The sequence below is a fragment of the Canis lupus genome, chromosome 1, assembly GCF_003254725.2.
Source record: "Canis lupus dingo isolate Sandy chromosome 1, ASM325472v2, whole genome shotgun sequence".
Lineage (NCBI taxonomy): Eukaryota > Metazoa > Chordata > Mammalia > Carnivora > Canidae > Canis > Canis lupus.
In genome coordinates, this window is record NC_064243.1 from 31,241,828 (window position 1) to 31,313,916 (window position 72,089).

General features: G+C 40.4%; 1 protein-coding gene across 6 annotated transcripts; it reads left to right on the forward strand.

Moving 5' to 3' along the window:
- The first annotated feature begins 8,473 nt into the window (after nt 1-8,473).
- Nucleotides 8,474-21,218, forward strand: ABRACL (ABRA C-terminal like). 6 transcript variants are annotated; one of them, XM_035700619.2, is made up of 5 exons: nt 8,526-8,748; nt 9,191-9,315; nt 10,574-10,675; nt 14,951-15,017; nt 20,643-21,218. In XM_035700619.2, the coding sequence occupies exons 4-5, from the start codon at nt 14,957-14,959 to the stop codon at nt 20,825-20,827; spliced, it is 246 nt and encodes an 81-aa protein (XP_035556512.1). In that variant the 5' UTR covers nt 8,526-8,748; nt 9,191-9,315; nt 10,574-10,675; nt 14,951-14,956; the 3' UTR covers nt 20,828-21,218. The 6 variants fall into 6 exon arrangements, with proteins under 6 accessions (XP_035556492.1, XP_035556512.1, XP_035556502.1 ...); XM_035700609.2 differs by lacking the exon at nt 10,574-10,675 and having other exon boundaries at nt 8,533-8,748; nt 9,226-9,315; XM_025422417.3 differs by lacking the exon at nt 10,574-10,675 and having other exon boundaries at nt 8,534-8,748.
- Nucleotides 21,219-72,089: the final 50,871 nt, after the last annotated feature.

Sequence of the window (72,089 nt, forward strand, 5' to 3'; positions counted from 1 at the left end):
GAGATGTAATTGGGATTAGAGAACTCAGAACCAGCAGAAAGCAGAAGAAGAATGTACATTCTAAGAATTTGCAAAAATATAAGGTAGAGCATTGGATTAGAGTAGTGAATCTGAGTTGATTTCATTAAATTTCAGAGATGATGGTGATATTGGCATTTCATGAGGTGGGATGAGATAAAAGATCTCCTAAAAGATGCACAAGGTGCTAGAGGACTCTCAAAGGGGGATATGACACATTCGGGGCAGAGAGGATTAGAATGAAGGGAGAGAACAGGGCTAGGCCTGTTTCCTATATTAGTTCATTTTCCCTCAAATCCTTTTGCAATGAAGAGGGATGCTTAAAAGAGACACAGTTTTATTTAATCATTACAACCATCCAGCAGTTGGTTTTAGTCTCACTAATTTTTAGATTAGGAAACTGAGGCACATAGAACATAGTTCCATTCCCAAGGATGCACATAGTCAAGACTGGAGTTAAACTGGTGACTGGGTCACCTCTGCCTTACACAACACACAGAATTTTGTTCAAGAGCATGTATTCAAGTTCGATCTTGAAGTTCAGTAGGCAAAGATATCACGGGGGACCAGGAGGAGAGACTCGTCAGGCAAAGGGCACCAGGTGAGCAAAGGGAAAAAAGAGGGGATTTGGTGATTTCAGGCTGGGAAGAGAAGAGGCACAAGGTTTTATGCCAAGCACACAAGAAGTACAAACTACACATTTATAGAACAAAACTGATCTGCATCTCATCTCCACACTATACTCTGGACCAGGTGCAGGAAAAGGATGGAATTCAATTGACTGATTCACAGTTTTCTCAGATGGTTTGGAGTGGTCAGAAATCTGGAAGGTAGTAGAGGCTAAATTGTGGAAGGTTTTAAAGGGTGTGATGAAAAGTGTATACTCGATTTAATAGACCATCAGGAGACTAAGAAGAATTTAAGTAAGAGAGGAAAGCTGTACTTTCAGAAAGTTAACCTGGCAGGAAGGTGAAGAGTGGACCACAGCAGGGCATCCCAGACTTGAACATAATGCCATGTCAGTAAGTCTGAGATTCTGTATATCTAACAAGCTCCCTCCCTTAGGGATTCTGACACAGAGAGGCTGGTTGGGCTGGGGGATCTCAGACCTCCACACAGAGAAATATCAGAGTGGTGTGTGCTAGGCTGGGGTTGGGGGAAATGAGAAGACAAGTGTAGACTTGTCTGTGAGGACTTCTTAGTTCAGAGCCTCAGGGCAGTAAAAGGGGGCCGGTGAAGGGGTTAGAGAAGGAAGAAATGGTGACAAGAGGAGCATTGAGATGGCTCTTTGACTAAGTCTTGAGGATGGCAAGTGTCTGAGCTGGTGAGCTGCTCTTCCTTCTCCAGCCTTTCTGTGCTTACCTGCATGTAAGTGTTTGCTTCTTCTCTCCCATCGCTGATTAAAGGAAATTGAGGCTGTCTACTCCAGCCTCTCCTGGAGTCCTCTCAGAAGGGGAGAGTGCCCAACAGCTTGGCACTATTTGCTGACATTCCACTGAAAGATTTTGGGTGTGCAGATTGGGGTTCTGACCCATGATCTCCTTTTCCTCAGCCCTGACTTTCCTTCTCTGATTCCTTCCCTCCATCACCAGTCCTGGACCTGGTGGCAAGATCTACTTCTGTTCCTGCATCTAGTTCAGTGTATAGTGAGGGGGTGGGGATAAACTACTCTGTAAATGTTTATTTAGTGTTCTCTGTGCTAGGCACACAACTGTGTATCTTCTTCTCTCTTGGTTGAAGCCTCTGGACCAGAACTCCAATTCCAAACCACTTTAGTTGTACTTCCTTTGGACTCAGGCTTAGAATATCTCTTCCTTCCCAAGAGACCTTGGTTGACTCTGTTTCCTGCATTCCCTGCCTTCTGCTCGCTTCTTGGTGTCCACTTATTGATCTTCAGAAGCCTAGACTTCAAGCAGGTGGTGCACATGAGCCACTTACTTTCCCTTATTGGGTAATGATCATGACCAAGGGGATGGGTGACAATGCCAAGTGCTACAGAGAGCTGCATGACAGTGAGAACTGGGAATAGGTTATTGTGTTTGCCAGCTGGGAGTCATTACTGACCTTAGACTAGAGAGAGTAGCTTTAGTAAAAAATTGAAGGCAGAAGCCAGATTACAAGCAGTAAAATAAATGGTGGATGGCTTGGCATAGCATTGGCAAGTTTAAAGCAGTTCCTTGAAGAAGTTTGTTAAGATAAAAAGTAAACAAAAGCTTAAGCAAGTAGCAGAATTAAGGATTGAGGAAAGGAATTGTGAGTAAACTACAGGATTAATCATTTTAGGGTAAGAATTTAGGTTTTCTGTCAGAAAAGTAGGAGGCCTAGAACAAGTAATTTGCACATTTTCTTTTGGTTGGTGGTTTGGGAGTGGGGGAGAAGTTACAAAAGCTAACTATTGGTTATCTCATTAAGGTTCTTAGCAATTTCCAGATGTTGTTGATTTTTTTTTGCTATCTATAACACCTCTGCTAGAACTTTCTGTGAAAATAGAAATATGCTGTGCTATGCTATACTATATAGTAGCCATGAACCACTTGTGGCAATTGAACACTTGAAATGAGGCTGTGACTAAAAATCTGAATTTTTAATGTTACTTCATTTCAATTAATTTAAATGTAAATGAAAATATCCACATGGGGCTAGTGGCTAGTTATTGTACAAGGCAGATGTACAGAGTTGCTGTTGTCTGTGGTAGACATATTTTGGTATGATCCCTCTCCAATGTCTCCTTGGTAGAGAAACTATCTCATTTATAGTTTTTGTAATGAGCAGTCATAACGACTGGACATACAGGATCTAACTGTGGGTAATAATAATAATCGATCTAAACTGGGTCAGTTAGGTACTTTTTCAAGAATCTGGAATTGAGATACTGAAAGACTGTGTTCATTTGTCTGTCTCTAGAGGCATTTGAATTTGTAACTTCTGTTTTATGGCAATCTATACAGATTGGAATTCCAGGCATAAATTATGGTGGTAAAGGAGACACTTTGGGAAAAAGAGACCTCCTGAGCATCCCTCAGGTCTTATAATGTTGCTGAATCCCTACCTTGCCTTGGTATCATATTTTCCTCTGCTCATCCTAGGAAAGTGCACCTACCCTACCAGAGACAACAGGAATGAGGGGGCCTGGGCAGAAACTAGAACAGACCCTTTACATTCTGTGAGATTGACTAAAAAGACATTAGGAGCTGCAACAGCTAAAAAGCAGAAGACCCTTGGAATACCTTGGAGCAACTGCTGCCACAAGATTTCTCTGGCTTCACGGGCTTGACTAGACCAGTAGTTCTCAACCTTGACTGCACACCAGAATTGTTTTGGGACCTTAAAACATAGATGTCTCAAAGATTATAATTTAATTAATTTAGGGAGGTCCTGGGCACTACTTCTTAAAGACTGGAAAGTGATTCTAATGTATAGCCAGATTAAATACCACTGTCACGCTTTGTGGCATTAACCCCTTCCATTTCAGGTCTTTGTAACCCTCAGACAACAGCCTGGACATTTGGTCTAGAAATTATATTTCTTAGTGCCCACCTTGCCACCTTCACTGTAGATGCCAGTCTGGCTCTTCTCTGCACATAGCATATAACCTCTTGTGACTAAGTTCAATGATCTTGAAAGTTTGACTCTCAGCAGGCAACACAGACCATTTGGCCCAAGCTCAATAAAGGATAATGTAGCCTTAGCCTCTCCCTTACTGAAATTGCAACAAAGACTTAGGAAAAAGAAAGTGGAAGAACTGAAAACCAAATGAAACAAATCTACGGAAGAGAAGGGAGAACTATGGATAGGGTGACCAGTTGTCCTAAATTGACTGGGGCTGGAATTGTTCCAGATCTTACTTTTGGTGCTGCCTTTGATGCATAGACATTTTAAATTTTTTTATGAAATTCAGGTTATCTATTTTCCCTTTGATTGCTTGTGCTTTTGGTGTCATATCTAAGAAAATGTTGCTTAATCCAGGGTCATGATAATTTACACCTATTCATCTTCTAAGAGATTTATAGTTTCCACATCTATGTTTACATCTTTGATCCATTTTAAGTTTTTGCATTTTATATGAAATGGGATTCAATTATTATTTTCCTTAAGTATATCCAGTGTCCCAGCACCATTTGTTGAAAATACCATTCTTTCCCCATTGAATGGTCTTGACACCCTTATAAAAAGATCAGTTGATCATAAATGAATGAGTTTATTACTGGACTGTAAATTGTATCCCATTTTCTATATGTCTATGGTACCACTTACGCTACCTTCATAGTAAGTTTTACATTACTTACTATAGCTTTGTTAATAAGCTTTAAAATCAAGGTATATGAGTTCTCCAACTTTGTTTTCTTTTTTTTTTCTATTTATTTATTTATTTATTTATTTATTTATTTATTTATTTATTTATTTATTTCCAACTTTGTTTTCAAGATTCTTTTGGCTCTTCTGGATCCCTTTCATTTCTGTATGAATTTTGGGATAAGCTTGTCAAAAAACAGAACTTTAAAAAATGTTTATTTATTTATTCATGAGAGACACAGAGAGAGGCAGAGACATAGGCAGAGGGAGAAGCAGGCTCCATGCAGGGAGCCTGATATGGGACTCCATCCCAGGACTCCAGGATCATGAGCCATAGGCAGACACTCAACCACTGGGACCACCCAGGCGTCCCAAAAGTTAGAATTTTGATAGGGATTGCCTTCAATCTGTAGATCATTTGGGGAAATATTATCATCTTCACAATATTAAGCCTTCCACTCTATGAACACAGGATGTTTTTCCATTTACTTGGATTTAAAAATTTGTTTCTTTCAGCAATATTTTGTACAAGTGTTGTACTTCTTTAGACTTATTCCTAAGTATTTTATTATTTTCCTGTTATTATAAACAGAATTTATTTCTTAATTTCATTTTCAGATGATTCATTGCTAGTATATAGAAATACAACTGATTGGGGCATCTGGGTGCCTCCGTTGGTTTACTGTCTGCCTTTGGCTCAGGTCATGATCTCAGGGTCCTGGGATCAAGCCCATTAATGGAGCCCTGCTCAGTGGGAAGTCTGCTTGTCCCCTCTTCTCCTCTCTCTGCCCCTCCTCCTTCCTCTCCTCCTGACTTGTGTCCTCTCTCTCCATCTCAAATAAGTAAATAAAATCTTTAAAAAAAAAAAAAAAAGGAAAAGTGTCTTTAAAAAAAAAGAAATACAATTGATTTTTATATATTGAACTGGCTCATTATCTCTAATAGTTTTTTTGTGAATTCTTTAGCAGACTTTCTTGTCACATTCCTGATCTTAGGGGACATGCTTTCAGTTTTTCATGATTAAGTATGATGCTATCTATGGGTTTTTGTAGTTGCCCTTCTTATTATTAGGTTGAGGAAATTCCCTTTTTTCCCCTAGTTTATTGAAGGCTTTTACTGTAATACTATAAAAGAACAGTGTTTTATCAAATGCTTTTTTTCATCTACTGAGATAATTATGTGGATTTCCCCTTTATTTTATTAATATATTGCATTACACTGATTATTTTCCATTTGTTGAAGCAATTTTGCATTCCTGGAATAAATTTTGCTTGCTTATGATATATAATCCTTTTCCATTATTTCTTGAGAGCAAAAATTTTACTTTTACTTCTTTGTGTCCCCCAAAGCACTCAAACAGTACTGCAATTGAATCCAAAATTAATGCCAAGACATGCAATCATCATAATAGTACTATCATCTTTAACACTAACATGAGTACAAGGGGATGATAGTTTGAGCTACAATGACAGGTCCAACTGAGAAATCTCACTTTACAGAATAAGATAAAACCTAAAGACCCCTAGCCACAGGGAATTTTAAATTTTCTAATGTCGCTGAATAATCCTTACATTCCTGGAATAGGCCTTGTTTGGTTAATATTCTCTATTCTTTATACTTTTTTAATGTTTTATTAAGAATATAGCCACAAGAAAAGAAAATTAAGTGTCCAGTTTAGTGAATTCTCAAATCAAAACATCTGTTTATCTAGTGACTAGGTCAAGAGGCAGAAGCTAATCACCACCTGCATAGAGCCCCCGTCATGCCCATTTTAGTCACCCCACCACCCACCAAAGATAACCACTATCCTAACTTTTAACACTTCGGATGGGTTTTGCCTGTTTTTAAAGCTTCATATAAAAAGTGTCATCAGGATCATTCCACTCAGCACTGTGTGAGGTTCATCTATATTGTTGCATGTAGTTATTTGTTGTGTCTTTTCCTTGGTGGATAACTTTCTGGCTTATGAATATGCCACAATTTTTAACCATTTGAATATTACTGGGCATTTGGGTAGCTTTAGTTTAGAAATATTATGAACGGTGCTATTGTGACTACATGACTATTTCTGTCATGTTTTTGATGAATGTGCCTTTTCTCTTGGGTGTATACTCAGGATAGAATTACTATCCTCAGGTTTCTTACAAATATTACTTTCTATTCATTATAATGGAGACAATTATGTTTTTAAAATGAATACCTCAATTTGTCATGAACCTTTAAATACAACGCTATAATTTTTCTCATTCTAGGAACATGTAATTTCTTAAGTAAAATTATTAGCATGTATGTCATACTTTATTCTGGAGTTGTCTGTAGCTACACTGACTAATGCAGTAGCCACTGGCCACATAAGGTTATTGAGCACCTGAAATGTGCTATAAGTTTAAAATATACCATAGATTCCAAAGGCTTAGTACAAAACAAAGAAAGTATAATAATATCTCATTGATAAGTTTTATAGGTGGTAATGACAGTATTTTGGATATACTGGGTTAGAACATATTATTAAAATTAATTTCACATTTTTTAATGTGGCTAATAGAAAATTTTAAATTACATAATGTGACTCATGATTATATTTTTATTGGACAGTGCTGGTCTATACTTTGCAATTAAATAAATGGATAAAGATTGTCTTAATATTTCATATACACCTTTCTGAACATTCTTCTTGACAGAGATCATACTGTAGGCTACTTTGTACCCTCCAATCCTGGCACACCATTGCTGGCACATCCTCAATATTTAATAAATACTTCTTAACTGTTTAATAAACTTTATTTTTTGCTTGTAAGTTAAAATTCCACATTGTTTAGCTACATGATGATAATATTCCTAAGAGAACAAGAAAAGATGGCAAAAGTCTGTATAGAAACTGAAAGAGGGTCTGGGTGGCTCAGTGGCTGAACATCTGCCTTCAGCTTAGGTCATGATCCCTGGGTCCTGGGACGGAGTCCTGCATCAGGCTCCCCACAGGGAGCCTGCTTCTCCCTCTGCCTTTATCTCTGCCTCTGTCTGTGTGTCTCTCATGAATAAATAAATAAAATCTTAAAAAAAAAACTGAAAGTGTAGAAATTGGGTATGAAAAATATCTCCAATAAAAAAAATTTTAAAAAGAAAAATATTAAATGGCAAAAAATTTAATATTTTTCATCAAAAAACTTTCTTGAATTGTAATTCTTTATAGATTCACATGAAGTTGTTATGCTTAGTGTAGCATATGTATATAAGCAAAGTATTTTCAAAGACTGAATCCATTTATATATATATTTTATATTAATAGGGACTTTTCTTTCTTTAGGGAATCTGTTTCTTTTTCTGCCCATTGGTAGAGTACAGTGAAACACTAATTACTTAATAGTCGTAGCACACTACGGATTGATTAGTCATTTCACTGAATATTATCCAAGGACCGCAATCACAGCCACAGGCCAACTAGCCAGGTCAGAGAATTGCTAAACATGGTAATTTCTTGAATTATGATTTTGCATTATGTAGACTTTGAAAGATATAAAAGGTAACTTCTCAGCTTTGTTTTAGTGAGAAAAAGATAGGCCTCCAAGGATCTCAGAGTCACTTTACACTTCATCTGACATGGGAAACCTACACTGAATCAGAATCTTTTGGTGGTGAACAGAGACTCATTCAAAGTTGTGCCCAAAGGATAGGTGTTTACTATGAAAGGGAAACCAGAATACAGTTTGCAAAGTGGATGGATCCAGTGAAGCCTTAGAGACCTGGATACTCATATCCCCCTGGGGAGCAGGTGTTTGTTGCTCTTATTCCATCACTGGGTCTCAGCTTCTCTTAGAGTTTGCTTCTACCATTTCTGCCCACACACACCTTCTACTTCATCCCAAGGGTTTTCTGCTTACTCCACTGTTCTGCTTCCTGGAGGCCCATTTTTTCTGCTCCAGCCTCAAGCCCTCTTTCAGCTTTACTCTTTCTATGGATCAGCTCATTTTTTGCTCTTCCCTTTCAATTTTGAAGGGAGAATCTGATTGGCTTACTCAATTATTAGAGTCCCTGTTGGGTAAGGATTGTTTGTTCCAAGTCACCTTCTAGGAGGTAGGCCAGTTTATGGATTGTGTGCTCTTGGGTCACATGATCACCCTTACTCCAATCAGCTATGGGGAGGGTAGTTTTCTTGGTTATTTGTGCAACCTTTGCCTTAGGAATAGTTTGGGTTATTTCAGTTTCCTTTTTAAGGGGATTCTGGGTACAGCAAGCATCTCTCTGTCTCTCTCTCTCTTTGGCGTGCAAGTAAAGAACAGTGAATAAAACAACGGTGACTAAAAGAAAAGGAGTATAAATAGACCGATTGAGCTAGGTAGTTAAATGTAGGAAATACTGAATGAAGAAGAGACGAAAGTTATATTCACTCAGGATCAAGAACTGGCATTGCCCGAGCAAAATTTCTTTGCAAGAGAACAGGTTGGTTTTGAAGAATGCACCCCTCTCCCCCCAAATCGGACTATCCTCCTGCCTTGTTGTAGTTTCCTGGAGACCCCTGCTGCTGGCCTCCAGAACCAAAGTCGTGTTCCTTCGAGAGCCCAGCAGTCATCACATTGGTGGCACTTTATTTCTGACGTTAGGAGAGAGATACTGGCAGGAAATCGATGCCCAGGATCAGACGCGGGTGGGGGGGGGATGGGGTGGGGATCACTGGCCCCGAGGGGCGCAGGGGAAGGTGGCGGTAATCGCAGTTCGAGTCCGTGTTCCTAGAAGCCTCGGGCGCCCTGCCACCTGTCTGGAGTCGGCCCCTTCCCAGGCGTCTGCTCCGCAGTTTCCTCCCCATAGGCTTGTCCCTGGGAGTGTGGGCGGCCCCTTTCTGGAGCGCTTAAACTCTTACCTCCCACCCCCTCCTCCACACCAGCCTTTCTCTTCTGCATCAGTCACTTCCTTCCTCAGCCTCTTCCTCCTCGGTGTGTTGAAGAAGACGACCCGGCCCGCACCCACGCTGCACCAGCTTTTCCTCGGAAAGTCAGAAGAGGCGGAAAGGTGAGTGGGCCCCCCGGCAAGGTGACGGGCAGGTGTCAAGGATGGACGGGGGGGTCCGGTGGAGGCCCGCGGACGGCGATCGGGAGGTGCGGACGCGCGTGGAGCTCGCACCCGGCGCTGGGCTGAGACCCCGCGCGGGGACCCGAGGGCGCGCCCCCCGCCCCCGCCCCTCCCGCCGCCTCCCGCCGCGGCTCACGTGACATCGCGCGGGCCGGGGCCGGGGCCGGGGCCGGGGCCCGGGAAGCCCGCAGCGCGGCGAGGTTTCCTCCGCGGTGCGGCCGGGCCGCTTTGCGCTTGCAGGGGGCGCGGGGGGCGTTCTGCAGCGCCGGGCGGGCAAGGGCTGGGGCCGAGGGGCGAGGCTCCCCCGGGGACTGCGGATCGCGGCGGGGGGGGGGGGGGGTGAGCGCCCCGGGGGGTTTCGGGGAGCCCCGGGCCGGGGCGTCTCGGTGGCCGGGCAGGGGCGCTGGCTTTCGCCGGGGCGCACGGGCGCGGACGGGCGGCGCCGGCGAGACAAAGGCTTCCGGGACGCGCGGCCCTCCCCGGGGCTGCCCCGGAGCCCCCCGCGCCCCGCGCCCCGCCCCGCGCCCGTGCCGGTGCCGGGGTGGCCGTGGGCGGCCTGCGGGGACGGGGGCTTCGGACCCCTTCCGGGCCAGTCCCAAACTTGGAGCAGGGATGACCAAATATGGAGCGTGTGCGCGCCGCGGGCGGGCAGGAAGGAACCCAAGTCCTCCTTGACCCGGGAGGGCCGCGGGCGGCTAGGCAGGGCTTGCGAGGCTCGGCCGGAAAAGGTGGCCGGCCCCAGGGGGGGGGGGGTGCCCGGCCCCAGGGGGTGGTGCCCGGCCCCAGGGGGGGTGCCCGGCCTCAGGGGGTGGTGCCCGGCCCCGGGGGGGGGGGTGCCCGGCCCCTCGGGGTGGACGTGCAGCTGGCGGCGGCTTCCCGGGCGCCCCACTCCAGCAGGGGTATTCCTCGAGCCTTAGAAAACCTCCTTGTATTGCTTCTAAACTTAAAAACTGGGAGAAGGTCCTTAAGTACATTCTCGAGCGTATACCGAGGGTGGAGCTTTTCGGCCTGCGGCCCAATCCGCCGACAAGCCGCTTTCTTTGTGATTCCCACGCACAAAGCCTAATTAGATTCTGACACAGTTAGAGGACCCGGCTAGCATCTGCCACCGCCTTCCCCTGAGCTCCCACTGAGGATCTCTTTCTTTCACTGGGCTTGCTCTGCTCATGGCCTCTCCCCATTGTTCTTGATCTTGCAGCTTACTCCAGCCCAGCCTTCTGTCCTTACCAACTGTCGGGGGCCTCAAGGATTGTGGAACAACAATGAGTACTCCCCCACTGTGTCCCCGCTAAATAATAAAGTAAAGAAATGAATCATACCGAATTGTATGTGCTAGCAAGAGTTCCTAAACGTGTTGTTTTCCTACTTGCAGGGGTCTGGGCGGGGAGCTTTTCTGGCTTTGTCAGTGTTCTGCCTTAGTATGTACTCAGCATGTAATATTCCATACAAACACCACTCACTAGTATATTTAGCACACTTTGCATAACGACCAGGAAGAAGATGAAGAAGCGGAAGAGAAAAAACAGAATGATGGTGTAGCAACAGCATTTAATTGTAGGGAGTCCCTCTGAGCCAGTTCTGGAGTAGGTAAAATGGGTTTAAGTAATACATTCTTTGCAAGGTTTCTTAGGATTACATGAATTAACATAGATAAGGAGTCTCGTGTGGAATTAATTATAAAGAAATGCCGGTTGCCTTTCTTTAAATTGGATCTGCATACATCTGCTTAATATGATACAGGTATTCACACTACTTCATAGTGGGATTTCCTCTTTAAGTCTCGTTACTAAAGGAGAGCTAGGTCTGAAGTGTGCTGCTGATTGTGTATGTGTGTGTGTGTGTGGGGGGGCAATGTTAAAGAGGTACATGTGTGGGAGAAGTCAGAAAATCTGAGAATTGGAGAGGACTGCAATCCCCTTGCATATTGTCTTCTGCCTCAGGCTAATTTCCTCACTAACTGGCACATCCATACTGCTGCATCAGTGTTACCAGTAACAGCTGCGAGCTTCATTGTTAGACAACAGTTTTGATTATAAGGAAATTTTTTTCTTATATGGCTCTCAAGTCTATTACATCCGTCCATCCTACCCAATAGAGCCGCATGAAACAACACTATTACATAAATACATAAAAGGAGCTTTATTTTATTTTAAAGATTTTATTTACTTATTCATGAGACAGGCAGAGGGAGAAGCAGGCTCCATGCAGGGAGCACAACGTGGGACTCGATCCTGGGTCTCCAGGATCACGCCCCGGGCTGAATTGAAGGCAGGCACTCAACCGCTGAGCCACCTAGGCGTCCCATAAAAGCTTTAATTTTAAGAAATGGTTGCAGGTCTTCTCTAGGCTGACTTTATGGGTCAACATTCTTTAGAGTACAAGTGACAGAAGCTCAATCAAACCAGCACAGGCAAAACCAGGAAAGATTGTTTCATGCAACTGGAAAGTCTGCAGTCATATATAGGCTCAGTCATTGTAATGTGGCTGGACTTTTCTCAGTGCTAACTTTATTCCTGATGGGCTGTTTTCACGTGGTAACAGTTTACATTAGGGGCTCTAAAGTGATATCTTCAAACCTAGTAGGAGAGTGTGTTTTACTGATCATTCTGGCAAAATTCCTGGGCTGAATCTAATTGTTCAGGACGGGATCACTGACCTTGGGTCCCAAATCAATTATTCTGGCTCTAACCCACTCCTGGAATTTCGAGTGAGGCTCTACTGACATCCTTGGATTTAGAGTAAGGAAGAAAAGACTGGACCCAACCAAAAATTACACTGCTGGAGCAGAATGCAGAATGGGTGCCGAGCAGATAAAGTGACGACTGCCCACCTCACTAACATCTGTAGGGTTTTTCTACCATTGTTTTCATGACGTATCTTTCTGTTGTATCTTCTGATTATATTTTAACTTTTTAGCATCTCTCAAATGATCTCAAACTGAATACAATGTTATAGTTTCACCAACTGGGAAGTTCTCAATATTTGGACACTATAATTTTTGGTATTGATTTTTATGTAGACACATTAACCCAAGATGTTGCATTTTATTGCAATAAACACTTGTTAAATTATAATATCCACACAAATATTGTAGCAGATAGTAGTGGTGCATTTCATTATGAGCTGATAGAAACCCGGGGCACCAATCACTATCACTTAAATCATCCTTGTTTTTAAAAGTTACCAGGAATTAGTTACAATGTGTCTAGATATAACGGTTTCTTCTAAATTATCACTCCTAAGCACACCACTCATACAACCCTACTTTTTAGTTCCTTATTTGATTTGAAAATAGACTGAATTGATGCATGTTCTGCCAATTGCTCATACTTTCTGACTCTCATGTTGTGCTTTTGGTGAGTTATTGCCTTTGTAGGGAAACTTTTCAGGGGTGCCTGGCTCAGGTCATGATCCCGGCGGCTGGGGGTGGGGGTGGGGTGGGGGAGTGGGGGCTGGGATGGAGCCCCATGATGGGCTCCCTGCTCAGCGGGGAGTCTGCTTCTCCCTCTCCTCCCTGCTTGTGCCCTCTCTCGCTATCTCTGTCTTTCTCTCTCAAGTAAGTAAATAAAATCTTAAAAAAAAATAATGTAAAAAGGAAACTCTTTACTGCCCTTACTTCTTTGACCCTTGATGGTTGGAGTTCTCTCCCCCACATCCACCTCCTCTTTCCCTATTTCTTGCTCTCTTCTCCCTTTTTGAAGGTGTTTGCTATGCCTCTTTACCTCCCTTTTCTGTCTCCGGATAGATATTGGTCGTTTCCTGCATCGAGAGTCTTTTCCAGGGACGCCTGGGTGGCTCCACGGTTGAGCGTCTGCCTTTGGCTCAGGCCGTGATCCTGGAGATCTGAGGTTGAGTCCCACGTCGGGCTCCCTGCATGGAGCCTGCTTCTCCCTCTGCTTGTGTCTCTGCCTCTCTCTCTGTGTCTCTCATGAATAAATAAATAAAATCTTAAAAAAAAAAAAAAGCCGAGAAACATAATTCCAGGGAAGTGGAATGGAGAGGGTGCCCAATGCTGTGGGGGAGCGCTCCTCCACCAGGGCTTCGGGGAAGGCTTCCTGGAGGAAGTCTCCTCTAAGCTGGGGCTGGATGTGTGGGAGTTAGCGGCAAGAAAGAGGAATAGCAGTAGTCCGGGTAGAGACACAGTATGTGTGAAGGTTGGAGGTGAGAGAGCCAGACAATTTGAGGAATAGAAAGAAGCTCCATGTAGCTGCAGCCCAGGGTTGGGGGGCTAGGGTGGAGGAGGCTATGATGGTGTGAAGCCCCCGGCGGGAGACCACCTAGTGAACCGAGGTGGGTCTCTCAGCTGCTCTTAGTCCTGGACTCCTCCTTATCTGAGACGAATGATGCTCACCACCAACTCTCCACTGCAGTCGGGCTGTACTGGACACTGCCCCGGGAAGGCCACGGCGCCCCGCAGGTGACCCAGAGTCATCATCACCCTGTCCTGACAGTATTAAAGCTGCCCTGTATTGATCTGCTTTCCGCACTAGACCGCAGGCTCCGGAAGGGTTGGAAGTGTGTTCCTTTATCTCGGGAACTCCAGCTTCTATCTTAGGGCTTGCCTCAAATGTGCTGTGCGCTTCCTCCTTTGCTTCTGGGCTTTTGCATGCACTCTTCCCCACTCATAGGGCTCCCTTTGCCAACTGTCTACCTGGCCCACATCTCTTCAGTGACCTCCACAAAGTCTTCCGCGGCTTCCACCTTTGTCAGATGAATGGATAAAGAAGATTTGTATACACACACATACACACACACACACACACACACACACTGGAATATTCCTCAGCCATCAGAAAGGGTAAATACCTCCCATTTACTTCAATGTGGATGGAACTGGAGGGTATTATGCTGAATGAAATAAGTCAGTCGGAGAAAGACAATTATATGGTTTCACTCATGTGGAATATAAGAAATAGTGCAGAGGATCATAAAGGAAGGAGGGAAAACCGAGTGGGGAAAAATTAGAGAGGAAGACAAACCATGAGAGACTCCTAACTCTGGGAAGTAAACAATGGCTTACACAAAGGGAGGTGGGGGGAGGGGGAATGGGGTAACTGGGTGATGGGCATTGAAGAAGGCACATGATAAGATGAACACTGGGTGTTATACTGCATGTTGGCAAATGAAATTAAAAAAATAATGATGAAACTAAGCTAAAACATCTGATCAATTAAAAAATAGAGTGAAAAAAAAAAAAAAACACTGTCGCATTGCTATTACTCATTGCAGGTCTTTCTCTGCTTCTTCCCTGAGGGCAGGTCCTGTGTCACCTTTGTGGTTTTGGTGCAGAGCACCATGAGGATGGGGTTAGAGTTTTATAGTGGGTGCTGCATTCTTGCCAATATCCTGTGTAGAATAAGAGTGGGGTCAGCACAAAGGGGCAATGATGAAGATAGAGGAGAAATGGAAGTCCGGTGTCATGCAGGTTACACAAGTATTTTTAGGAAGCGGAACATGGTAAATTAACAGTGACAATTGAAACATGGGAAAAAAAAAAGATGACCCTTGGATTTGGCAAGATGTGCTTAATAGGATATAGAAATGGTAATAATATAGGCATTCTTTTCTCTCTCAGGCAGCAATGAATGTGGATCACGAAGTTAATCTTTTAGTGGAGGAAATCCATCGTCTAGGTTCAAAAAGTAAGTATTATAATAAGGTCATAGTATTCTGAATTTATCTCAGAGCAGGTAGGACCAACTTTTTTGGTAACCTAGGACTTCAGGACATAGTTATAGCAGCTCTGCCCTCAGCCATGGAGTGGTTTCTGGAGACAAAGCCTTTGGGATATTGTGAATTTGATGCAAAGAAAATTGCTGTGTTTCTTTAATCTGGCTGCATTGAAATCTGGTGATTGAATTGTATTCATATTTTTATTTGTCACACTATTAAAATTAATTTGTTTTATCTTGACACCATCTTACAAACTTCTAAATGACTAGGGACTCGAATTAAAATTACACCATATTGTCTCTATTTTCTCCAAATTCTTGAGTTTTGTCAGGTATTTATGTACATGTAACTAAAAGAAACCATATCCTTTACACAGTTGGTTTTTTTAAAAGATTTATTTATTTTAGAGAGAGACAGAGAGAGAATGGAAAAGCTGAGGGAGGGGCAGAGGGAGAAGGAGAAGGAGAGAATCTCAAGCAGATTCCCTGCTGAGCTCAGCCCTGGACTCAGGGCTCTGTCTGCTTTTAAATAACAAATCACTTGAAATAAGACATAGTTGGAAAATGCCATTGAGCTGTTAGTATATCAAATGTCCCTTGTACTAGTTCTCCACTGTTGTTCTGAATCTTCTTTTCTTCTCTCTCTCTCTCTTTTTTTTTTTAAGATTTTATTTATTTATTTGAGAGAGAGCGCACAAGCACAAGCAGGGGTGGGGAGGCAGAGGGAGAAGTAGACTCCCCACTGAGCAGGGAGCCCGAGGCAGGGCTCAATCCCAGGACCTCAGGATCATGACCCAAGCCAAAGGCAGATGCCCAAGCAACTGAGCCACCTAGGCACCCCATAAATCTTATTTTCAATAGTGATTGCTCTACCTGAGTTCCTCATTTCTACCTTTCCAATTTCTTTGGAGTTCTGTGAGGTCCTGTTGCTCTTGGGAGTAGTACTATTTAGATTGTTAAAGATATTAAGGATGTATTTTAAATAACTTGGGGATTTTCTTCTCAGATCTGTCTCCATGTTTAGCCTAGTGTTTATTGGTTGGATTCAATTGCATTTACATTTCTGACCTCTACCCTAGAACAGTTATTATTCTACTAAGGGAAATTGAATTTGCACTTCAAAATTAGCAGCTTTACAAATTAGAAGACCATAAGGTAATTATCATAATTTCTGTAAGGATGAAGCATTTTGAACTTTGCAGCTTCACCAGGCCTCCTTCACTTATCTATTCCTGGAAATAATTTACTTCCTGAGTTGGAAAGTGTCTATGGAGATATGTTATCTATGGACAGGTTATGGTTAATTATGTAAGTTGTGTCAGGGATAATTTTGACTAAATTATGATTTAGGCTAATCCTTTTTAGACTAATCTAAATATGTTTTAGGTGAAGCTTGTATTGATGAATTTAGTTTTATCTACTTCTTTTATTTTTTTTATTTTTATTTATTTATTTTTTAAAGATTTTATTTATTTATTCATGATAGTCACACACACACAGAGAGAGAGAGAGAGAGAGAGAGGCAGAGACACAGGCAGAGGGAGAAGCAGGCTCCATATAGGGAGCCTGACGTGGGATTCGATCCTGGGTCTCCAGGATCGCGCCCTGGGCCAAAGGCAGGCGCCAAACCGCTGCGCCACCCAGGGATCCCTACTTCTTTTATTTTTGTCTTCAAATTTTTACTTAAAGTCTCGTTAGTTAACATATTTATCTATTTCTTTTAAAATTAAATTCTTTAAAGTCTCATTTTTCATCCAGTGGAAAAAAAATTAAGTGGATAAAGATTATTTGGAGATTTAAATTCTTTCATTCAACAAGTATTTCTTGAGTGCCGTCTTTGTGCTCAAATGCTAGACATGTGAAAATAAACAAAATTCCATCTCAGCCTCTGTGGCCCTTTTTAGGTAGCAGGAAGACAGACAAATGGACTGGAGGTGTGGATCGGGAAGTGGTTATTTGCATATGCTCTGGAGTCAGACTCTCTTAAGAGTGAATCCCAGCTACCCTACAACTTACTGTGTGACCCTGGACACATTACTAAACATTTTTATGCCTTGGTTTCCTTATTTGGAAATAATATTCTATTTCAATGATTCAAAGACATTTTTCCCTAAACTTTAAAATCTCTAAAATAAGAATGCATTTTTTTTTTAAGATTTTACTTATTTATTCATGAGACACACAGAGAAAGGCAGAGACATAGGCAGAGGGAGAAGCAGACTCCCTGAAGGGAGCCTGTTGTTGGACTAAATCCCAGAACCCCAGGATCACGACCTGAGCCAAAGGCAGACGCTCAACCCCTGAGCCACCCAGGTGCCCCAAGAATGCATCTTACCATACATGTTATGCTATAGTTAAATTGGCAGTTTAATTGGAATATAAAATAATGGTGGTTCTTGCAATGAATTGTGCCTTACCTTCCATGAAATAGGGATTAAGGGAGTTTTAATTACTACAAAATGCATTGAACATTTCTAGGAGCATAGCAAATATTCAACAAATATTAGCTATTATTACTAAATTGATGGTGAGTACTTTGATATATACCTAATTTTATAAGAAGTGATTAACTCAACTGAAGGAATCACAGAGGACTTCTCAGAAAACGTCCCATTTGAGCCCATTCTTGAAGAAAAAGAATTAACTAGAAAAAGGGATCTAGGATGCTGGGCAAATGGCTAAACATGGGCAAAACTGCCAGGGCAGGATCTCTCATTTTACTTTAGGTAAGAACAAGTCATTGATTATTGACTGGATCAAAGGTACATATAACAATATGGCAGGAGACTAGGTGAGAGAGGAGTGCAAAAGCCAGAGGATGAAGGGTCTTATCTCTGACGCCATGGGCATCCCTATTAGAAGGTGGTAGGGAGCCACTGAAAGATTAAAGTAGAAGAGAATCAATCAGTCAGGGGTGCCTGGCTGGCTTAGTCCATGGAGCATGTGACTCTTGATCTCAGAGTCATGGGTTCAAATCCCACCTTGGGGGTAGAGTTTACCTAAAATATATATATATAATATATATATACATATATATATTATATATATATATATATAATCAGAACACCTGGGTGGCTCAGCGGTTAAGCGTCTGCCTTTGGCCCAGGGCATGATCCTGTGGTCCCGGGATCGAGCCCCGCATTGGGTTCCTGCATGGAGCCTGCTTCTCCCTCTGCCTGTGTCTCTGCTTCTCTGTGTCTCTCATGAATTAATAAATAAAATTTTTAAAAAATAAAAAGATTATCAATCAGATTTGTATCTTTAAAGTTTCTGTCACGGATTTTATTTTGCACCAATATGGAGGACATACCAGGGACAAAATGCCGAAAGGGAGGCTGGTGAGGAGTCGTGCAGTGATCTGCATGAGGATCAATTCCAGCCTGAACCAAAACATTGATTGTGCATGGAGAAGAGGGGAGAGCAACAGAAGATACAAAGGAAGTAGAATCACTTGTGAGAGTGAGGAATCAGTGGGCAGAACTCCAAGATTTCTGCCTTTGGCACCTTTAAAAAGTGAAACCTGGGGGTACCAGGGTGACTCAGTCACTTGACATCCGACTCTGGTTCAGCTCAGGTCATGATCTCATGGGTAGTAGGATGCAGCCCAGAGTCGGGCTTCGCACTCCGGGGAATCTTCTTGAGATTCGCTCCCTCTGCCCCTCCCCTCACTCTCTGTCTCTCAAATAAAAATAAATAAGTCTTAAAAAAAAAAAAAAAAGCTCCATGTTACACCCTCCCTAAAAGCCAGCACTGGGGTTGCCTCCTTCAGGAAGTCTTCCTTTCCCATTCTAGTCCATTCGAGGCATCTTGCCCTTCTCCAAAGTGTAGGATATACTTGGCTACATGCTGGACATCCAGTCACACACTGCTTTGTACTGTTGCTTTACTTATTATGTGCAAATGTCTTATTTCCTTGTGGGAACGGAAGCCGTTTCTTTGAAAGCTAGAAAGTGCTAGAACATGATTGTGTATTTCCTTCTCTTACCTCCAGTGGCCACCACCATGCTGCATTTACAGTAGGAATGTGCTAAGCGTCAGGTTAGAAATTCTAGCACTGGAGCTCGGGAACTCAAGAACCCTTGGCCAAAGGACTAGTCTCCCTCACTGTGATGACCGTGTTCTTGACAGCAGGCACGGCTAGTGGGGCAGTGCTGAAGGAAGGGAGTCAGAAGTTTAGCCAGGGAGATCAAAGGAATCAACCAGCAATGGGGGAGGGGGGGGTGTTTCATATTACTCTTATCTCCAAGTTACCAGTTGATTGATTTTTAGTCAAAGGTCCATCTTTCACTTACCTTATTTATAAAAAAAAAAAAGACTTAATTTTTTTAGAGCAGTTTTAGAATACAGTAAAATTGGGAGAAAAGTACAAAGATTTCCCGTATACTTGCTATCCCCACACATGCATAGCTTCCCTCATTACTAACCCCCCCGCCCCAGCAGAATTGCACAGTTACAATTGATCATCTACATGGACACATCATCAGCCACCATTCATAGTTTTACTCTATGGTTCACTGTTGGTGGTATAATGTCCTATAGTTGGAATCATATGGCACATAGCCCTTTTTAGATGGCCTTCTTTGTCTTAGTAAAGTAAAATATATTTAGGGTTCCACCATGTCTTTTCGTCGCTTCGTGGTTCATTTCTTTTTAGGGTTTACCTTAATTTTTAACATCTAGTAAAAACTGGTCTCTAAATGATAATCTAGGGATCTGGTAACTACAGATTTCTTCATTTTTAAGGTCACCAGTCCCTGCCTGGGGCTCTGAGTCTATTTAGAACACACTTAGAGAAACACTGCTCCTGACCCAAACTTTCTCTTCTATTTGTTATTTTTTATTGATTCAACAACATGACAATTAAAAAATCAAAATGTAGGGGCGCCTGGGTGGTTCAGTTGATTAAGAGTCTGACTGTTGGTTTCAGCTCAGGTCATGGTCTCAGGGTCCTGGGATGGTGCCCTGTCTCAGGCTTCCTGCTACTGGGGAGTCTGCTCAAGGATTCTCTCTCTCCTTTTCCCTCTCCCTGCACTCATACATGTGCACTGTATGTGCACGCATCCCCCCCCTCTCTCAAATAAATATACATCTTTTTTTTTTTAGAGATTTATTTATTTATTTATGATAGACATTGGAGGGGGGGCAGAGACAGGAGGAGGGAGAAGCAGGCTCCATGCCAGGAGCCCGACGTGGGACTCGATCCCGGGACTCCAGGATCGTGCCCTGGGCCAAAGGCAGGCGCTAAACCGCTGAGCCACCGAGGGATCCCCAAATAAATAAATAAATCTTTAAAAAAAATCAAAATGTAGAGAGAGGGGACATATTAGTAACATTGTAACACATTCACTTTTTGTAAATGGGTTTTGGTTCCCCTCTAGTCTTTGCTCAGATGATCCTAAGGCTACAATAAAACACATTGTATTTATTTTGTCAGTCTTTGGGTCTGGCAAGAGATGACATTGTATTTATGAGTGTGAACTGTTTGTCATCTTGGCTAACCCATAGTTAGATTTTTTTAAAGATTACATAAATCTTCCAAATATGGGGCAAGAAACGGACTTTGCATTTGACTAACATTGTATTTTCTTAACTTAGATGCTGATGGGAAGTTAAGCGTGAAATTTGGGGTCCTCTTCCGAGATGACAAGTGTGCCAACCTCTTTGAAGCATTGGTGGGAACTCTCAAAGCTGCAAAACGAAGGAAGATTGTTACGTACACAGGAGAGTTGCTTTTGCAAGGTGTTCATGATGATGTGGACATTATATTGCTGCAAGATTAATGTGGTTTACCTTTGTTTATTATTATTTTTTGTTTCTGGTCAACTGGAATATTAAGTCAAAGGACAAACATGAGCATACTTAATGTATTTTTATAGAACTTTGTAAACAAAAGGAGACTCTTATTTTAAAAGTCTGTCCCTTTTTATACCTTGAAAGAGAACTTATGAATTACACTGTAAAATAAACAAAACCTATTATTTTTCTCAGGAATCTGACTGGAAAAATGTAGGCATGGAGGCTTTTTTGGTGAGGGTGCAAGAGTGTTCATAAATAATTCTTAGACAATCTTTACAGATAGTTGACATTCCATAAAAGAGGCCAAACTGAAGACCAGCTCCCACAAGCAATATTATAATGTTTATGTAATAAAAACAGGTAACTATGTCACAATTGTCTTATTGCCTTATTTTTTTCATTTAAGATTTATGTGCCTCTCAGAAGTCTTTGCATCAAGATTAAGTAACTGCAATAAAAGTTATCATAATCTGAAGAAAATTTCCTTAAAACTACAGAATTTTAAAAGTAGGGATATGTCATGATTGGGCCCTATAGAAAACATTGGCTTTGGTACTTACCACTGAGTTAGGGGATGTGCCAATGCCAAAAGAAATGAAACCTAAGATTTCACTATCTAATTGGATTAGTTAGGTCCACCTGAAATAATATAGAAATGTCTATAAATGCATGTTGCAGCCTATGGTACGGAATTGAAAATGATACAGAATTTCAAGAAGGATAAAATCCATGAAAATCATGATAGTTGGAAAAAGTATCATAGAAGAGTTAGAATTTGCATGATTGGAACTGATTATCCAGCAAGGAAAAAGAAGAGATGGACAAGGGTGATGACTCAGGCAAGGTAAGGCAGGGGTACATGATAAGCAAGGCTTGCTCTTATGAAAGCTTGGATGTCAGATTGAGTGGAATGTTGGGAGAAAGGTGATTCAGATTGTATAAATAAGGTTGAACCTGGGAAACTAGGGAAACAACAGAAATTGGAGCAGAGAAGTTACATGATGATAATGATGCTTCATGAAGGTAGCTCTGGCACTGATAACCAGGGCGGATTGTAGAGAGCAAAGATGCAGTAAGACGCCAGCTAAAACATTGCTCAAGAATCCATGGGGGCGGGATCCCTGGGTGGCGCAGCGGTTGAGCGCCTGCCTTTGGCCCAGGGCATGATCCTGGAGACCCGGGATCGAATCCCACGTCGGGCTCCCGGTGCATGGAGCCTGCTTCTCTCTCTGCCTCTCTCTCTCTCTCTCTCTCTCTCTCTCTCTGTGACTATCATAAATAAATAAAAATAAAAAAAAAAAAAAAAAAAAGATTAAGAATCCATGGGGGCGATGATAATGGAAAAGCAGAGGAAGAATGGACTCCAAGCACATTTTGAAAGAAGATAAAACTCTCATCAATGTCCTTTCAATTGTGACAATTCAAAGTAGATTAAACAACAATAGTATTCACTGACACTTCCTAGTCATTGCTAACATTTATTGAGCATTTGTTATGCTGATTCTCATATAACCCTGTGAGGTAGATATTAATATCATCTCCCATTTTATAGATGAGGCAAGAGATGCACAGAGAAGTTAAATAGCTTGTCCAAGTTTAGCTAGCTAGAAATGGGCAAGTCAGAATCAACTAACAGGCAAGTACTGGGATGGGATGGACTGCAGGCATGGCTGGCTCTAGGGATTCAAACAATGTCAAAACCCTCTGACTTTCCATATTGGTACTGATGCCTTCTTCGGTTCAATCTCATTCTACTTAATTTTTTAAAAGATTTTATTTATTTATTTGAGAAAGGGAGAGGGAAAAACAGGCTCTCTGCTGAGCAGGGAGCCTGATACAGGTGATCCCAGGGCCCTGAGAGCATGACCTGAGCTGAAGGCAGACACTTAACCAACTGAGCCACCCAGGTGCCCCTTTTTCTAACTTTAAACAGGCTTTGTGCATTTAGTCACGTGGTTGCAAATTCACATACTCCTAGATGAGCAACCCTAGTTGGTATAAGGAAGAGAATTTCTTATACCTAATTATGAATCCTAGCAGAGGAACTCTGGCTGCACTTGCAGCAAAAACCTACCCCTTTGACCAATAATAGCATTTGCCATAGGAATAAAGTAGGGTGAATTGACAGGCCTGGGTCACATGTGTGTTTTCAAGTGAGGATGGGGTAGGTACTGTGCTTCACAACCTCACCTCAATAAACAGGGGTAATTCCCTGGGGGGAAAAAAAGGATACTGAGCATATAGGAATAACATAAGTTCACTATACATACAAGAGATCTTTTGAAGGATGAATCCTTAGAACTGCGTGGCAGAAAGTAAAAGATAAAGGAGAAGGTCTGGTTAGAAGACACACCAGCTGTGGAATCAGTAACTGATGATAACTTGTGAACAGAGACAGATTGGATGGAACAGGGCACTTGGGTGGCTCAGTGGTTAAGTGTCTGCCTTTGGCTCAGATTGTGATCCTGAGGTCCCGGGATCGAGTCCTGCATTGGCCTCCCCTAAAGAGTCTGCTTCTCCCTCTGCCTATGTCTCTGCCTCTCTCTGTGTGTCTCTCATGAATAAATAAATAAAATATTTTTAAAAAGTTGGATGGAGCAGGAGGACTGATCTTAGAGTTTTATTTGGGCATGATGAACTTGTGTAGTAAGCAGGTGAGGATTTGGTTCCGGAACTTGGCAGAGACAGGCTTGAGACTTCTGGTTCAAGATTTATTTCATCTCAATTTTGCTATGTACAGATAAGTGTAATTCTGCCTTTATTATTATCATTAAGTTGACATTTTTATTATCAGGTGCTTAGAAAACACAAAAGACCTATAATCTACAGAATTTGTAAAAGCCTAGGCTAGAAAGTGAAGCAAGCTTTAGAGGAAAGCAATTTGGGAAATTCCTGTCCGACAGAGCATTTTGAGAGAGGAGGCTGACTTCATCTTATCAAAGATTTCCTTTAAAAAATCTGCAGAAGTAAGTTGAATAGTCACTCAGTCTGTCATTTTGTTTAGTGTCTTCTCGTGAGTATCAAAGGAAGTTTCAAAGTTTCAAACCATAATGATCTAGAATTTGATAAATCTCCCAGAAAAGAGATCTCCGAATGATTGTTTTGTCATTTTGAGAAAATTGATACTATAGCATTCTTAACCTACTACTGACATCCCTGCTGTAGTTTTACATATTTTGCTTTAGATTCGCGATGATCAGTTCTTTGTAATGACTTCATATTTGGATACTTCTCTCTTATTTGAATCATGACCTTAAAAATTCAAAATCATAAATTTGATTTCTTTGGGGCCAGTTTCACAGTGAAAATCATCTTTCTTGACCATAAACTAAATCCCAGTTAATCGTTTCAGTAACGAGTGTCATTGGCTATAGGTAGGTGAGAATTCAAAATTATGAGCAGTCGTGCATGAATATTTCCTCATGCAACAAAAATGTATAGCATTTACTTTTTCCAAGTCACTATGCTAGGCATTAGGGATTATTAAAGCAAAGTAAAATAAGAATAAATAAAATTTGGGACCCTGGGTGACTCAGGAGTTGAGTGTCTGCCTTTGGCCCAGGGTGTGATCCTGGAGTCCCGGGATGGAGTCCCATATCAGGCTCCCTGCATGGAGCCTGCTTCTCTCTCTGCCTATGTCCCTGCCTCTCTTTGTGTCTCTCATGAATATATAAATAAAATCTTAAAAAAAAAAGGATAAACAAAATTTGATTCCAGTCTTCAAAGAGAAACAAATGATTTGTACCATATATATTAAATATAGAAGAGGCTTTGGGTAGATGATAGAAGAGACAGGTACATTAATGATAAATTGTTCCAGGGGGAAACTGGGATGAAGTGAAGTTTGTCTTAAAGTATCAGAACGATTGAGAAGAGCTTTCCTAGTAGAGCGGTTACAAAAGGAGAGAAAGACAAGTAGCTTAAGGTAAGGAAGGAAAGGAACGTTAGGAGCTGAGATGAAAAGGTTGAGGCATTATTTTTGAACTCTTAAGATAGAAGAAACAATTCTATGTCTTAAAAATGATGAATTATAAAGAATTGTCTAAAAAAAGGCGGGGGGGGGGCACCTGGGTGGCTGCCTTTGGTTCGAGTCATAATCACGGGGAACTGGGATCAAGCCCCACGTCAGACTCCCTGCTCAGGGGGAGTCTGCTTCTCCCTCTCTCTCTGCCCCTCCCTCTGCTTGTGCACTCTCTCTTAAAAAAACAAAAAAACAAAAAACATAAAAACAACTTACATAAAATAACATGACAAGTACCACTAATGATGAAGTGACTTTAATCTCTAAGTTCCCTAACAGTGCTGTTTTGTATATTGTGATTATACAAGGCAACTTATATTATAGTTTATCATCCTCACAGAGAATGACTGTTAATTGAAAAATTGATGAAACTGACCACTTTTGCAAACTCAAATTTCCTTAATTTCCCATCATAAGAAATCCAAGCACCCCTGTGTCTTGGAGACATGGCTTAAAAATAAGTCACAGAACTGTTGACTTGAGGAATTTGTCATAATCGAACACCAACATCCCAGATTTCCCTGGTGTCTGAGCTGCTTCCTATAGCTCCAGACAATAAGAAGAGAAGAGCCTATGGACTGAAAGACAAAATACAAACATATGTGATGGTAAAGGAACAAGCCTACTTTTCTGTGTGGTATGTGGTATTAGACTCATTAATTTATAGCCTCATATATCTAGAAAAAGTCAAGGGACAGGCATGCACCTTCCATTTATTAATAGTCAAATAGTCTTGAAGTGTCCTCTTTCTTAACGAAAGATATAAATAACTCTTCAAAGAAAACTTGCTCCTCAGAAGACTTTTATGATGAGATATCAAAAATGACCATGTTTTTCCAGAAGATTATTCCATAGGACAACCCCTTTCCTGTGGTTTTTATCTCTACAGCCTCAAGAAAAAGATTCCTTTAAATAAAAATATTTGTTTCTATAGTTCTCCTTTTGTTTTAGTGAGAATTAGAGAGAATTTAGTGAGTGCTTCAGTGAGAAGTTTTTTGGTTGGAAGGAATGGAGACAAATTTAGCTAGTCAACAGGGATTAACTATCAGGATGCATACAGGGCAATTACGAAGATAAAGTCACTCACCGAAATCCAAGAAAGTGAAATGTGCCATGGCAGGGGCTTCTGGGGACGAGGGGCTCCTAACCACAGAGCGACAGAATAGCTTCTGTGGTTTTTGAACATCTCGGTGCTCCAGAGATTTTGATTCAGTAGGTCTGGAAAGGCCCAACCATTTCCACAAGGGAGCCTCTCCCAGACTGATGGGCAGCTCTCAGGAAGAAGGCCTCCTGGCTGCATTCCAGCTCTTCTGTTAATACCACTCGGCTGTGTTCATGGAGCCACTTCCCATTTGCTTCTCCTCCTGCTTCCAATTAGCTTCCTCATCCTCATCCTCTGTCTTTTCCCTAATCCATAGCTTCTACTGAAGTTTTACTTTGCTCCCTCACGACTTCGATTTGTTAGTGTCCCTTCTTGCCTCTAGCTGTCCCATGTGCTCCATGTCTGCATGTGTAAATTGAAATGCTTAACAGGCTGAGTTCGCCTAGCTCAGTTTGCCCTTAGCTGTCAGAACTTTCTGTGCCAGGCTACCCCACAGGTCGTTGGCCAGCTCCAAAGTTGATTTGGTCAGCTGCACTTCCCCGGTCCAATCAGTTAGGACTAGGTGGATAGGTGGGCAGGGGTGGGCGGGCGGAAAGTTCGGAGCTACTGTTCGAAACAAGGTTTGTGCTTTGAGCTTCCTGAGATGTGTCTGTGGATCTGGCAGGCATTGTGATCCCATTCTAACAATTAACTCAGAGATTCTCTGGATGGATTGATTGGTTGATTTAAAAGATTTGATTTATTTATTCATGAGAGACACACAGAGAGAGGCAGAGACACAGGCAGAGGGAGAAGCAGGCTCCTGGTGAGGAGCCCAATGCAGGACTTGATCCTGGGACTTCCGGATCACGACCTGAGCCAAAGGCAGACGCTCTACCATTGAGCTACCCGGGTGCCCCTCTGTGATATATGATAGAATATGAAGACAGTACTTTTCAATTTGGAGCATATGGCCACCCCTTTTAAGCATAAAAATAATTCCTCCACTCATTAGTTGTACTTTTAGAGTCCATGATTTAAGAAAACATAATACAAAACATGCAAAATACAAAATGCTACTATGACTTTAGTGAAAGCTTTAAGACTGTGTATGTTATTAATCAGAGAGTAGTGCTTATACTTTAAAGATAGTAGTACATTTATTATGTATACAAGGAATATCATTTATCTACAGAAAATGCTTGGTGGTAGTATGGTTTCTTGGACTCTTTGAACTAACTCTGTGTCTTCTTATGGGTGCTCTGCCCGCAGGTTAGGAATGATTTTGTGGTACGATAAGCACATATCCCAAATCAGGAAAGTCTACATTTCAGCCTCAGGGTTTACTATTCACTAACTTCTTTTCTCAGAATCAGTGGTGGTTCTACATTTCCTCCCCTTGAACCTGGGTAGGCTTGTAACTACTTCAACAAGTAGAATGCAGGGGAAGTAATGTTAATGATTTCCGAGGGTAGGTCATAGATGGCCAAAGAGCAATTACTTGGCACATGTGACACAATGTTCAGAGGGAGGCAGGGTTTCAGAGATGGCTTGATCAAGTGTATCAATGATGTCCTCAAGATCCTATTGTGTTTTGTTTCTTTCTGTTTCTCCATTCTGACTTCTGTGCTATCAGTTTCATTGATTTCATTCTAAGTCTTTCTTCCTGGTCAAAAAATAAGTGCCAACAATTCCTGAGGTGACATGGCCCTTTGGAGAGAGAGAGAGAGAGAGAGAGAGAGAGATAAAGGAAGAGAATGGAGCTTCAAGCTCAAAAAGTAGCATCAGTAGATTATAGCTTCCAGTGTCGTTGTTGTAAAGTCAGGTGGCATCCTAATTCCTCATCATTTTTATTTGGCTTTCCTTATTGTGGAAGCTTTTATGTTCTTTTTATTTCTAGTATTGTAAGGTTTTGCTGGGTTGTACCTTGGTATGGATAATTTTTTTTACCTTTTATTTTGGGCATGCATGGACACTTTCTATCTGGAAACAGGTTTTTTTTAGCTTGAGAAAGTTATCTTGTGTTATTTCTTTGACAATTCCTTTCCCTTCATTTCTACTGTTTTATTTCTTTCTGGAACTCTTTTCAGTTGAATATTGGGCACTTTTTCTTTTAAGATTTATTTATTTGTAAGAGAGACTGTGAACAAGCAAGTCTGTGGGGAAAGGGCAGAGGAAGACACTCTCAAGCAGACTCTCCACTGAACATGGAGCCTGATGTAGGTAGGACTTGATCCCACAACCCTGAGATCATGACTGAGTCAAAATCAAGAGTCAGACACTTAACCCACTGAGCCACCCAGGTACCCCAAATGTTGGGTACTTCTGAATTGATACACTAATTTTTTAGTTTTCTAATGATCTCCTTCAATTGACTTTTCATTCTCTTTTTTTACTTCACTTTTTTGTTTAAAATTGAAAGTTAAAATTATATTTTGATATTTTAATTTCCGATTTTTTAAAAAAACTTTTCTAAAGATCTTATTTATTTATTCATGAGAGATACACAGAGAGAGGCAGAGAGAGAGAAGCAGGCTCCATGCAGGGAGCCTGATGTGGGACTCAATCTCGGGTCTCCAGGATCACATCCTGGGCCGAAGGCAAGCGCTAAACTGATGAGCCACCCAGGGATCCCCAATTAATTGTGGTTTCATTGATGTTTTCTACTTACTTCTCTTTCAACTGAAGTCCTATTTCAATTTGTTTGTATCTCTATTTTGTATGCTTTTGCTGGGGTATTTCCTCAAACAGCCTAGAAATCTTTGGCTCTCAAATTAATATGTAATAGTCACTAAAAACATTATAGGAGGCTTTGGAATGACGGGTAGTCTTTGCCAACTTATACTAGTGAGTTTTGCTATATGGTAATCAGATAGTAAGCAAGCTTTTTGTTGAAAAAACCCTACACATCAACATTGTAGGGTTTCCCCGACCTGAAGCCATTTGGTTTCTCCTGAGAAGAATTCAGCTGTTTTCTGCCTGGATGCATCTTATGGGCACCAGCATTCTGGAAGTAGAGTAAGGGAACAGGCTGAAGGCCCAACTCTTTAATCAGCAAACTTTATTTATTCTTCTGTTTTCAACTCTGCTCTCTACCAAACTTGAGGTTCTCTGGTATGCAGCTACTTCCTCTTTATTTTCCAAAAGCCTTGGTCTCTGTATATGGGGGAGGGGTGAAGGATAATTGTTTCATGGAGAAGACCTACCAGCTTAATGTACAGGTGATCAATTACTCTCCCTAATTTCAGTTACATATTTTATTTCTGCCTTAAGGGTTCTCAGGAACCCTTGTTCAGAGCTCTCTCTGGGGCTCTGTTGGGGTGGCTTGGCTCAATTCCTGCTAGTATCCCTACCCATAGGTGCTTAGGTGGCAGCTTTCTCAAATCTATTTTCCATTCTTCCATTTGCTCTCCAACCTCCAAAGATCATTAATGTTGCTTATCAGCTATTGTATCTTCTCACATTCTCTTTGTCCTTGTGAATTTGTGGCTTTTTTCACTTATTTGTTGCAGTTAAGAACAGGTTCAAAAATAAGAGAATATTTAAAAACTGATCAATTTGCCATATTTAGCTGGAAACCTCTCCCTTTTTCTTATTCCTAAACTGTTTTCTCTAATATTTTTTGCTCTAAGACTCTCAGATCTAAAATGTTCATTTTTAGTTCATCAGCTGCATTGGAGGTCATTGCCATGCCAAATTTCCAGAGTATAATTAATACATCTATAGCCTTCCCAAGGCAAGCTTTGCTTGGTTTTTGCTGTGTCTGAATCCTTCAGCCTCCAGATCATCCAGGCAGAGATGATCAGGAAAGGAGGTGTGGAGTAACAGGAGAAGCTCAAAAAAGCTCATCCCTGAAAAGTCTGCGATTTAGGACACTGCGAATACAACCTACACTTATTTTATTTCATGTGAGTGTGTTCTGAGAAACAGAAGAGGAGGTATAAGAAGAAAAGGCAAAGAAATAGCACATCATAATAAGAAATGGTGGATCTTGAAATTAAGAAATGGGAGTAGAAAACATAAGATAATTTTTTAAAGATAATTATTTAGGGACTGATTACAAAATTTGTTGGAACAACTTTATCTAATTGTCAAGCAATTCAATAACAATTATGTGTCTCATTAAATAGGTGCCAAATTAACTTTGTGGAATGCACTATTTGATTAGAATAGTAAGCAGTCTACACATATATTCAATATTTATTGTTTGTTGATGTTGTAATCAGCAGAGAAGGAGCTTGCTGACAGCTGGCTGCAGAAAGGCAGAGTATTAGCGCCAAGAACACATGATAAAGGTGAGGTATTTTTGGAGCTGGAGTCAACCACAGAGATCAGGACTCTACCATTGCAACCAGGAGGCATTCAGCAAATCAATCCTTGGCTTGAAGTGGTGGGCAAATCCAAGCCTCCGTCTCTTTTCATCTGTAAAATTGGAAAAATAATGATAATAATAATACCTAACTCTTAGGATTATTGTGAGAATTCAGTGTCTAAAATATAGTAATTGTTCAATAAATGTTGCGATTATTTTTCTTGACAGAAACATTGTTATTGGAGTTGTAATCATTATCATTATTTCTTTCCATGCTGTAATGAAAGTAACCTGAACATCAAGGATGACTTAATGCAAACAGGGGAAGTGGTCAAGGTCAAGGTCTCACTGCATCAGACTTCAATGGGAGGGAAAAAGGCTTACTGAAAGTCAGAGGACTAAATCCAGAGGCCAATTTACAAATGATAATTTTCTTCTTGGTTGAAGGCTACATCTCCACCTCCTATCACATATCATACATTTTTGTCCATCCTATGGTGACTTTGTCTTTTTGTTCGCTGATGAATCTCTAGTACTTAGAACAGTGTTAGCTCATAATAGTGCTTAATAAATAGTTGTTGAATGAATGGATGAGTGAAAGTCTGGCTGGATAATGAATTTAGCAGAAGAACTTGGTTATTGTTCGGAGCATCAGGAGAATGCTCATGTATCATGGTCACTTACAGCTTAAAATAATAAGAAAGAATATGGGCTGGCAGTTACAGTTTTTTGATTTGGCAGTGTGCTATAGTTTTTTTTTTATCAGCATTTTGGCAGCTTTTATTATACAGTGTTTGGATGATAAATGAGTACTTTCTCACAGAAAGGTAACACATGGCTCCTGCATTTTATGAAATAACAAACCCTTCATTTCATTGCTGGATTTTTAGAATATGTTTCATAATTGGAGAAATAAAAATGAGACTTTGCAAGGCTAAACCAAAATTGAAAAGTTTCAGAATGAATCCAGAACAATCTAGTCTTAGGTTTGTGCACATTTAGAGCCCTAAATACACAGGAGCTTGTGATGTTAAGGGGTGGGGGTGGAGGATGTGGACAGGATGGTCACTATCTTCCCAGAGAGCTATGGCTCTATAAACGGGCCTGGCTCAAGAGGCTGTTGCTGAGTAAAATATCCCCAAGGTGATCAAAGAACAAGAGTAGAGAGTGGTAGATTTGCATAGAAGTTTGGAGAACCTTGATTTTGGTATAATAATAAGTTTGGAAGTTTGGAGGGATCTCAACCTCTGGGGAGAGAGAGAAGGAATGACAAAGGTCAGAGTAGACAGTAGAATAAGAAAGGGGGGCTTTGGCAGGGGATGTAGGGCAGAGGTACCAATAGAACCAATGCCAATGAGCAGCATGTGGCCTAAAAGAACAGTTTGCATCTTCTAGGTTAGGACCATAATTTTCAAAATGGGGCCCATTGCTGGGTCTTCTTTTAAGAGCCTCAAACTGGTCTAAATATGCCAGGTCTTTTTTTGGTGCTTCAGGGCAAGTGACTTTCATTTTACATAGGGCTAAGAGATGCTAACTGGTATAGTAACCTACTAAGAAAGCCAAGGGTTGCTAAGCTTAACTTATTTGTAAGCCAAGCGTAATGCACATTGGAATTGACAAAGCACCTAACTCAGGAGCCTACTGACAAGTCTAGTTGGCACCCAGTAGTGCCCATGCTATTGAGAAGAAAATCCTAATATTATTTTAATCTAATTCTGATATTATAATCAATCACTGTGAAAAATAAACAACCATTGCTTTCTTATATTAGCAGTCTTGTAGCAATATATTCCTGAGTCTCATTCCATGTTTTGGTTTGAATGCTCCCTGTTTGCAACCTTTTTGGTGTCTGCACAGTGAACTTTTACTAATTACTACTTCAGTGATTTGTTTTACTTCTGTTATTTATCAAATTCTAACAATTAGAACGTTTGTAAATGGGGACACATATTTGAGGCAATGGTATTTGTGGCTGACAATTTTCCCTAAAGCTGGGCTTTGACATATGAACAATCTATTGCTAGAGAAGATGTGTACATAAAACCTATAATATGGGGCAGCCTGGGTGGCTCAGAGGTTTAGCGCTTGCCTTTGGCCCAGGGCATGATCCTGGAGTCCTGGGATCGAGTCCCACGTCGGGCTCCCTGCATGGAGCCTGCTTCTCCCTCTGCCTGTGTCTCTGCCTCTTTCTCTCTGGATCTCTCATGAATAAATAAATAAAATATTTTTTTTAAAAAAACCTATAATATGTGCTTGTAAAATAATTTATTTTTATCATTTATTTTTTCTCCTACTGGAAAATTTTTTCTCCTACAAAGACTATTTGATAGTGCTTGGGGGCATTATCCTGATTTAAATATACTATGGTTCAAAAAGTTTGAGCTACAATATTTAAACATTGATAAAACTTTTTTTTAGGGTTTTATTTATTTATTTGAGAGAGAAAGGGCACATGAGCAGATGAGGGCTAGTCAAAGGGAGAGGGAGAAGCAGACTCCCCACTGAGCAGGGAGCCCTACATGGGGCTCAGTCCCAGAGACTCTGAAATTGTTACCTGAGCCAAAGGCAGACACTTAACTGACTGAACCACCCAGGTGCCCCTATGGCTTGATAAAACTTTTAACAAAGGGCAGCTACTTGTATGTTGGTGACATGAAGGAAAATATCCTAAAAGCTAAAATTCCCATGAAAATTATTAACGTTATGATAAGAGTCTTAATTTCACTTCTGTTATCAAATACTAGGAAGTAATGGGTTTCATGATTCAGCAAGAGTTGATTGCAAAGCATGATAGAGTGGAGTCAGGCAGACAGAAAGAGGAGCAAGCAAAGATCTGGCAAGCCTGGGGCTGAGGAAGCAAACACCACTACAGCACTGGGTTTCTAAGAAGTGGTCATGATATCTGGGTATGTGGGCAACTCCGAGCTGACCCAGTTGGGTTGAAGGTATCAATCCCCATAACTCAGAGATGCTGACACTGGGAGCTACTCAAATCCTGAATTCTAGCCCGCAATCTTAAATCTTCAATTAGGCAAAAGCATGGAAGCCTCTGGATTAGTTATATTCCAAGCCTGACTACTCCCTATTGTGTTAGGAGTATCTCCAAGTTTCAACTCAACCCAACAATAAATGGACAACATGGGGAGGGAGCTCTAGAAGGCTGAGAATGAAGGTCTGAGGCTCAGGATAATTTTCTGAACAAGTTCAGGTGCTTTCGGTGGCTTTTTATTCAATGACTCATGTAGTAGAAGAGAAAGAAAGAGAAAGAATAGAATGAAAAAAAAAAAAAAAACCCTTCCTAAAGCAAGTCACTAGACTCTCTATTAGGATCTGCCAAAATCCAAAATGACTCTCTATTTTGAGATAGACTATGGGTTTCTTCTAACGTACAAGAGGACAAAAACTGAAGAACACCAAGAGACAGTGAGCTGGGAAAGGGTTTTTCTTTTTTTATACTCGCATCAAATCAAATGCTAAATATTCAAATAATATTTGCATTGCCATCATCCCTCAGCTGAAAGAGGAGGGCTTTGAGAGGCCAGCAGCCCAGGGCAGGTGCTCATTTAGACAGAGGATGGGCACACGGTCATTGTGCCCACCTGGGCACCTGTTCCAGCAAAGAGGGGAGGGTGATGTCCTCTGTTATCATCTCCCCTAGAGCAGAAATTACGGACCCATGTGACATCTTAATTTTTCTTTGTTCGAGGTGTGAATGGAGATTCCCCCCCCCAATTTATTTATAGAAACACAAATATCAGAAGAATAAGAATTTCTTTAAAAATAGTTTTAAATGTGAGATTTGCAGGTGCTACATTTTCTCTCTCACTGATGTAGGCCGTCTCCAGGGCAGGTGTGAAAAGATTGTGGCATACCTCTTTTACTAACAGTGGTCACAGCCCATCTGGGAGGGAAAATCAGTACATGGTGTACCAGACACCCTAGGACTCAATTAGGAGATCTCAACAGTGCCCATTTCCTTCTGTTCACACTCTCATCAGCTACACTGTCACCTCCTTTCACGCTAGAGCAGAAACCCCAACAAGGCAGGGACTAAAAAAAATATTTTTTATGCAGGGATTTTTTTTTGTATGTTTTGTTCAGAGCTGCACCCTCAGTGCTTAAAATGGTACCCAACATGTAGTAGGCATGCAATAAACATTTGTTGAATAAGTGAATAAATGCCCTTCACCTCTGCACGATGGATAAAGATGATAGTAATAACTAACATTTCTTATTCTTTTACTTTGTATTTAGCAATATATTAAGCTCTTTAAATACATTATATTTTTTAATTTTTTTAATATTTTATTTATTTATTCATGAAAGACACAGAGAGAGAGAGGGGGGGGCAGAGATACAGGCAGAGGGAGAAGCAGGCTCCATGCAGGGAGCCTAACGTGGGACTCAATCCCGGGTCTCCAGGATCACACCCTGGGCTGAAGGCAGGTGCTCAACCACTGAGCCACCCGGGCTACCCTAAATACATTATTTTATTTAATCTTCACAACACCCATGAAATAGGTATTAATAATAATAATAATAATAATAATCTCACTTAATATTCTGAGGCTTAAGGGAATCTAGTAACTTCCTAAAACAACTCAGCTAGGAAGTAGCTCTCCATCACTACTGCACATTGTCCTCCTCATTGTACAATTAGGAAGTTAAGAAAAGTGCATGAAACAGTTTTATTGTTGTCTCTATCAGTGCTTCTATTTTCTATTCAGGGCATAGGAATCACCTGGAGATTTTGTTAAAATGGAGGTTTTGTTTCAGTGGGTCTGGGGTGAGAAACAAAATACTGCATATCTGGGGAGCCTGGGTGGCCCAGTGGGTTAGGCATCTTCCTTCGGCTCAGGTCATGATCCCAGGGTCCTGGGATGGAGCCCTGCATAGGGCTCCTTGCTCAGCGGGGAGCCTGCCGCTCCTCCTGCTTGTACTTTCTGTCAAATAAATAAATAAAATCTTAAAAAAAAAAGATATTACATTTCTGATAAGCTCCCAGGTGATGCCCATGCTGCTAGCCCCAGATCATGCTTTGAGAAACAAGGGCTCTCTCTTCCTTTCCTCAGGCGCTGCTAATGTTACAGGCTGCTGTGGTACAGAGCAGTGCACCTCAAGTATCTTGCATGAGAGGACTCCCACCTTCCTAGTTCTTACAATATCCGGGAAACACTGAAATTGCTCTTACCTTAGAAATTTTGATTAAATAGATTAACTCTAAAAATGAAAATATGTTGGGGACACCTGGGTGGCTCAGTAGTTGACTTTCTGCCTTTAGCTCAGGTCATGATTCCCCTCACATGAATAAATAAACAAAATCTTTTTTGAAAAGATATATGAAATATATCTTATATATGAAGTATATATATCATATGTGATATATGAAATGCATATTTTATATAAATATATAATAAGTACATTATATAATACATAAAATACATTTTAATATGCAATGTTTTTTATTTTTTTATTTTAAAGATTTTATTTATTCATTCATGAGAGGCACAGAGAGAGAAAGAGAGTCAGAGACACAGGCAGAGACAGAAGCAGGCTTCCTGCAGGGAGCCCAATGTGGGACTCGATCTGGGGTCTCCAAGATCACACCCTGGGCTGAAGATGGCACTAAGCCGCTGAGCCACTGGGGCTGCCCTACAATGTGTTTTATATTTATAATATGTAATAGATATATTTTTTGAAACCCCTATATATTTAACCCAAACTATGCCCTAAATTAATCCTGTTACAGCTAACATAATTGTCTATAGATTTCACAGCTTGTTGAAGTTATTTTCACAAAAGCTAGTGGCAAAATGGAATTATCTCAGAACTTTCTAAAAATGTCATGCCTAGCAGTGTCATTATTTTCTATGTCATGCATACAAAAGGTAACTGAGTGGTTACCTGTCTCATTAATTTGGCTTATATAGGGTCTAATCACAGCTCCACCAATATGTTAGCATTTAATAAATATTTTGGGATGATAATTGAATACTAGCAATGTGAATTGTTTATTCAATCATCTTAATACAGGCACCATCATGCCTTATGTGTTGATTACATACTCAGACTTGAGAAGAAATAATGATGCCCAGATTTGTGTTTGACCATATTAAAATAAGCACTGAGTCTGAAACATCTGGCCAGTCTTTGTTTCCCTATAATATGCAATGATTAGTAACCATTTTTAAAGGCCCTCTGTACAATGCTACAAACCCTGGTATGATAGACATAAAGAGGATTGGACTTGAAAACTTATTTCCTTAGTTTCATTGGGTATTTATTTTTAATTATCATATAATTAACTTAATTGGAAAGAGTGGCAGGGCATGATGCTCCAGGAACATAGTGTGAAATATTTAGAGCAAAAGGCTTCTCTCCATACCCCAGAGCACAGTGTGAAACCAAGTCAGGTAAAGTCCGGTGAAGTTGCTTAAGAAAGGGCTCACTCTTACTGCTTTACACAGAATGATTCTTTCTACCCCCTTGCCCCCAAAGACAGTCACAGCTCAACATGTCCCCTGTTCTTTTTCTCCCCATAAAGCACAATCCCCGGCTTTTAATTCAGATCAAGAGGTTCCTGGTGGGGGGGAGGCGTGACACACACAGAATTGTCTATGATTTGGGGCATATGGAGAGGGAAATAGAAAGATGTGGATAGAGGTAAGGAGGAGGGGGTCAGGAAGGAATTAAAAGAGACTCCTCTTCCTGCTAGATCCCTCCTCCCCATTTACCTTCTTGATGAAGGGAAGTGACTCTCCAAGTGGAGGGGCTAGAAAAGGAAGGGAAACTGCTCCTGGCTCACCTCCTCACCTGTGGCCTCCAGGCCAACATCCCAAGCCTCCTGTAAACACTATCTACAAGCCCGGCCACAGCCTGACTCAGCTACAGTGCTGGGACTTCCCTGGCCACCTGGGGCCTAGGCACCCCAGAGCCCTCACCAGGAGAGCAGAGGCAGGGGAGACATGTCTCAATTGAGCTGTTGGTGAGAAGACTTACTGCAGGGATGACAGTAAGGAGAGAGATAGAGGAAGGAAACAAAGAAAGGAAAAGGAAAGAAGGAGGAGAGAAGGAGGAAAAGAGGGCAGATGGGAAGAAGAAAGAGAGAAAAGAGATAGAGGCAAGAAGGAAAGGCAAGCAGATGGGCAAGGATGGTGGGGAAGAGTGGTGACCTCTCTCTCCCTGCCCCTGAGAGGGCTTCTTCCTCCAGCCACTATGGGAGAGGATCTGGGAACTGTGCAGGAAGCACATGTCCCTTGGGCACAGGCCATAGCACCATGCCTGGAGGAAGAGAGAAATAAAAGGCCAACTGACAGATGCCTGGTCAGTTCCGGAGCCCCTGGCAGGTGAGGGGCCACAGAGGATCTCTTTACAGGGGTCATGCCAGTGACACAACAGCAAAGCCAGCTGGGAAGTGGCTCTGACACCTGGGGAGCACAAGCCAGGGGCTACCATTACTTTGTTCTCGCCAATTCCATTTTTATGAAGTTGAAAAGCAGGCAAAAGTAATTTATGGTGATTAATGTCAGAAGTGTGGTTCTTTGAGGAAGTAATATTCACTTGAGAAGAGACCTGAGGAGGCCTTTAGGGGCTGGTCATGTTTTATATCTTGATAGGGGTAGTAGTTATGTGTGTGTGTGTGTGTGTGTGTGTAAAATTTCATGGAGCTGTACACATAAGACATGTGCTTTATCATATATTCTAGAAAAATCCATAAAAGACAAAATACATAAACATATTTTCATTTTAAAATTTTTATTTTTTTTAAATATTTTATTTATTTATTCATGATATACAGAGAGACAGAGAGAGGCAGAGACACAGGCAGAGGGAGAAGCAGGCTCCATGCAGGGACCCCGACGTGGGACTCGATCCCGGGACTCCAGGATCGTGTCCTGGGCCAAAAGCAGGCGCCAAACCGCTGAGCCACCCAGGGATCCCCTATTTTCATTTTTTAAAGATTTTATTTATTTTTATTTGAGCATCTGCCTTTGGCTCAGGGTGTGATCCTGGGGTCCTGCGATTGAGTCCCAAATCAAGCTCTCCATAGGGGCCTGCTTCTCCTTCTGCCTGTGTTTCTGCCTCTCTGTGTGTCTTATGAATAAACAAATAAAATCTTTAAAAAAAAGAAGAAGAACAGATGTCTGCCAAGATGGCAGAGGGATGAAGGTTATTTTAAAAGTAAGTGGGCAGAAAGGAAAGATCTGAAAACAATGGACAACTCAGTGCAGCTCAATTTGTCTGGAGTGAAGAATGGAGGAGACAAAGTCAGAAATTAATCTAGCAGGGCAAGCAAGAGTCAGATCAAATCCTTGGACCTAGTGTTTAATTTGAGAAGTTGGTGCTTCCTTCTACAGTCAACAGAGGCCATTTAAACCTTTGGTGGCAAGTTGAGACTCTAACAAGAAAACATTGCCTCAGGGAGATGGACAAACCAAAGGCAAGGGCTAGAACTAAGGCAGTGGCTGTAGGGACAGAGAAAACAGGAATGATGGAGATGTGAGGGAGATTAAACCATCAGGGCTTGGACACCAGGTGGGTGTGGGGATGGAGGGAAAAGGAGCATTGGAAAATGATCCAGGTTCCTGGGTTGGTTCATATATCAAGATTGCTGTTTGGCTAAGAAACTGGCAGTGCAGTTCTGCAGGCTGTGATGTGGCTGGGGTGAAGGCTCCTCCTAGCTTTCTGCTCAGCCTACTTCAGCGTGGGCCTCCATCCTCATGTTGTCATCCTATTGTCACTGCAAGAAGCATGAGCTACTCTGCACATCACATCTATAGACTAGGCTGGATGAAGAAGAAGGGTGAAGGACAAAAGGCTGAGTGAGCCCCTTGTAAAAGAGCTTTCCTGGATGGCCCATCCCTGTGTTTATAGTATGCATTAGTCAGAAGTAGCTTGGATAGCTGCCCTTAGTTGCAAGGGAGTTTTTAAATTGGGTATATTTCCTTTCTGAGCTAAACAGTGGTTGCATTAGTGAAAAATGGATATCGAGTGAACAAGAGAGGTATTTTGCTTGAAATATAGGTGGATGTTGGTTTCATGCTCTGAGACAGGTGATGCATGATGAGTAGCAGGCCTAAGTGGAGAAACAATGAGTTCAGTTAGGGATGTGTTGTGTTTGAGGTGACTGTGAGTCATCCAGCTGCGATATTCAGCTGGCATCTCAAAATCATGAAAAAGCATGACTGATGATAATTTTGGTTGTTCTTGTCCTATATATAGCAGTTGGCCTTTCTCCTCGTCATAACTGTTATGATTATATGCCTGGTTCCTTTAGGTCTCAAATCAGATTGGTTATTTGGTTCTTAAGAGCAGTAGTCTTGACGCTGGTAGGCTCCTGTGTGTAGAAGACTTTCTAAGGGGCATATGAGCATGGACAGTTTTCAGGGAATCAATGTCCAGATCCTCCCTTCCCAAGTATACATTTTTTTGACATTGATCTTCTTGAGAACTGGCTGGCATGTTTATCAGGGCTCTTCCTTCCAACATCCTCTTTCCCAGAAATCCTTCTCCCACTTGAAAGAAAGATATACTTCTACTGAGCTAGAATTTCATATTCCATCATGACTACAGATTGTTATAAGAAACATGTTACTTTCTTGTTTTAAAATTTATTATAAAAATGAAAAATTAATTCTATTAATTGCTTTTAGTCTTTACTACTTTTTTTTAAAGATTTATTTATTTATTCATGAGAGACACAGAAAGAGGCAGAGACACAGGCGGAGGGAGAAGCAGACTCCACGCAGGGAGCCCAATGTGAGACTCGATCCCAGGACCCTGGGATCACACCCTAAGCTGAAGGCAGACGCTCAACCACTGAGCCACTGAGGCATCCCTCTCAAGATTTTTTTTTTAAAGATTTTATTTATTTATTCATAGAGACACACAGAGAGAGAGAGAGAGAGAGAGAGAGAGGCAGAGACACAGGCAGAGGGAGAAGCAGGCTCCATGCAGGGAGCCTGACTTGGGACTCGATCCTAGGTCTCCAGGATCACGCCCTGGACTGAAGGCAATGCTAAACTGCTGAGACACCCAGCTGCCCCCTCTCAAGATTTTTTTTTTTTATAAAAGAAGAATTTTCATGATATTCCTTAAAATCCATTTTATTATATTTACTTCAATTGATAAACTCAGTTTTTCTGAAGAAAGAGATTGTGTGTGATATGATTGATTTTGCCACTTGGTTAGATGGTGAACATTTCCCCCAAATTCAGTGAGATAAATCTGTTGCTTTAGCTCATCAAAGTTTTGACAAACAAAAAAATTCAAAATATGTGATAAGATAAAAATAATTTTATTAATAATTATGACTATGCAAAGATACACTGTTAAAATAAAGAAGTTTTATGTTCCCAAACCTTTTGAATATATCTTATTTTAGAAAATACCTCTAAGTCAAAAGTAACATATATAGTTAATAGTCACTTGATAAGTCTTGGCAACATTTCTTGGTGAAAGAGCTGATATCTGGATAAAAAGTTGGTGGCAAGGCAGCTGGTTTTCAATTCTTTTCTTACAACAAAATTGAAGGCAAGCCCAATCAAGTTGTCATTTGATAGAACATGAAAAATAATTTAATGACAAATCAGTAGGTGATTTTTGACATAAAACTTTGAAAGAATTCAAAGGATTAAGTGATTTTGTTTCAGCAAAACCTTTTCTCTCCCCTCATTCTTATTTCTAAAGATTTCTTAGTCCTTTCACTTACAAAAATGAAAAATAGGAAAAGAAAGGCACCAAATCTCTCTCATACCAGCAATAATAATATTCATGGATGAATATATGAACTAATTTTTAAAATGCAGCTGCATTCATCTTACTAAGAGATGCATTTCCAACCAAAAAACTCTTTTATGTTTAATAATCATCTATCAAAAGTGGCAACATACTGATATTGTTTTGATCAACTGTATACTAGTAATTATGATAAAAAATTTTAATATTTAGAGCATTATGGGCACATAAAGTAAAAAATGTTCAATTTATCTACACATTTATGTTGCAGATAAGATAATATGGTGATCTATAAAAGACTTTCAAGCTTAGAATGATATTACATTTGGATAAATTTATGCGGAGGAGGTAGAATGGAGTTAGCAAGGAATAAGCTAAAATTTCTGACTGCTAAAAAGAACTTCTTGTTCAGATGTTTTAAAAATGATAGTTGTGAGTATCAAATTGCTAGATATCTAGATTCCTTTGGCTGCTTTTAAGAGTGATGTAACAGTTTTAACAAATGTATTAATATGCAAACTGGAAATTATATTCTGTGCAGCTGCTAAACCTTACAGTAACACTCCTGGAATCAGCTTTAAAATGTCTGAGGGGGTACATGGTTTTATAAAATCTTTAAGTCAACACATAAGGGTTTTAGAGTGTGGAGCAAAATGTAGTTTGAAGACCACTGTTATTCAGGAAAGCTAGTCCTTCAGACCCTCCCTGGCTCCAGGCCCCACGTTGATGGGCTATATACAACACACACACACACACACTCCTATGCCTTGCCTCTCCCCTAGAGCCAGGTTAGCCCCCAGGTACCACACTTCTCCTAGAAGGTAGTGTTATTATGAAGAGCTGTTTTGGAGGCTGGCCGGTCCAAATATCTAGTTCTGAAGGCATTCTGAGGCCATGAGGCATAACAAAAGTGACTAAGGAGTGGCTGGAGAAGACCACCCAGGATCAGCCTGGAAGCCATCCAACAACAGGGACTCCAGGCCTAAGTCTTCTAGTGAAAATGAAGACTGTGTATGACATAAAAGAGCAAGAGAACACATCAGGAAGAGCTCGTACAGGTGTCCATGGAGGAGAGTCAAGGACTCTGAAAATGGAACCTGGAAGCTGCCCCTTGAGTCTTCCAGATCTGAATAAGCACAGTAACATTGTCTGGCACAACTGACTACTTTAAATGAGTAAGAAAGAAATGCTTTTAACTACAAGAAAATGTAGAGAATATTATGAGAAGCGTCCACGTTTCATTCACCAAAATTTAATGTTCTCATTTTGCTATATTGCCTTAAGCTCCCTCTCAATTAATTTTTAACTCTACCAGCAATATATTGGAAGTTTTTTTTAGCTTAGGAAAGTTGATATGTGAGATAGATTTTAAAAAAAGATATACGTGGGTTGCTCATTGAATGCCTGAAACTTATGTTTTTCAGTGAATTTCTAGTTCTTACTTGTGTGGGTTTCATAATAATATACAGTTGAAATCTCTTATTTTCACACTATGGCTAAGTTGATCCTTCAAGTCCTTGAAGTATTATCAGTATGCTCAAGAAACCCGTTTCCAGGTTACTAGCTCCCAGCTTATTATGTCACTAGAGCGGCTTCAAAATAATTACTATTTCTAGTGTTCAGTGACACATAATAAAGATCATCATTAAAGTAATTTAAAACATTGTCTGATTCCAAAATCTTGTGATGAGCTCCACTTGCTGATCAGACAACCATACATCTATTGTCAAATAAGAGTGAGAGTGGGTGTCTTCTTGAGTGTTTTCCTGGGCTGTGCACACCTCACTTTCCTCCTCTGCTTGCATCCCCTTAGGACTTAGGTGTTTGGTATGTATTTGGCAGCACTGTGATAAGCAGATGCCATATCCCCTTTCAACTGGAATCGGATAATTTCATACTTGTGATCATGAGCCACAGGAAGAAATACATTTTTTAAAAATTGGCCCATTACATACAGACACACACACACATTCATACTCACACAAATATTCTACTGGGATGAATAGTGTCCCCTCTAAATTCATATTCACCCGGAATTTTAGGATGTGACTTGGTTTGGAGATAGAGCTGTTACAGATGTAATAAGTTAAGATGAGGTCATGCTGGGTTAGGCTGGACCCTTAATCTAGAAGACAAATGTCCTTATAAAAACAGGAGATACAGAGATAGGTACACACTTGGGAAAAAGGTCACAGATGGACAGGGATAGAGATCAGAGCTGTGCAGCTATAAGTCAAGAACAACCAAGGATTGCCAGCACCCACCAGAAGCTAGGAAGAGGCAATGAAGGATTCTCCTCTAGATCCTTCAAAGAGAACATGGCTGTGCAAATACCACTCAATTTTTTGGTGCTTTGTTATACTAGGAATCTCTCTCTCTCTCTCTCTCTCTCTCATTCTCTCATACAATATACAATATATACATAATACAATGTACCAATACAATATTTTCATAAAATAATTCTTACCTATATTGTATGCAACATACTCTGATATTACATTTTGTGGTATAGTCTGTTATGTTTTATTTTTTTTGTTATGATTATATTGATTTCATTAAGATGCCATGCTTTCTTCGATAAATCTTTAGGATGGAAAGCACTGGACTAGATACTCCTAAAGGAAAGAGAATACATAATATATTGGAAAATACTAAGAGTATTTAATAATTAATGCAAGAAAAAAGCAACACAGTCATTTGCATGATATTGGCATCATTAGTACATTAATTAAAAGCCCCCAAAGGAGTTAAAGTATTAATGTACATTCAGAAGTTTGTGGATATTTCTATGCCACAATTCAGTGGCTACACCCAGAACACAAATAGGAAACCCACTTTCTATTCATGTCAGAGACACCTGAAACTATACTAATAGAGTCTTGTATAACTGTACACCTTTAAGTTTCAAAGTGAGAGGGACTGATTTTTAGCCAGGTCCCAAGAGTTACTAAATGTGACTTTAAGAGAAGTTAATGAATATCTCTGAATTTCACCTTTCTTATCTGACAAATAATGATAACAATACTGTCTACATTATATCATGTATAGTGTTAGGCATAGAGAAAATACACAGTATATGTGAGTTGTCTTCTATTCTCCATTTACACTAATGTGTTCAGAGAAGGGAGTCAATGGAAAAATCATGAGGACACCAGGGCCTTAGAAGAGGGAAGAGATGGAAATAAAGATGCCGTAGGGATGACTACAGATGCACAGAAATGCAACACCTCAGAGAATGTAGTGGTAACAACTATATTTATTGGTAACAATATGCTATTATTGGTACCACTACAATTGGTGGTAAAAATGACAATTATTAAAAATAATAATAATAAAAAAATAATTAAAAAATGACAATTATTACATGAGGTTCTAATTTTTATTTCTAGTTTAGTCACATTTTGCCATCAGTTCTGCTAGTCATTAACTTTCATATTCACTTCTGCATTAGTAGAATAAACCACAGATATTAGAATATGAGATAAACTTTGGTAACAAAGCAACTTAAATATACAGAGGCCTGAATAAGACCCTGAATAAGACAACAGTATAACTCTGTCACGTAACAGTCCAGAGTTAATCAGGTCAGGGACAGTGGGAGGCTCCACTTTACCCAATAAGTGTCTTCTCCTTCCCAGGGCCCCTCATCTCCTATAGGGCAGAAAGGGGGACAGGGCAGGAGAGCACACATGCCTTCCTTTTGAAGGAATTCCACTCTAAAGAGACATAAATTACTTCTGTCCACATTCTATGTGCCATATTTAGTAATATGATGACACTAACTGCATGGTCTTCTGAGAGATATATTTTATACCTTGGTAGTCGTATGCTCCCTGGAATTTGGCAGTTCTATCATTAAAGGGACAAACAGATTTGGTGGGCAACTAGTCTCTGCCATAGTTCTCCCTACGTGCCTTCTACATATGCATCCTCTTCTTTCCACTGCCTGAACACATTTATACTTCCTAAAGGTGACAACTCAAATTCCCTTTTGGTAACTACAAATGGTTCGAAGTCCAAGAGCTCAGGGTCATGTGCTGTCCTCTCCAGCCAGGCTGCAGGTAGATCTTTGGGCTAGTAGACCATAAGTGAATAAAAAAGTGCTCCTCCCCTCACTTATGCTCAAAATACAATGGAGAAGAACAAAAAGGATAAATTCAATTAATATTATCCTTTGGAAAAGAGAAGGACAGGAAGCACATAGTGGTCCTTGGTCATTGGGAATTATGAATTCTTGCTAGATGTGAGCTCTGAAGACTTGGGCCCTGGAAAATTCTCGAACCCCCTTATGCACCTAAAAGGAATTTTTGTGAATGTCAGTGTGCAGCAGTAGGTGCTCTCAACACTTCTGGCAAAAGCAGTCAATCCAGATTGTGCCCACACAATTCTGAAGACCCAGCATTGGATGAGCAAAATGGGAGAGAGATTAAAGAGACCTTATCATTTACCATCAGTCTAGGAGCAAATTAGGGCTTCCTGGATCTACTCTGGAATTGAACAGGAATCATTTGCTTCTTTCCAGATAAATGGCAGGATGATAGGATGGATGTGCCACGTCTAGTTTTGTAGCCTTAATAATGCCATCTTCGTGTAATAAATATAGTAGCAAGATTGCTGTTGCTGCTGCCACTGCCAGGATGACTCACTACCAATGCTATTATTAACACCACAACCCTCTTTACAATGAAATCTGGGTGAAGTGGTTGCCTGTTTGTCACTTTGAAGTTGCAATACAACAAATGGTAATTTTGTAGGCGGAAAGATGGAAAAAATTAACTCAACTTCCTGGGCACCTTACTATGAACACAGTTTGGTCTTAAGGGATTATCCGGCTCATTTGCTGTTTTGTTTCTCCTGGGCCACAGTTAAATAATCACAACAGACCTGATTGCTGGTACTATGCCTCAAGAAATTTTCTTGTAACCTTGTAAAACTAAATGAATGATAGGCTACGTGTAACAAAAATACCAGCCTATTTTTAGGCCTGCAATGTCACAACAAACAAAATAACACAATGGAAGATCACGCACACTTTTCATATGTTGAGCAATGTCCATAGATTTGAATCTGAGTCATCTGTGGTCAAATACAGGTCATGGGTAAAGGAAGCTTTGGGAAAGTTATTTCATGAGAGAACTAAAGACAAATTCCCTCCAGGGGTCACAAAAGCAAAAAGAGATGTGTCCGTTCTGTGATCAAATAAATGGAATGTTCTGAGTGTTGGCAATAGTGATGTTGCTATTCACAGTAGAGGCTCTACATAGGCAAATCTGATTAGGGTAGAGGGTATGAAGATGAGGAAGGACAGGACTTCTCACTATATGTATTTCTCTGTGTGTGGTCTGTGTCCATGTCTCTCTCTCTTTACACACACACACACACACACACACACACACACACACTTTTTTTTTTTCTTAGTTTTGGGAGGCAAAGTCACTTAATAGCTTAGGTGTGGAGTTCAGAGTCAAGCTCCACTGTGGCCTCATTCTGGGGCTCTGATAAAGTTATTTAACTCCTCTGGACTTTAGGTAGCTTATTGGAGATTATTATCATATCAGCCTCTTAGAGTTGTTGAGGGACTAAATGAGATAATGTCTATAAGATGCTTGGTGCAGAACATGGCACATAGTACATTCTCATTAAACATAAGCTATTTCTTTCATTCTCACGGAATGATTACAAAACCCAGTGTGATATTTTAATGGACTGGAATTGTGTTTAGATTTTTAAAGGTCCATTTCTGGAAGTGATAGCATTAAGAATAAGCAAATTTGGGCAGCCCCGGTGGCGCAGTGGTTTGGTGCCGCCTGCAGCCTGGGGTGTGATCCTGGAGACCTGGGATCGGGGCCCGCGTTAGGCTCCCTGCATGGAGCCTGCTTCTCCCTCTCCCTCTGCCTGTGTCTCTGCCTCTCTCTGTGTCTATGAATAAATAAATAAAATCTTTAAAAAAATAAGCAAATTTGATCTGCTGTTATCAGAGGACTTACAAATATCTCATGATCAAATAACAAGAAAATGGTATTTACTATCAGCTCTAAAGTTTAAGTCTATATTTTGTAGTTAACTTAGATGGTTAAAGAGCACCATCAGCTCTTTTATTATGCTATCATTACATTGAATATATTGGAAGATACATTAAATAGTTTCTAACGTCGTGACAAGTGTGTGACCCAGATGCAAAGGGGCAGAGCATGAAAAAGCAAAAGAATTTTTTTGAGTATTGAAAAGGGCTTTCTGCAGGAATAGCAGTTAGAGGACTGGTTGCAAGGTCTGCATATTAAGTAAAAATCTTTTTGTTCCTTGCCCTGAAGCTGTGGAAGAAGAGTGATCTTTTCAAAAGGGATCCAGAAAACAACTATAGAGAAAGGAGTCATCTATTCCTGAGGGACTTAATCCTCCCCTCCAGAAACCACAGGGATGGTAGAAATAGCCCTTTCCAGGAAGATGTGACCTGGGACTGGAGATTCTAGAGGACAACAGGAACACTGAGAGCAATGCAATGTCGCAATGTCCAGGGAGCCCAGCGACAGCCAGCGAAAGATCAGGTGCCCAATGAGACTGATTGTAAGAACATCAGAGGGTGAAGCAGACCAGAAAGAGGTTGTGGTCTGAGCCAAGGTGTGTTCCCCTGGCAGATTGTCTCTGGGGCCGAAGGAGCAGAGGGAAATCGCAGTTTTGCAAAGGTGGAACGAAGGACAAAGAATCACTGATTGAACCAGGAGTCCTACCGTTGGGACCTCACAGAGAGGTCAGTGGACTCAATAGAGGGTTTAGAAAGGTGTCAGAATGGACATGAACACTAGCAGTGACAGGAGGAATAAGAGAAAAGCATTGAAGTCATAGGCATGGTCGCCTGAGGAAAGCCAAAAAGCCGAAGGGAATTTGGGGAGAATCTTGCAAAGTCATGACTACCACAAGACACAGAGTAATCTGCCAGATCTGGCTACAGTCCAGGAGAGGGGAAGGCTGAGGACCAGGACTGGGACTGAGGCTGTGTCCCCACTGACCCCTGGCTGGAAATGAGTACAAGTCCTTCAACGAGAAGGCATGCGGTGACTGCGTGCGAGTAACACACTGCTGTGTGTTACTCTTTATTGATACCAATACGTGTCTGAGTGAAAAGCTTGGCCAATTCATTGCTTGGCCTGGATTCCTATCAATTAATTTCTTTGTATTCTCAGTTTCCAAAATAAAGAATCCTGTTCAGATGTTTCAACAATATCTAATGGTTCAGTAACATCAGTTTAATCTGAGGAAACTGAATGAAAGTAAACAACTAAAGGCCTCAATGTATCCAGAAGACTGGAAAAGTAGTATGATGCCTTCATAATCATAAAAGGGCACGTATTTTTAAGTTAGCTGGATCCAGGTCTGAGACACATCTCTAGCACTAGTTGGAGAGGTAGGCACATTTTAAATCTATACTGGCATTAATTCCTCATGTCTAAAATAAATATAGAGATGGCAACCTTGCAGGGGTGTTTGTTTTTTAAGATTAAATGATCTTACACATTTAAAGTATTTGGAACAATGTAGGTGCCCAGTAAATGGTAATCCTTTTCTCGTGATTTTTGACCTTGCTGAGAAATGCAGACCCAGAGATAGGTATGATAGGTGCCCTGACAGGTATGACCCCTGGGCCACCTATTGCCAAGTCAAGGCTTCTCAAGGGGCTGCTAAGGTCTCCAGAATCAGACTGCCTGGGCTCAGATCCACTCAGTAGGAGTTTGACCTTGGAGAAACTACTTAGCCTGTGAAATGAATTTCTTATGTATCAGTGAAGGTAGAAATACCTCACAAGGTGGTTTTGAGTGCTAAATGAAATCATTCATGTAAGGCACTTAGAATGATCTAAGGAAGGTGGAATTGAGGTGAAGTTGATGGAGCAAATGTTCTCAGAGGTCAAGATCTGTTATAGCACGCTCCCAAATTGCCTAGTTAGGCCTTGGTCAAAGGTAACACTGAGGGGTAGCGTGCTGATTGCCGGGTCCCTACTAGTAGTCGCTGTGGTTGATTCTAAGTAAGCCATAGTAGCCCGAGAGATGTTTTGGCATAGCTCAGAACATAGGATCGAATATAAAGCCATCCAATCTGGGAGAGCCAATCTCCGTGGCACTCCAATCCCCCACTGCCAACTTTGGATGGGTAGCCTTTATTTAAAATTCCACTATATGTTTATTTTCTTAGTTGCTTATTTTCTCTTCTCCCCACTAAAATGTAAGCCTTCTGAGAACAGAGACATTGAATTACCTACCTCTGTGTCCCTAAAGCCTAGAACAGGACCTGGCACAAAGTAGATGTGTAGGTGCTCCATAATAATTGCTGAATGAATTTTTTAAAATATTTTATTTATTCATTCATGAGACACACACACACACACACAGAGGCAGAGACACAGGCAGAGGGAGAAGCAAGCTCCATGCAGGGAGCCCGATGTGGGACTCGATCCCGGATCTCCAGGATCAGGCCCTGGGCTGATGGCCATGCTAAACCACTGAGCCACCCCGGCTGCCCACTGAATGAATTTATATGCATTCCTCTCCTGATCACACTAGATTATTTTTGACATTCATATCCAAGGTGTTATAATTCATCAAGTCTCTTTTTTTGGTGAAAGGGATAAGGACCCAAAACTAAATAGTTTTAATAAAAAAGGAAACTTCTATAATCAAGAGGTCTGAGGGTTGAATATGTGGCCTCCAACAAGGTAATCAGGGTCTTGTAGAACTGCTTTCCTCTGTAATTAGTATCATAGGTTTGAGATAAAGATTTGTATGCAGGAAGTTTATTGGGGAATGTTCTTGACATCAACATGTGCGAGAACAGTGAAAAGAGCAGGACTGAGCAGAGGAAGGTAGCTGATTCTGTGGGTAGCTCTGGATAACTCTTTAGGGCTGCTTTGCTTGGAAGGGGTCTGGGCCTCTATAAACCCTCACTCCCACAATATTCAGTCCCTGGACCAGGTGGCTATTTGGCTGAGGGCATGTCATGGAGAGCAACTCAGCTGAGAGCCATCACTTGCCAATATTCCAAACAACTGGGGAAATAAATGCTCCAGTTCTGAAGCAATGCAATGATCTGGGCAGAGGGCCATGCACCCAGTTGGTTGACTTTATTCTCAGGCACTGTCTTTCCATGTACCACCAACGATGGCCATCAGCAGCTAAGGCTTACACAGTCCTCAGCAGCTGCAATTTTTCCTGGTTGTTACAGAGAAAGTCCCAGGGAGAATTTTAATTGGCTTAATTTGAGTTAAGTGCTCATCCCTAAACCAATGTTAATGTCAGGGAGATTTGCTTTTCTCATTGTTCAGGTTGTATCATACGCTACCCTCTCCCTTACAACTCATGGTGAGTACTGTCAAGATTTCAATGGATACTGAGCAGGTAAATCCAGTATTTGCCTGTACAACCTTGTTATGGGTTGAGTTGTGTCTCCTTCAAATTCATATGAAGTCCTAACCCCCCAGTCTCTCAGAATGTGACCTCATTTTGAGGTAGGGTTTTTATTGAGATAATCAAATTCAAACAAAGTCACTGGGGTAGGCCTTAATCCAACACGACTGGTGTCATTATAGGAGGAGAAATTTGGACACAGATAATCAGACAGAGAGAATGCCATGTGAACCTGAAGATGAGTGGCCATCTACAAGCAAAGGAGAGAGGCCTGGGACAGCCCTCTTCCTCATAGCTCTCAGAAGGAGCCAACCCTGCCAACACCCGACTTTAGACTTCTAGTGTCCAAAACCATGAGACAATAAGTTTCTGCTGTTTAAACTACCCAATTTGTGGTACTTTGTAATGGAAACACTAGTAAACTAATACAAACCTGGGCCATTAAAGTTTTTAGGCCACAAGATTTCCTGAAATCATAACCCAGATAATAAAAGAGGTTATTTGTTCTGTAAGTTTGGCTGCCCAGGACTTAGTGGATTGAAACATCGAATTGCTCTGGGAAAGCAGCCCATTCTGCTTGGTAGAAACACAGGCTGTTTTAGCTATTTTCCCCAGCCCGTCTCAACCGCAATTTCATGAGAGGATTAAGCTTTAAAACATTCAAGGTATATACAGAATTACCTTCTCTGTGTCTGTAATGGCACTAGAAATGGATCATCTGGGGGATAATTGAGAAGATAGCCACCCCAATCATCATGGACATTTTCTCACAGAACCGCTCTTGAGAATAGTCGCGAGATAGTGGTCCAAGCGTTCTCTTTTGTGCTACCAAACTCATCAAGTCATACATTTGTACTTTGACACGAGCTTTCATTTATGTATCTGGTAGTTGCCTTGGCCTACCAAGTCCATGTCATTGAGAAAAAGCAATGGGAATATGCTGCCACTACCTCTGTCTTCTTATGGAACCTCATCTTGTGTTGGGAGCATCCCTTCTGATGGTATAGAGCTGTGTCCAGCCAGAGAAAGTCAGGATCCAGGGCAGGCAAAAGTGAGAAAAATATTGAAAGCCTTCTCATCCTCCTATTTCTGGAGTAGATCATTTTGGTAAAGTTAAACCAAGAGTAGAAAAAGTACAATTTAAAACTATGGGGATCCCTGGGTGGCGCAGCGGTTTGGCGCCTGCCTTTGGCCCAGGGTGTGATCCCGGAGACCCGGGATCGAATCCCACATCGGGCTCCCGGTGCATGGAGCCTGCTTCTCCCTCTGCCTGTGTCTCTGCCTCTCTCTCTCTCTCTGTAACTATCATAAATAAATAAAAATTAAAACTATGACAGCCCTGGATAGAGGAGGTATTATAGGATTCAGTACGGGCTTAAGAATCTGATTTTGAATGTCCACATAAGGCCAAAGATATTTTTGGCTGTCTATTTTGTGCATGGATGTGTCTTTTTGTATGGGCTAACTTCTTACCTATTTCTTCCTTTGGAAAAAACCCCCAACAAACCCCAAGAATTGCTGATATTCTTTACTACTCTGAGGCCCTCTCTAACTAGAATTTTGAGGGACTTTTTTGCATCATAAAATACTTTTTTACTTCTTTGAGCTTATACAATTTCATATTTAGCTTTTCTTACTTAAGTCTAAGAATTTTTTTCAATAGTAACAAGACTTTGTAAACATCATTTTTAATGGTTTAATAGTATACATTCTGTGACTATATCAAGAGTTATTTAAAACAAATTAAGATACAAGCTCTATTCCCTGAGAAAGTTAAAAGTTGAATTAGGAGATTCAAGCCTCAGTTGGCTGTTTGGCTTCTCTCCCGGGGGAAGGAGTTATAAACTCATTTTTCACCTCTTAGAATGGATTCAGAGAAATCAAATTTTAATACTTATTTATTTTTTTTCATTTTAAAGTAGACTCCATGCCCAATGTGAGGCTCAAACTCAGGACCTGAGATCAAGAGTCAAGAGCACCAACTGAGCCAGCCAGGCACCCTTCAGATAAGTAAAATTTTTAATGCTATCTTGTATTCCTAAGAAAGAATGAGAAATTCCTAAATATCAAAGACTAAAAGTAGTAAAAGCACAAGCTAACTCTTACAACCTAGATTGAGATATGATCAGATTCCATATCAAGGGATGCCTAAGTGGCTCAGTGGTTAAGTGTCTGCCTTTAACTCAGGGTGTGATCCTGGAGTACCAGGATCGAGTCCCACATCTGGCTCCCTACATGGAGCCTATGTCTCTGTGTCTCTCATGAATAAATAAAATAAAATAAAGAATCTGTATCAAATTAACAATTTAATTATATATTTTTAAAAAGATTTTACTTATTTATTCATGAGAGACACAGAGAGAGGCAGAGACATAGGCAGGGGGAGAAGCAGGCTCCCTGCAGGGAGTGCAATGTGGGACTCCTGGAACTCTGGGATCAAGCCCTGAGCCGAAGGCAGACGCTCAACCACTGAGCCACCCAGGCATCCCAACAACTTAATTTTAATGTCTACATAATGACCAGAGACATTCTTGACAAGCTATTTTGTACATTGATCTTTCAGGATCTGTTTATTCTTTACCAAGCCAAGTCTCATTAGATATATTTTAATAGCTGGAAAGTCCAGTGTCTTCATATTACCGTTGATTTTTATTTTTAAAAGTTAATCTAAAAAATAAATAAATAAAAGTTAATCTCATTTTTTTTCTCTAGCTAAAAATCAGAATCATTTTAAGATCCTACTTCAATTTCCACTACAATTGCAAGGGAAGAAGAGAGATACATGTTTAGGAGACTGGCTTAGATGTTCCAAGTTTTTAATTAATTACCATGATGATTGCCCCAAGATTTATTCCAGCACACTACCTTTTCTTACTCCAAGCTTGGAGTTCATTAGTTTTCCATCTAGGTCTTAGCGAAAGACAGGTTCCTCAGATCCAATTTTTGTTTTCAGTTGCATGTCTTTGTTTTAGTTTCTTTGTCAACTTGGTCTTAATTGCTCTCCATCTTCCAGAAATTATTAAAAATTTCTTGATAGCTAATTGTACTGTTTCATGTATTCTTTTCCATATGTCTTTTATAGAATTCAATGAGATTTGGGATGAAATGGTGATAAACATGTGCTCAGTCTTCCATCTTAACCTAGATAAACTTCTTAAGTTTGTGTGGGTGCATGAATATATATAATGTATACATTTATTTTAAAAAGATATATCACACACCATCAAGGAAATGCAAATTAAAACCACAGTGAGATATCACCTCACATATGTCAGAATAGCTAAAATCAACAACACAAGAAACAATAAGTGTCAGCGAGGATGTGGAGAAAAAGGAACCCTCATACACTATTGGTGGGAATACAAACTGGTGTAGCCATTCTGGAAAACAGTATAGGGGGTCCTCAAAAAATTAAAACTAGGACTACCCTACTATCCAGCAATCACATTACTGGGTATTTACCCAAAGAATACAAAAATATCAATTCAAAGTGATACATGCACCCCCATGTATACATATGTTAGAATATTTCTCAGCCATAAAACAATAAAATCTTGCCATTCGTGATGACATGGATGGAGCTAAGAGTATAATGCTAAGTGAAATAAGTCAGAGAAAGACAAATACCATATGATCTCACTCGATGTGGAATTTAAGAAACAAAACAAATGAATAAAAGGGAAAAAAGAGAAAGAGACAAACCAAGAAACAAACTTTTAACTGTAGAAAACAAACTTATGGTTACCAGAAGTGGGTGGGGTAAAATATGTGATGGGAATGAAGGAGGACACTATGTAGTGGTGAGCACCAGGTGATACATGGAATTGTTGAATCATTGTGTTGCACACCTGAAACTACTAAAATATTGTATGTTAACTACCTAGAATTAAAATTAAAACTTGAATATATATTATACATACCTACATATATATTTGTCTCATATATGACATATAACTTATATGCAATGTACATATGTATATCACAAAACTGCTTTCCATGAAGCTTTTGCAAATGTACATTTTCATTAGCTGATTATAAATGTACTATTTTAATATAGCACCTCCACAATCCGATTTTATTAAACAAACATGTAAAATTCTGTGCCACTTCATAGATATGGTATCCATGTTTAAAATATGCCATTGTTTTTAGTAGGGTGAAACTTTTAATGTAACTTTATGCTATGAAAAAATTGCAAACATATACAAAAGTGAAGAGAAGTTTGGGATTTTGGTGTTTTTCTTTTGAAAAACTATGAACTTCTTAGAAATTAAGGCTATTTTTTTGTCATAAACATTGCAAAGTAGTTCTATCACATATTTTCCTTTTTACTGTTTATTTTGTCATACCGAATTTTAAATTTTATTTTTTTAAAGATTTTATTTATTTATTCATGAGAGACACGGAGAGAGAGAGAGAGAGAGAGAGAGAGAGAGGCAGAGACACAGGCAGAGGGAGAAGGAGGCTCCATGCAGGAGCCCGATGTGGGACTCCATCCTGGGACTCCAGGATCATGCCCTGGGTTGAAGGCGGCGCTAAGCCCCTGAGCCACCCAGGGATCCCTGAATCTTAAATTTTAAATTTTAGTTTGGTAAATGGAATGAGGCGTGGACTTGCTTTGAGTTAAAAAATTTTAAATAGGGGGATCCCTGGGTGGCTCAGCGGTTTAGCATCTGCCTTTGGTCCAGGGCGCAATCCTGGAGTCTCAGGATCGAGTCCCACGTCAGGCTCCCGGCATGGGCCTGCTTCTCCCTCCTCCTGTGTCTCTGCCTCTCTCTCTCTCTCTCTCTCTCTCTGTCTATCATAAATAAATAAATCTTTAAAAAAATTTTTTTAAATAAATTTTCCGGCATATTTCTAAAATGCTAAAAATCATCTTTATTTTGGAATAACATTGCAGGAAGGCAAATACATATACAATTTTTTTATTTTAATGTTTCCCAGCATTTTTTTGATAAAGGAAGTTTACTGAAGCATTGTCTTTATGAAAAATAGACTACATGCTTTAGAATAATTTTAGATTTATAGAACAATTGCAAAGATAGTACAGAGTTCTCATAAACTTCATATCCAGTTTCCCCTATTATTACCATTTTACCTTAATATAGTACATTCATCAAAACTATTGAACCTGGCAGCCTGGGTGGCTCAGCGGTTTAGCGCCGCCTTCAGCCCAGGGTGTGACCCTGGAGACCCCGGATGGAGTCCCACATCGGGCTCCTTGCATGAATGAAGCCTGTTTCTCCCTCTGCCTGGGTCTCTGCCTCTCTCTCTGTGTGTCTCTCATGAATAAATAAATAAAACATTTTTTAAAAACTACAACTATTGAACCAATTGTGTTACATTATTATTGATGAAAGTTCATACTTTTTTGGATTTCCTTAGTTTTTACTTAATGTTCTTTTTCTGCCCCAGGATTCCATCCAGGATACCATACTACATTTAGTCATTATGTCACCTTATATTCTGCTTGGCTGTTGTAGTTTCTTCAAATTTCTTTGTTTTTGATGATATTGACAGATTTGAGAACTGGTCAGGTCTTTTGTAGAATGTCTCTCTTTTGGGATTTGTCTGGTACTATTCTCATGATTAGACTGGGGTTATAGGTTTTGGGGAAGAAAGTTACAAAAGTATGGTGCCACTTTCATCACATCATTTCAGGAATACATATTATTAACATGACTTATCACTGTTGATTCTGACATTGGTCACCTGGCAGAGGTAGCATTTGTCATGTTGCTGTACTGTAGGTTACTTTTGTGTGTCCTTTGGAAGGGAGTCACCTTGCAAACAAGGTCCTTGTGGAAGGAATGGGGACTTATATGTCACTACCTTGAGGGTGGAGTGTCTACATAACTTACCTGGACTTTTTCTGCACATATGAAATTCCTTCCATTTATTTATGTATTTAATTATTTATATATATTCATACAGACTCATGAATATTTATTTTATACTTTGATTTGTAGTCTAATACTACTTGGTTTTCTTGCACAAATTATTCCAGCTTTGGCCATTGGGAGCTCTTTTTGTTGGCTCCTGTATTTACTGACATACCTTCACCACTCTGTGTGTGTGTTAGCACTTCTTTTCTTTATGGCATTACTGAATGTTCCTGCTCTGGGCTTAGAATCAGTTACTTCACCAAGGAGTCCTTTTTCATTTTGTTGTAGAATAATATTAGAATCCAAGATCTGAGTGCTAGGTATACTTGTTGCTACCAAGATATTGTTGCTTCTGAGACCTCTCAGGGAGCAGCAGTGTGAGGACATATACACTTGTATACTAACCTGTGTTTATATATGTAACTATGCATATTTCTAACCATCTGTATCTGTATGCAGCTAAACATAAAAAGAATGCATACTGAGATCTCCAAGGTTAACCCATTGCCACATGGATCATTCTAGACACCTACCTCCCCTTGCTTACCTCTCACTCCGACAGTCAGATATCAGGCTCCCACTGCTCATCATCCATTTACCTAATTGTTTAAATCCAGTATACCTGTAGAGTGGTAGCAGAATTGTTAAATCAAACTCTGTGGGAAGCAACTTTATCAACTAGAGTACAGCACTATGTACGGTTTCATTTGCCTTTAGTTTTATAGACTCCATTCATTTCCAAAGTTTGAAGTTGGACCTCCCCCCAACTCCCACCCCCAACCTCCTTCAGTCAGGTTGTTTCATATATTTGTAATATAGTTAGATTTTTTTTGTCATTGTCTGTATTTCATCCCTGGACACACACACCCCAATAGTTTTGTTTGAATTTGTATACACTCTTTGTTGCATTCTTTTTGTTTCCAGCCTTGCGTAAAGAAAAGAGGAAATTCTGTCTTCTTCTATCTAATTTGTAAGGCTTTCTTTATCACGTATTAAATTCTTATGTCTGCCATTATCTGCTTCTTTGCTTACTGTGTGGTACATGAATCATCTAATCCAGAAATTAACCCAAGAATTGGTCTCAAGTCAGAGAAGAGAAAAACACAAAACTCCCTTGGAGGCACTGTCCTACAATCTAGGCTGAGTAGGATTTCAACAGAATAAAATCTGTTAAAACACGTTCACATATGGCATATACAGAAAAAGTGGCATATACAGAACATATATACATGGCATATACAGAAAGTTGCAAAATAAGCAGGGAAACAAGCTACCATGGGTGAGAGCCAGCAGATACAACAAACAAAAAGATTCATGGGGGATCCCTGGGTGGCGCAGCGGTTTAGCACCTGCCTTTGGCCCAGGGCGCAATCTTGGAGACCCGGGATCGAATCCCACGTCGGGCTCCCGGTGCATGGAGCCTGCTTCTCCCTCTGCCTGTGTCTCTGCCTCTCTCTCTCTCTCTCTCTGTGCGCCTATCATAAATAAATAAATAAATATTAAAAAAAAAAGATTCATGGCCCCAGGAATTTGAAATACAAAATGAAAATGAAATAAAAATATGAAGAAGACCATAAATAAGTAAGTCTGAAAAACAAATTGCAATGTCTATTTGTGGAGTTAAAGTACATTACAAATAGTTATATGTAAGATGGGGGATAGTTTTTAGAGTGTCAGTATCCCAAGTACTTTTTCTGTCATATATGAGATCTAAGATAGCAGTTAATTTAGATTTTGTAAAGTATCCACAGGCAAAATAGTTCTGCAGAGGACTGATGCTAGGTCTTGATGGAAATGAAGACTTTGACTAATAAATTATGTACTAGTTACATTTTACTGTCATAAACTCTAAGCATAACAGAGCACATCAGACAGGCAGATATTCAGTGAGGATGGCTTTTCAAGTTTCTCCCAGTGTTTTCACAGACATGCTTGTATTAGGCAATAGTGTACTGCCTGTTGAAGGTAAAACAATGTTTGCCAAGCCTCTTAAACCTCAGTTTCTCAAATTTCAACATAATTTGCTTTTATGATTTTATGCTGCTTTTATATAATTACATCATCGAACAGTTCTGGGTACAGAAGTGGTATAATAATGTCTAAGCTGTGGTAACATGTAGTCAGTCATTGAGGTTTCCAATTTGAAGAACAATCAGGAATAGCAAGCTTGACCATAACCTACCATAGCATGGCAAAATTTAAGAAAAGATGGAGTAAATGTAAAGTAATAGAAATATAAGATAAGACTCCCAAAATAGTTGAAGAATAAAAGGAAATGTAAAAAATTAAATTCACTGGGAAGAAGGCAGGAAATGAAAGAAAGACAGACACACACACAGGGAAGGTGAGAAGGAGAGAGAGGAAGAGAGAGAGGATACCAATTAGTAGTTTTTAAAATATCTACCAAAGACAAAATTAAAGCACATGAGGCCAAAATGGTTTTATGTGTTTTTTTTAAATAATTTATTTATTTATTCATGAGAGAGGCAGCAACATAGGCAGAGGGAGAAGCAGGCTCCCTGAGGGGAGCTCAATAAGAGATTTTATCCCAGGATGCTGGGATCATGCCCTGAGCCAAGGCTCAACCGCTGAGCCACCCAAGGACCCTCCAAAATGGTTTTATGAGTAAGTTTGACTGAATCTTCAAGCAACAGAACAGCATTTCCATCTAATAATATTCCAGAGAATAGTTAAATAGATACAACCCTCCAGTTCATGTTATGAGAATAATGAAACCTTAATTTCGAGGACTGACTGAACAAGAAAGAATTACTGGCTAATTTTACCTGGAGACACAAGTATAAATGCAGTTAGATTAGACAGGTTTAAATACATCATTGACTCTTCCAGCAGGGGGAGCCTTCGGACAGTATGCTCCTGGCAGCTTCTTTCCAATGGTTGAGTAGTTGGAACTGCTGGATCCAGTCCTTAGCTAGAATCTTAAGGATTTTAGTCTCTTATAGGATGGAATGTCAATCTGGTACTATGAGGAGCTGAATTATGTCCTCCTCTCGCCCAAAATATGTTTAAGCCCTAATCCCCAATATCTGTGAATATGATCTTATTTGGAAATGAGGTCTTTGCAGACTATCAAGTTGAGATGAGGTTATTAGGGTTGGCCCTAATCCAATATGGCTGGTATTTTCATTACACAGGAGATATTTAGACATAGACACAATCACACTGAGAGAATGCCATGTGAAGAGAGGACCTACAAGCTTCAGAGTACCAGTGGGTAGAAGGCTCTCTTTCAGAGCCCTCAAAAAGAGCCAACTCTACCAACAACTCGATTTTAAGACTTCAAGCCCCTAGAACTTTGAGAAAATGCATTTGTGTTGTTTTAAGCCACCTTGCTTATGGCACTTTGTCATAGCCTCCCTAGGAAATGAATGCTGTACCTAAAATTTAATTCCAAGATAAGATGAAATCCCCCCACCCTATGACATGCTAGGATGGGGCCAAGATAATATAAAGATATTTTTGGTTCCCATTCTTCTGTTACATTAGTGGTCTTCCAGATATCCATGCCTTGGGGTAGACATAGTTGTCCGGTCTGTTATTGAAGTAGTTTATGGACATCATCAGGTAGAGGTTTCAGAGAGGGGATTGATGGAATACCACTACTTCCCCCAATGTTATACCTTGGTGGAGGTCTCCTCTGGGTGTGGGAGGAGGTCTGGCAGGATCCAAGCCTACTCCTATATAATTCAGTGTAGGTAAAGCAGTGATTTCTCAACTGTGCTGTGTGAAGGTGGGATACCAACTTATCATGATTGACATCAGAATCTCCAGGAATGGATAGACTACAAAACAAATTTTTTGAAAGTGTCTTCAATATTTAATTGCTTTTAGTCATGATTTTCCATTTTTTAGCGTTTTGTTTTAAAATAACTATAGATTCAAAGGAAGTTACTTTTCCATTTATTTTGAAATTTCCAATAGACTTGTAAGAATGTATATTAGTTTGCTAGGGCTGCCAAAACCAAGTACCACAAACTGCATGACTTAAAACAACAAAAATCCACTGTCTTACAATTCTAGGGCCTAGAAGTCCAAGATTGAGGTATCCACAGCTTTGGTTCCTTTTGAGGGAGAACTTGTGCCAGGCTTCTCACCTAGTTTCTGGTGGTTTGCTGGCCATCTTTGGCATTTCTGAACTTGCAGATGCATCACTCTGACTTTTGCCTTCATATCATACGTCTCTTCATAGTCCCTGTGGTCTCTGTCCAAATTTCCTCATTTCATAAGGATACAGTCATATTGGATTAGGGCCCTCCTTAGTGACCTTATCTTAACTTGATCAGCTGTAGATTCCATTTCCAAATAAGGTCACATCTGTAGATACTGAGGATTAGGACTTCAATATTTGGGGGCAAAGGGGCACAATTCAACTCATTACAGAGTATATAAGCTTTTTAGGTTTATTAAGAGTAGCTAGAGTTTAAAACGTTGAGAACTTCAAGGCTTAAAGGTGTACTGAGACACCATAAAAATACGCTTTTTCTCCTTTTCCTGCTTCTATTCTTGCTAGGACCTGCACCCCACCCCACTTTATACATGCCTCATAGTGCAAATAAAGTATGTCCTCCTTGTAAGGGACAAAGACTTAGTGATTTTTTTTTTTCAGAATAGGTAACATTTAAGGAAGAACCAGGTGAGAATGACCAGAGAAACCACCACATGTGCATTCCAGACACCAGTGCAAGACAGCTCAATGTCAAGGCCCCTGGCTCCAAAGAATGACACCTGAGCCCTCATCTTTGTTCTAACTGGTTCCTGGATACATAAGGGGATATGTACACCAGATCACCATCCTCAATAAAAATCCTAGACCCTGAGTAAAGATGAGAATCTTGCTCCTTTCTTTTCTGAGTCTCCCAAATGCTCTATCTGTAAGTGTTCTCTGTATCTTCAATAAACTGTGCTCTCACATCCTGCTGGCTTGCATTTGATTTCCGTCTTGTGTGAAGCCAAGGGCCTTTTTGGCTGGTCCTGTAGGACCCCATGTGGGTCCTTGGACCTGGCCTGCCTGCATCATAGCCATCACAGCTGATTTTTTTACATAGGTTCCCCTGAGATGTTCCCTAACTTACTGACATGAATCATAGCCTTTTAAGCTCTTGCTATGGAACTCCTATTCCCCACTTGAGCCCTGCTTACCCCTAGAAGTCAGCAAACCAGAGGATTCATAGATCTTCACTAGAGCAGCTTCCACATTGTCAATAAGTTTCACTTATTGTTTAGGTTTCCCAGGCAAGTAATACTCAAGAGTTATTTCCCATGCAGTTTTCTTGAAAAATTAAGTTCCTAGCTGTAAAAAAAAAAAAAAAAAAAAAAAGGACTTAATTATAACAGCTGAATTGTGCAAGCAACACCAGCCTCCAAAATACACACACACACACACACACACACACACACACACACAGCACAAACACACAGAATACACACACACCCACAGGAGCAGAGGAGTTTTCCCACAGGAGACAGTAAGACAAGGGCTTGGTTTGGGTCCTGCATAAGGTGTCCTTGGTGAGCCTGTACTGTCACTGAGCAGCAGAGAGGATTCAGGAGGAATAGTAAAAAAGTCCGATATCATAACTTGGCCATGATCTTACTATCCGGCCTCATCCAGGGCCTTCTCTCTGCTCCAATTCTTTCTCCTTACATCTGCAGGGCTGTTTTGCTTTTATTAAGTCCTTCAAGTGATCTGCTATTTATCCCTTCACAACATTTATTTTTCAATTTTTAATCATAATTTTTAATTGATTTACCTGTTTTTTGGGTTACTCCCCCACCATTAAACTTTGTGAGAGCAAAAAATAGCTTGTCCCTCTCAGCATTTGGCATGTAATATAGACTCAGTGTTTGCTGAGTTAGTGAACAGGTGAATGAATGAATTTAGGATTCAGGTATAGTGGCATCAAGGACACACTGTGACAATTTTAATGTTTTTCAAGGTCAGATACTACATTATTCCCACAGATTCTATTAATGACTCCAGAATATTGCATAAGATCCTATTCCACTGAAAGATGCTAAAGATGGTCTGTTACATTTTGTCAAGCTGGTGAAGGCTGATGGTGAAGGCTAATGGTGAAAGTGTAACCAAACTAACGTGAGTTTGCTCCTTGGGGAGTCACAGACAGAAACTACACCAGGTAGAGTTGTTGCACAAACGAACCTTTATTTGCAGCAAATAAGGAGATCATAGGGAATAACTTCCAAAGCCATAACCCCCCAAGCAAGGGTGAATGGCTTACTTTCATTTAAGGTCAGAATGAATATTTAGATAGGGGAACCTCATCCTGCATCTTACAGAAACGTGCCTATACATATATTGTATGCTATGTAAATGAGACTTGTGCTTCTCTGTGGGTGGAGATTTTAGTATTATAATAAGGTACAGGTAAACTCAGTCACTCCCTGGGTAGGTCCATTGTCATCTAGGCAGGTGTGAGTCAGGGGTTGAGCTCAAACTGGCCTAGGTGGTCTGGGCCGCCAGAGCTCTTCATCCAGGTAGTCGTTATTGCTTGAAGGGTGGTTTTGGTTTCCATTACGGGATGTTACGCTCCTTGGATCTTTGCCTTAGTTAAGAGACAAACCGGAAAGAAGAGCTTAAGGGAAAATGTGGGACAAAGGCTGGTGAGTACAAGCAGGTGAGCAGTAAAGGTCAGGTCTTCGCGTCTGGCTGGTGACAAAAACTTGTCTGATGCTGGAGCTACAGCTGCTGATCTTTAAGTGTTGATTGGACAATCCCCAAGAAAGGATATTTCAAGAAGGCCATATTTTATTTTCAAGCAACTCTCATGAGAATTTTACTCCCAATTAGTTAACCAGCAGTTTCTCTCTTTTTAAAAGATGTTATTATTTATTTATTTATTCTTTTTTTTTTTTAAGAGAGAAAGAGAGAGAGTACAAGTAGAGGAGAGGGGAGAGAGAAAAAGGAGAAGCATCCTCCCCATTGAGCAGAAAGACTGATGCAAGGCTCCATCCCAGGACCCTGAGATCATGACTTGAGCTGAAGGCAGATGCTTGCTTAACTGGCTGAGACACTCAGGTGCCCCTACCAGCAATTTCTTTGTATATCTCAGAAACTATTCATATTCGATTCCATTCTCACTTGAAAATATTTGAAAGAGAATAAGCAATATTTTACAATTGTCAAAAAGAAACTAGTATAACTCTTAAAGTACTATTAGATTCTAAAGTTCAGGGAAAACGTTCTATTAAAATATCTTTTTTTTCCCTTATGGTCATTGAACACTTAAGAGCTATCCACTGTGTTGGTGGATATCAGGAAATTTTATAAGATCTCAAAGTTATTTGTCATTGAATGTCAGGGTAACATTTGGGCTGCTGAAAATAAGGAGTGGAAATTGCTAAGAGTATGAATTTCCATTCATTGTGCTCCTGGAAAGATAATATGCAGTGCGAAGAAAGAGGGAACAGTGTGATCTTTAGGCTTAATATTTCTAAACCTTTGAGAACAGATCCAGGATTAAATGGATACAGTGATAAGTAGAAAACTTAATTCAAGCCATTTAATGATTTTCCATTAAGATTATTTCAATTCAATTACATGAAATTTAATTAGTATTTATTGAATGCCTTGAGGAAACAAAGTTTTGATCATGGGTTTCTTGGTTTTCCTTGATTGTTCTCAGTTAAAAGCTCTATTCCAGCTCTGGACATAATTCACTCTTACTCTTCTAAGTCCTTAACCTAATCTTAGCTCATCTATTCTTATAATAAAATTATAATTTGTTCTCTTTCAAAACTCTGCTTAGGCTTTATCTCCTTTAAAAGCCTTCCCAAACTAATACCAACGGATGCCTGTTGAGGTGTTTATTCCCACAATTCCTGTAACACAAGCAGAAATGTAGATTCTCAAGAAGAGAAAGTTACAATTTTTTTAAAAAAGATTTTTTATTTATTCACTTGAGAGAGAGAAACAGAGAGACAGAGAGAGCACAAGCAGGGGAAGAGATAGAGGCAGAGGGAGAAGCAGACTCCTGCTGAGCAGGGTGCCCAACATGGGGCTTGATCCCAAGACCCGGAGATCACAACCTGCACTGAAGGCAGACATTTAACCATCTGAGCCATCCAGGTGCCCCAGAGAAAGTTATTGAACTGTCTATCTTCTACCCAGTTTCTATTCTCTAAACTCCTCAGACACCCCCCAACACCCCCAAATTAGGGGCTCTCAGTCCTGGCTACACCTCAGAATCAACCTGGGGTACTTTAAAGTTCTTTTTAGGAAGTTTAGAAAAACATTTAATTTGGGAGCTCTTTGCCAGGCTAACTAAATCATCATCTCTTAGGGCAAGGCTAGTAATGTTGTTTTTTGTTTTTTTGTTTTTTTTTTAATTTTTGTCTTTTTAAATTTCTAGGTCATTTTGATACAGGAGAGCTTGATTGTCTCACTGAGTCAATGAATCTTGCAGACACAGGAGAGTAAAGGGATGGAAGTTTATTAAGCAAAGATACAAAGAAAGCTCTCAGGAGTGAGAGGGGTCCTGTCCTGATAGGGTTGCCACTGAGGGCTTGTAGGGTTGGTCTTTTATTGAGAACCTAATCAGGGAACCTAAATCCTTTTAACATTATCTATGGACATCATCATTAAGGACTATTGATAACATCTTTAATGGCTTACTTCTTCTTTGGGGTCTGGTTATTCTTTGTTGGCCACAAATAGCTGTTATAACAAGACACCCTCTCCACCCACACCTAGGGCAGGGTGATCTGGCTTGTTCTCTTATCTGTGGTTCCTCACACTTCAGCATTTTTGGGATTTTTGTGAGCCTGCTACTGTGGCCTGGCCCCCCATCCTAGACTTGCCTAGCCCTGTTTGTCCTTTTTTTTTTTTTTTTTAAGATTTTATTTATTTATTCATGAGAGACACAGAGAGAGAGAGGTAGAGACACAGGCAGAGGGAGAACCCCGCTCCATACCGGGAGCCCGACGCAGGACTCATCCCGGGTCTCCAGGATCACGCCCTGGATCCAAAGACAGGTGCTGAACGGCGGAGCCACCCAGGGATCCCGAACCCTGTTTGTCCTTAACTCAATTTTATTATTTTTACTTTTTTTCCTCCTTTTCCCTTTCCCCTAATTTCCAGGTTATTTTAATATTTGTCCAAGGAAGAGACTATTTAAAAATCAGTTTAGGGCACCTGAGTGGCTCAGTGGATGAGCATCTTTGCCTTTGGCTCAGGTCATGATCCTGGGATTGAGTCCTACATCGGGCTCCCTATAGGGAGCCAGCTTCTCTCTCTGCCTGTGTGTCTGCCTCTCTCTGTGTGTCTCTCATGAATAAATAAATAAAATCTTTTAAAAAACCCAAACAATTCAACAGGGTACATTTGAAGCTTTAATTGGTTTTATTAAGCAATTTATGAGTTGGGCGCCATGCTCTAGGAAGCCGAGAGACTCTTCCAGGAGTTGTCCAAAAATGGAAAATTTTTATAGGAAGGAGGGTGGGGCAAGGAAGTTATTAGCAAAAGAAAAGGGATTGTCCATGCAAGGCTTTCCCTTGGTGGGGGAAGACTAAGGGGTCTTGTCATGCAGATTACCTCATCTTGCTTTGAGGGGAATGGAGCCCCCCCACCCCCCAAATTACTTCTGTGGCACTGATCAGAAAATTCCTGACTGACTAGTTAAGACTAAATTTCTGGGGCAGGTTGAAACCATAGTTAGGTTAGGCATTAAGGCCCAATTTGGGGCTAAGTCACATCATTTTGAGCTTCTAATTTTCTCTCACAAGACTCTGTGACACAAAGCAGCACTTTCACGTAACCTAATAAGTCTGTATTTAAGTCTCTGTTTTTCTCTGCCTTTGAAAGTGTAAATGTCATAGAATCAAGAGTTTTAGAGTTAAAACATATCTTAGAGATTATCTCTTCGAATTTATTTTTAGAAATCTGCAAAGGATCCAGCTTACTCGCCCATACATGGAGAATCATTTGAAAAATTTCAAGACTTAGTAGGATGAAGAGGTTTGGAGATAACCATTTAGAAAGCAAATGCAAGATGTCTGGAGATAACTATTTTGAAAAGCATATTTTTTTGTGGAATAGACCAAGCGTGCCTACAGATTCCCAGAATGGCTGTGCTATAGTGGACATGCCTGGGCTCTGAAGTCAGGAGACTCAAGTTTGGCCCTTGGGATGTTGGGCAAGTCTCAGCTCTTCCTATTTAACCCATTTTCTTATTCATAAAAAATGTGGAGGATAATGCCCCTGGGCTTGTTTTGAGGATTAAATTGGATAAATATTTATGAAAGTGGGTGATTATATAGTGATTTCTTTTAATAGTTGTAAAAATTTCAAGAAACCTCTTTCACTGACCTTAAAATAGAAAGCAAAAAGGATTATTTTGCATTTGAATAGGTATTTCTTTTTCCTGTCAGTTCTTTAAACATCTCAGTTTCCCAGCATAATCTCGTTGAATTTTGCCAGTTGGATTAAAAAAATGTATCTGGAGGGTTTCCTAGAATTCATTGCTGTCCTCAATTCTGCTCTATTCTTTGAAGCATGTGAAAGAAATGTAAGCCCCATCATTGTTCCCTAAGGGCATTTAGTATATTAGTTAACTATGAGAGAACAAACCTAGGTTTAAAATCTAATCTATGTTAAAAAATGTTTAAAATTTGTTTAGAGAAAGAAAAAAAAAGAATGAATTACTCGAAGTGAACAAATCTTTTATAAATTTATGGTTACCAAAACCCAAAGCAGGTAAGGTCATGGTGATTTATCCATCACACGTGAAGGAGAGTTAGAAACACACATGGGGACTCCCAGGCTCCAGGGAGACTAATGCATTGGCTGTGTGACTGCAGGTTTTTGATGGGTTTCTTTGAGTTTGAGCCTCAAGAAAAGCAAATATCAAAACACTTTTCTGTTCTGTCTAGAAGTACCAGGGTAGCCTATCAGAGAAAGAAAAACAAGAGAAGATAAGATCTTACCTAGAGTATTTAGGGCAAGCATTTGCTTTTAACCTTAGAACCAGGAAGAAGTAGTAGCCTGTCAGGGTGTTGTTTCTGAAGCCTGAAGTTCCGCACAAGCCTGGAGCCATGCAGATGTCTTCCAAGGCCTCTGATGATAAGTGACAATTTCAAGATCAAGTTTACTGGGCTAAAAAAACAGAAAGAAATGCTGTTCCCTAATATTTTCAGGGGAAAGGTTCTTGAAAAAATTATTTCCCGGTGTCTCCTACTCTCAAAGCCTTTACTCCCTTTGATCTGAGACTAGGGAGATTACAGAAATCAGAACAATATGAGAAACTGAATGATGACAGTTGAGTCTAGTTAAAAGTATCACATTGTACTCAGTGGTAACATACCCTTAAACCTTAACTACACACACACACACACACACACACACTTTAGTTATACCTTATGTGTAAGTTGGAATAATGAATTATGCTATTTACATTGATCCAAAAATTGTTGTTGGTATTATTATTAGGTATTATCAAAAAAAAAAAAAGGACTGGACCAAGGTGGAGTCACTTGCCCCTAGGACAGAACACTCAGACTTAATTTAAATTTCAGTCTCTCCAAGGAGTGGACATCTTAATCCAATCAATCTGGAATTTTTTTCTGGTCAGGGCCAAAGAGGTAATCACAGGAGTTCTCTCCATTCAAGGGAAAATGAGGTTATCTCCATGAGAAGACGCCCTAACCCTTCCCTTAAAGGAAGGTGACCCTGCCTATAATCCTTTTTCTTTTGCTAATAACTTTTTCCTGCCCCTCTTTCCTATAAAAAGTTTCCATTTTGTACAAGTCCTCCAAGCTCCCCTCTCCTTGCCAGATGGGATACTTCCCAATTCATGAATTGCCTAATAAAGCCAATGAGATCTTAAAAATAACTTGATTGAATTTTGTTTTAGCAATATCTTATTTCACCTTTTTAAATTCCCTACTCTTTGGACCTAAGGTATCTTAGATCATCACTCTGTCTACCTGAGGTCTTCTCTGCAAATTATAACAGCCTCCAGATAGCAAAACCATGACCCATGGATAGAAATTATAGAAGTGAAATATTCACCTGAGAATTTCTGGGAACTAAAAATATCCAATAATGCAGTAGGTTGCCTTCCAGAGGGCTTAGCTCACTGTCATGGGAAGAATTGAAGCCAAGCCTAAATGATCATCTGCTTGGGATGTTGTGAAAGGAATTCTGGGGCTCAAGAGGAGGCTGGATTGCAAAGTCTCTTCCATTATAAGATTATATGACTTTGAAGTAAATCTGACAGAAAACTTTCATTTCTGCCACATTTTCCCTTCCCAAATTTTTATTTAAATTCTAGTCAGTTAACATATGGTGCAATATTGGTTTCAGAAATGGTTTTTCCCACCTTTCTGACATCAAATCATAATGAAAGTGATCATGTATTTATGAATAAAGACACTAATTGAAAAGTGAGGTAATGAAGAATCTGGCCTATTTGTAAGCTAAACCTACTCAAGCTATATTGGGAATTTGTTAAAAAACAAAAATTCAACTGAGTAAATTTGAAGATTTAATTGACTTTATTGAGTGACCATTCAGGTAGCATCCTCTGTAGCAAGGAGACGGAAGTTCCAAGGAGTTGTACAAAATGGAAGATTTTTTTGTAGGAAGGAAGGTGGAGCAAGCAGTCACTGGCAAAAGTGAGAAGGAATACAAAACCAAACTGTTCCAGGCAAGTCTAACTTAAGGGAAAGGACAGGTCTCATTAGGTGGTTTACCTCGTCTTCCATTGGGGGATGGAGAAAGCCCATGTGACAGGTTATTTCATTGGTGCTGATCAGGAAGTTCCTGACTTATCAGTTAAGACTACATTTCAGGGGGAAGGTTGAAACTGCCATGAGGTTAGGGATTAAGCCCTGGTTTGGTGACTGGGCCTAAGTGATACCATTTTGGGCCTGTGGTTCTATTTTTAACAGATTTCCTAGGCAACTGTGTTAGTACTTTTAAAAACTGAAATGTCACCTAGCTTTATCGTCTCAGATTTCTTTCACATGTATTCCCTGGTCCCTCTTATGTATTACGTGGCCAATGTGTTCTTCTGTTTCATGCTTACCTATTCATTATGTCCATTATACCCAATTACAGGGTACTTTCATGGCAGATTGATTTTCATCACAGACTCCAGTGAAATCACATAGATCAGTTCACCAATAACCTTGGCAGCCTGAAGTCCTGTGCTCTGTATCTACTTCAGACAAGATAGACAGAAAGGTCTATCACTGGTGCTTTGCATGAGAAGTATATTGCATAAAACATAATTTACTTCCTTAACTCCTTATGAGCTCTTTCAAACCTCATAGCCAAGTTTATTCCTTGCAGAAAAAGGGGAGGCTGCCGATAAAATAGAGTCCTCTTCTCCAGTCCCTGGGCGTGGCACATATTGAGATAACAGCTGGCTTGGGGGATATTAATAAATAGCCATTGTCCTTGCACCTGGCTGGGGATCACAGGCAGAGACTAGAACCAGTGCAGCTGCATGGGGTCTTGTCAGATTTTTCCACACCACAGAAATGAGAAAAATAATTGCCGAAAAATACATAATATACTAGCCTCCTTGAAATCCATCAGATACTCGGGAAGGGTAAATGAAGTACACAGTAAAATAAAAGTATTTTGAATCATCTCCTGATTTAGCACTGTTTAGTCCACTTTTCCAGTATCTTAAGGATAAAGAATATTGACTGTAAAGAGAAATAAAATAGAAGAAGTATTTGAGTAGGGGAAAAATATGGGGCTAACTAAATACTGGTATTTGAATATGTATAAATGTTGTGTGATTTAAGTTCCTAGAAGGTTCATCTAAGATACCTATTCCAAGTAAATAAGGTAGAGTGGGCTCAGTTGGATAAGTAAAGTACAGAAAAATGTGATGGGCATTGAGGGGTGGGAGAGATTGGGTTCTGTCAGCAAGCGGGGAGGATCATGCCAGTAAATGGCCTTGGAAGTAGAATGAAGAGGGGTCTACTTCTGAGAGACCATGGAGGCAGAATCTACAGGATCTAGAAAGTGGATAAAGTGAGCGAAAGAAGGTGGAGACAAAGATGCCTTCAGCCTTTTAGTTACCTATACTGCTTTCTCCCAGAGTTGGGAAATTGCAGAGGATGCATGAACCTGTCCTGTCATGGCAGCCTCCATTCTTTTTCCTCTCCAGCAAGGGAAGTAGAATTGAATACTACTCTTGACTTCACCAAAGAAAAGCCACCCCATAAGGTGGAGAGATTGATCTTTTTCACGTGGTTTTTCATGTGTGGACCTATGTGGAGACTGGGCAGGTGGAAGGTGGTTAGAGGGCAAGACAGTTCATCATATGAGGTGGGTCTCCTCCCCTAAATATCTTTTTCAAAAATCACTCCCCCTTTCCTGCCTCACCCCATTTCATGAGTCTCCTCCTCTGTGTCTTTCCTCCTCCCCCCTTTAATAAAACCTCCAGCCTTCTCTCCTTGGTTTCCTCTGCACTTACTCTCTACTCTCTGTCACACAGAAAGGTACCTCGCCTCAAGCCCTCCTCATCCATCGCTTCATACTGTCTGCAGGTGTCTGTAATCTTGAAGATGACTTCATTCGTGCTTGGAAAACAAGATCCTTAAACTGAAAGATCCTTCACAGGATGGCAGATGGATTTGAAACACCCAGCTTTTATTTCTGTCACACACAAAAATGTTGTCAGGCTTAGTATCTAAAGCACTGCTGGGTGAAGATTTTAAATATCCTTTTGTAATCTCCACAACCAATCACATGTGCTCAGAGACAGAGAAGTCGATGCAAATGTTTCTGAATGCTCTCTGACTGGTGGTTCTCAAAAAGGATTGCCCCTGGTTTCACATCTGTGCTAGTCATTCTCAGTTTTGTGCATTTTTATTTGTGGAGATTTAACATTATCCTTCGTTACTTGGTGTTAGTCTCAATCTTTGTGCTATGGAAGAGACTCCTTCTGCCACTCACCTGCATGGTCCACAGATGCTGCTCTGTACCTGTGGATGAGGAAGCTAGTCACAGTAAAAAGAAGTCAGAAATGCTACTTCCCTTTCTACTTGGCTGAACACTGAAGAAAAATACTATCTTCATAAAACCAACCATAGAAGCATTTTCCATTCTTCCTGCCTTTCCCACCCTTCAAGACAAATCTTGTCCCCTTTTTATTGAATGGATTAGAAACCTAAGACTTTTTTTTTGATGTCAAAAATTTTACTTTTTTATGTTCAAAACTTCTTTTTCTGTTTATTTTCTCTTTTTCAGTAGAAATATGAGCCTCGACCATATCATTTTTTAAAAATGCAATTTAACATTGAACTGGAACTAATCCCCAAAGAATTCCTTTTGTTGTGTGGTCTTGGTTTTCTTGGAGGAGCCTAGTTTAAACTTTGATATAACTCTTAACCCTCATTGATTCTTTGTGTACCCACCCTTCAGGTAGGCAGACTCTAATTTCTTAATTTATTATTCATTGTATTTCATAATAAGGGTGAGACAAGATATGTACACTACAAAGAAAATGAGACTCTTGCAATTAAAATGTGTTTCGCTTTTTGTTTTTTTTTTTTTAAAGATTTTGTTTTAAAGTAATCTCTGCACCCAATGTGGGGCTCAAGCTCACAACCCTGAGAACAAGGGTCACATGCTCCACCAACTGAGCCAGCCAGGTGCCAGATGTGTTTTGATTTTTTAATGTGAATTTTGCTGTGATGAGAAAGCCCTTGTACAACAATATTACACCCATAATAAAAATTGGAGTTCTAAGAAAGTTAGGTGTTTGCAACAAAATCTGTGTATTTCCTTTGTAAGGAAATTGAATAGAAACTCTAAG

What these genes read in the sequence shown, in the direction of transcription:
- ABRACL (XM_035700599.2), top strand. Translation starts at nt 8,669, where the DNA reads ATGAAGAAGAGACGAAAGTTATATTCACTCAGGATCAAGAACTGGCAT. An exon ending in ATTTCTTTGCAAGAGAACAG is followed by an intron (nt 8,749 to 9,225) that starts GTTGGTTTTGAA and finishes TTCCTTCCTCAG; the next exon opens with CCTCTTCCTCCTCGGTGTGT. An exon ending in AAGTCAGAAGAGGCGGAAAG is followed by an intron (nt 9,316 to 10,573) that starts GTGAGTGGGCCC and finishes TTGATCTTGCAG; the next exon opens with CTTACTCCAGCCCAGCCTTC.